Source organism: Numida meleagris, chromosome 3 (assembly GCF_002078875.1).
Source record: "Numida meleagris isolate 19003 breed g44 Domestic line chromosome 3, NumMel1.0, whole genome shotgun sequence".
NCBI lineage: Eukaryota > Metazoa > Chordata > Aves > Galliformes > Numididae > Numida > Numida meleagris.
The window spans coordinates 30,726,132-30,797,426 of record NC_034411.1 but is presented as its reverse complement, the minus strand read 5'-3'; the positions used below and the strand labels follow the sequence as shown (position 1 = coordinate 30,797,426).

Genomic DNA, 71,295 nt, shown 5'->3' with positions numbered 1-71,295 from the left:
CTTCCATACCATCTCACTCCCTGTGTTTTTATAAATGACAGAGAGAAACTGGACTGTAGCTCACAAGTCATGTAGTTGTTTTTGTAGTATACAGTGTACTCTGTGACATAAACAGCAAATGCTCTGTAAAGGGCATTTTACCCTTCAACACAAAGATGTCAGCCTGTGCCCCAGTACGGCTCTGCCTCTGTCTGCTCATGGGAGGCCACAGCATGGGGAAACGCATCCTGGGAAGGCAGAACAACGAGGAGGGAATTAGTCAGACGCAGAGGCGAGTGACTCGATACTAATGGCCAGATAGGCTCTGACAGCCTCACACCAATGGGCCACTCTTCTCTACAGGGAGTTTACGAGGCCTTGGCTTGTGTGGCCACCTCCACTTACGAATGAAAATCAAAACCAGATTGGTGTACCCCTCCCAGCAGCAGCTGCCTGTTTTTTTGCATAAATCGTGCTCCCTGCCCCTCTCCAGGGGAGCTCCATAAAATAAATGGATTCATTACATGCGGATTTCCTTTTCCTTCTTCTCTGGAGAAACAAAGAGCCTATTAGATACAATATGGAAATACACATACACATGCACACATGTGCAGACAGCATGAAAATGTGCACGTGCACATGCAGTGCATAAGCTCCCTCACTCTCCCATCTCTCTCCCATCTCAGTGCCATAAAATACGTGCAGAAAGCCCCTCCTTTATGTGCATAGCTCTGCCAAACACACAGGCGTGTATTCATTCGCGCGATTCTGTAACTGAAATTCTGAACTAGCAAGGACAGGAAAGCCCCGGCAAGTTGCCTCCTCTCCAAAGGTACAGGGTTATGTATCTCAGCCAAAGCCTCCCATGGTGGCCAGCAGTGTTTTCACTAAGGAGCAGAAGGGCCCCATCTTTCTCAGAGCTGGGCTTGCAACAGTGTAACCAGGGAGCTGGGGGGGTGCCAACTTGGTCTCTTCAAATGCAGTAAAAGAGGTTGCTTTGTGTCTGAGAAAAGGCAGGACGAAGGTAGGGAAATGGCTGGGAGGCCTTCATTCCTCTCATCTCCAGGTGGCGGCAATACTGGCACAGGAAAGAGCTGGAAAGCACACCTTCCCTAGAAACCTCTGCCTGTGTGCTGCACCACAGATGCAAATCTCACACACCTGTGCAGCGGGCTGAGGGACAGGCTAGAAACCCCTCGCCAAGCAGGTTACACAGTTAGGAGGTACCTACTTTCACCTTCCAGATGCTGCCATAAGATATTGGCTCCAGGACAAGACTGTAGTACGTGGGTATGTTCACACTGTATGCCAAAGCCAAGTCAGAGCCTAGGTTTGAGCACTGACTTGCTTCTCCTGCAAACTGTTAATGCATTCACCCTCAGGTCCAAATCCCTCCGACTTCAGCCTGGAATTCTCTGGGGCTCTGAAAGTGCCATAGGAACAGGAGGCAAATTACCAGAGCACTAGGAAACTGGGAATAATCTTTGTCAGGTTGTCTCCTGGTCACCCCCACCCACTTGATTTAGGAATCAAGAACGGAGCAGAGAAGGAAAAGGGGAGCTGCTGACTGTCCCTGGCACTAGGAGATGTTGCCCCTTGGGAAAAGGGATGAGAAAGGCAGCAGGGCCAGGAGGTAAGGCTCAGGGAGGGGGGAAACCAAGCTCCATGGTGACATTTGCTGGGCCATGCTGAGGACATGCCATCGGTGTCTGAGCTGGGGCCAGCCCTAGCCGGATCTCTAGTTTGTGAGGGTAGGAATTGAACATCAAAGTCCTGTTTTCATTATTACCATTTTAGCTCTCTAAAAGGAAGTGGCAGTGGAAAGCTGGGAGGGGATAGGAGCAAGCTGGAGTCAAGGGACACCTGTTCATATCTGAGGAGTGCAGAAAGTGATGTTGCCAGCAGGAGTTCAGATGCACGACCCATGACACAAATCTCTCAAATCATAAATGCCTCAAGAGTGTAAGAAGATAGTGGTTTTCATCAGGCCTGGAATACTGGGCTTTGGGTTTACATTGAGGCTCCATTGCTCTCTTTTTCTCTCTGCTTTGAAGTGTAGAAACGTTCCCTTGTAAGTTGCACGTTTTCGCATAATCAAGTGAGTCCTTCAGTCAGAGCTTTAGGAACAACAGTGGCTTGAATAAGATGTGTGATGAAGTCCAGGCCAGAAAGTTAGCGGCATGGGGGGAGACAGACCCCACAAAGGAGGGCTTCTGAGGAGCTGCTGAGCAGAAACCCTGCAACTGAGAGAAGCTAGCAAGAACTGAGATGTGAGGGAGCTCAAAGCATTTCATATTGCCTTAAATTCAGTATTTTAAGCCCCAAAGTTTCCGACATCTTAAGCTGGACTATGAAAATTTCTGATAACTTTAAAGTTGCAAGCTTTTATAAAAGAACAAATGCTGCATTTGTCTCCTTGCTTCTTGATTTCTGAGCCTTAAGGTTACCTTTGAATCACATTTTTTAGTTTTCCCCACAATGAAGAGGACTAGAAACTTGTCTTATGTAGAAAATGTGTTTTCACCTAATCATCTGTCATCAGGATCTGGAGCTTTAAGGAAAAACAGCAACAGCATAATGAGATCCACAACCCATCACAAGCACTGTGCTACTTCAAATGGCTTCGCTTCACTGGGGTCTGCAAGGACTTTGTATACACAAGCATGGAGATTGCAATCTTGACCCTGGAAACACTGGAGCCACGGAATGGCCAAACTGGATGAGCCCCCAAATCCATTTATTCCAGGAACCTGTCTCTGATGTGCTGGCGTTCTGATGCTGTCTTTGATGCGTTTGCCAGATGCTTCAGGGGAAGGTGCAAGATCTTTGCAGTAGGCAGATGTAACAATCTTTTGCACACTTGAGATCACTTTCTGGTTCCTTACCATTAGAGCTGGGATTGAGACCAGCAACACAAAATTTAACTTATTTTCCAAAAGTGCTGTTAGCTGTTGTTTTATGTTTTTTATTTTTCTCCCCATCCACATCTTGGCCTCCCAGCTTCTTGTGTTAAGAATGGCTTAGGCCAATTGCATGTGATGTGAAGAAAATTATTTACTTTGATGAAGTTTGAAGTGGTTTCTTCTTCATCTTATTGAATATCAGTTTATCCTTTTGTGTTCAAGGGCAACAGCAACACTCAGTTGTCTTCCCCTCTGTGGGTATTTTGTGTGCTTGCATTAGGATGCCTTCTGCTTGCAAGAATGTGTGATGCTGGGGATTTGTGCCAGTGAACCTCCTTGCTTGAGGCTCCCATGTACTTTACCTGCTTTATTGTACAGATGCTGCTTCCCTCCAGTGTTTTTCCCTCCCCACAAGTAAGCAACTGTGTTACCTGATAGCTGAGGCATTCAGCTGGGACTGAGACAGCCTCTGGTCTGTTCCTTGCTGTGAACTTTTGCAGCAGCATCTGCTTCTCTTTAGACTATAAACTGTGTGCACATTTGTGCCTGAAAACCACGATTTCAACTGAAACCTCTACACTCTGTTGTAATGCATACAGTGATTTGTAGTAACTCACATTGAAATATACCCTCATCTCACTTGGCCACTCTCATGCTCTGCTGTTCACAGGGTCGGACGTGCTCTGTGAATTGGGTGCTCTGGTGCCCTGGTGCCCAGGCTTGGTGGTGGGCTTGGCCCCAGAGCACAGTGAGGCTGAGAGCTTGGAAAGGACTCAGACCTCCAATTCTTCATGGGAAAGCAGAGAGCACACCATTCTCTCTAGAAACAATCCTGCCTCTGTCTCCCTCCTTTGCTCCTTATCTCCGATGACATTTGTATGCAAATAGGATCAAAGGATCAGAGATGCGAGATAGACTGCCTGAATATTCAGGCGGTGCACTTCAGAGCAACCCAAGGCCAGCTTACAAGAGAGTGAGAGGGAGGGATGGATGCAGGGGATCAAGCCCTGACCCTTCTCTGACAGTCACCCCTCTTTCTTACACTCGGAGGCACTTGCTGCCGTTTGTTGAACCAATAGCTCCAACTGAATGGAAAATCCAGCTGGAGATTTGCCTGTGATATCTGACACTCGTAATTCATGGTATGTTGGCCAGTTCTGCAAAGTGGAGCGGGAGCACAAACAGCCCCTCATGGCTTGCCAGCCACGTGTGGGGTTCAGTAGTCACAGCGTGTGTGGGCTCCTCAGAGATGAGAAACCTCTCCAAGCAGTGATGTGGCTGTGACGAGGGCGAAGGGTGGGAGCAGGGAGGAGGGATGGCTGCCCGCTTTGGATCCCAGCACAGGGGCAGGTGAGGTTTGGTAACTTGCAGATTTGCTCAGGCCCCAGAGCTGGTGGGGAATTGGAGATGAGGTGCTGAGCAGCTGGCAAGGGAGCCTCTGCTGGAGGGAAGGAGGGAGGAAGATTTTGTCTGTGCTTGCGTGAGGCTTTTTCAGCTTCCTTCTCCCCACAATCTGCCTGTGGGGACAGGGACTGCAGCTGCCACCGCAGAGTTCAGCCAGGGGTTCCTCTCAGAGGACTGCTTGTGGCTTTGATCAACCATAGCCATGTGCCTCATTCCCTGCCTGCTCCCTGGGCACAGAATCTGGCTGTGCAAACAAGTGGGGGTGGACACCAGCCCTTCTGCACTTACAGCGCTGCCAGAGCAAGGGCTTGCTGTCAGGGCAAGGAGAATAGTGCTGCCTGGCTCAGCTGCCACTGTCCTGAGGTGGATGTTCAGTGTCAGCATGTTGATTCTGCTGCCCAGAGCACCCATAAGACCCTACATGGGAAAAAATGAGCCAAAGGCACCTTGGAAGAGCAGTGTCCTGACTTTCAGGGGAGGCCCAGCAGGTTGTCAGGGGCAGGATGAGCACACAAATGACAGAGACAGCAGGAGGGGAGCATCTCCCAGCCTCTGTTTTCTATGCCTGGCTCACTGGAGGAAGCAGAAGGCTCCTCAGTGTGTCTGCCATTTCCTGGCAAATTACCTGTGTCCAGTCACTCCTTCCTCAGCAGCTGGGGCATGCAGCAATAAAATCTATCTGCACTTCAGGCAGTGCTGTCTTCGGGTTCCTCAGTTCCCTGAAGGAGAGTGTAGTAGTAGCAGGTGGGTAACACTCAGGCTGTTTAGTCTATGGAGACCTTGCCTGCTCAACACATGTACCATGTCATGGTTTAGCAGCTCTCAGGAGAGCACATATGGGAAATCCTTCCCTGGTTGTCTTCTTTGGGCTACTGTGCCCATCAGCTCGGGTGCTTTCCAGATCATTGCAGGCCTGAAGCCTTAGACTTCAGAGCCCTTATGGGCCTCTGGCTGGGCCCACTGGCCCTGCCTGCACATAGGCACAAAGCCACAGTCCTGGTTTGCAGGCAGGACGTTTTCCCTCAGTGGTAGTAGTCTGAAGGTAGAGTGAGATCTGGCAGTCTTTGCAGCCTATTAAAAACCAGCCTTATAAAATATGAGTGAGGAAGCAAAATGCAACAACATAAGAGAAAGAGGAGGAAACCACCAATTAGGAGCAGCCCCTCAGGGGCTGCTTTCTCAGGAGCCAGGAGGCACACTGCCAGCAGGGCTTTTGGAGTGGGATGGGGCAGGCTAGGAGGGCAGGGCCTGGGCCAGGGGCAGCTTCCTCACTCAGAGCCTTTCTGCAGCTGGGAGGTCCTGCAGTGCTGGAGCTGTTGCCTCTGAGCAGGGCAATAAGAGGTATTGGCAAAGGGGAAAGAGCAGGAAGAGTGCTGGGAAGGTGCACCCTTCCTTAGCCCGTGGTGACAAGCTAGTGGCTGGGAACTGCTTTCTTCAGAAAGCAGCTAGGAATAGCTTGCACAGCTCTTCTGGTAGCCAGGTTTCCCACAGGATGGTGAATATGTGAGTTTGAATGAGGTACCCCCTGCAAAACAAATTCACAGCTGGTGCTCAGCTCCAAAGGTGGCTTCTTAAGTGCCAGAGGAGAGGGCCCCACCAGGTATGGGTTTGTGGAAAATAAGGGCACGAGGCCTGTGCTCCGTTGTTGATACTTCCTTACGACAGTCTAGGGAAACCCAGGGGTTATGCAGTTCCTGGCCCACAGGGCTGTTGTTGCTGGCTGGAAGTCAGAGTTATTCTCCATTAGCAGCAGTGCAGTGTGGTTTGCAGAGGGACTGGGCTCCTGATATGGAGTGCTGAGGGCTGAAAAGCCAGGATGTGGCTTGTGGACCATGTACTTCCTGCTAAAGAGGAGTGGGTGTGCAATGTAGCTTTTGTTTTATCTGTCTTATTTTGCAGTCTTCCTGGAGATGCCCTTTTTTTAGGGCCATGCTTATAGGCAATGGGTACTCCAGGGAGGAAGAAGCAAAATACTTGTCTGTGCCCACTGAGTGACAGATTTTGAATGCTATTTATAGGGACTGTCCAGGAGAACATTGTCAGCATGTGGAGAAATCTGTACTTGCAGTGCAGATTGGGTAAAGTAGACCTGATCCTGTGTGTCCATTAAAAGGGCAGGTGATGCCTTTGTTCACCCTTCTCCCCAGTCGTTTCCTTCTTCTCTTGCTTTGTCAGCAGCAATGGTGCTGCCCTTCATGGATCAGAACACTTGTTGCTCAGGCTGAGAAATGGTTGTGCAAACAGCTGTGAATGTGCTAGCAGCTGGATGGGGAGACTGGTGTTGGTCACCAATGTTGGCTGGATGGAGATGGTGGAAACCCATGGCCAAGACCATGGGCTTTCCTTCCATGGAATGTAGGGGCAAGATCCCTCTCATCTGACAGCTGCCTGCATTTAGATGGTTCCAAGCTACTCATACTAGTGCTTCCAGCAGCCCGAAGCACCTGAAATTAGCTGCTTTTTAGGGTTGCCAGTGGGAACTCTTAGGTCCCACTGATTTCTCAGCAATAAGGTGACTCATTGACTGCCCAACTGAGCTCCTGCAGAGTGCCATTACAAGGGTAGCTAACTCCGACCACAAGAGATGTTGGGTAGGCTCACTGAGGCTCATTTCTTGTGATTGGAGTTGACTGCCCTTGTAATGGCACTCTGCAAGAGCTCAGTGCTTTGCTTCAGCTCTTTAACAACTGGATTTATCATAGAACTACCAAGATTGGAAAAGTCCTCCAAGATCATCTTGTCCAACCGTTGGCCTTACCACCAATATTTCCCCATTATACCATGTCCCTCAATGCAAAATCTAAACGTTTCTTGAACACCTCCAGGGATGGTGACTCCACTACTTCCCTAGGAAGCCTGTTCCAACACCTGACTGCTCTTTCAGAGATGAAATTTTTCCTAACATCCAATCTGAACGTCCCCTGGTGCAACTTGAGGACATTCCCTCTATATAAGGACCAGCTGTCCTCACTTAGCCTTGTGAGTGAAAGAGCATTTGAGCAGTGCTTCAGGTCAAATGTGCCAGGCGAGGAGAGCTGCAGCAACACTGAGCATGGTGGCTACCTAGAACACTGTGGGTAATGTGGCACAGAGCATTTTGAAGGTGCTGTAAGTGAAAATTGTTTAAATATTTGCTTGGCTTGCAGCAGGGACCAAGGTTTCAGTCTCTGGCATCCTGGTTGCTTTCCTTATCCTTTGTGTTGCTATATGGAGTTGCTTTCCCTCTGTCCAAGAGAGCTGTTTCATGTAGCGTACGTGATTCAGTAAGTTTTAGGCAAGGGATCTGAGCACAGGTCTCATTCTGTCAGTGGAACCATGGCAGTATAATGAATGAGTTTCCCTAATCCATTTGATGCACCTCTTGAATCTGGGTCTCCCCGCATCCCTTGAGTATCTAACTTTGATCTGTATGATCTGTTAGCATTGGAAAGTTTCCACAAAAAGGTTCATTTCCAGTAAGTTGATTTTTTTTCATTTTGGGGAAGAAATCTTATTGAGAAATACGAGATTAGATCTAGTAGAGACATGTCAGCCTTCTTTCCAGAACACAACCTGCACTAGAAATCATCTCACACCAGCTGAATCTCATAGATAGAAATCACACCAGAAAGTTATCATTTTGCCTACTAGTATATGCAAGAGAAAAGCCATATAGGAGCCTTAGTTTGATACGCTAGGTAACAGAAATCAGACTATGTAATATTTTCCGCCTGACTGTCCATAGCTAATCGTAAAAATATGATGAAAAGGGAAACAAGAAATGAATAGATGCTAGAAGGATATCTTCTGAGTCATAGCAGTGTGAGATAGAAAGTTCTGGTGACTGAAGAATTGGCACTTTCCCTTGCTGAACCTAATGGCATGTGTTAGTTTCAGGAGAAATTCATCAGTGTTTCTGGGAGGATGCTTCTTGTGACACACAGTCTGTTTTATAGATCCTGTGGACTGCAACTGCTAGGATGTAAATATATTAATTAACAATGGCAACCTTTATTCCTTCTCTTCCAATCCTTTTTAGAGTGGCATTCTGCTGTTGTGCTTCTGTAGCTGCCCCTCTTCCTGTCCCCTTCCCCTCTCCCCTTCTCTTGCCACGTGCCTGTATGTCCCACTTGCCCACTGTCTGGGTACATTTGGGGAAGCACAGATGTGTCTCCAGTCGAAAATTCTGCCATGGCTTATTGATAGACAAAACCTTATATTTAATAGCCAATTCAACAAAAAGGCAGTTTTCTAGATGGGGGTCGCGTTTCATTTCTCTTTGCCTTTAGCAGAAGCAGCTAAGGGATTTCCAGTTGCTTGCCCAATTAGCCAGGGTGTCTCGCGACAGATCTGCTGAAATTGCATGTACAGCAGCAGTCACGGTTGTTGCACCGGTGAGCTAAAGAGGGCACCTGAGGCTTTTGAGCAGCTGTGACACAATCCTCAGAAAGAACTAACATATGGAAACCATGCAGACCATCTCTGGCCTGCTGGCTGTTGTGGGCCTCATCCCCACCGTCTCTGCCAAGCCTGGCCGTAGGAATGATGTCAGCGAGTCGCTCTATGGGGTTCTGGAGAGCAGTGAAATGCACCCAGTGAAGTCAGTGATGACATTTCTAGTCCTGGGGAGTTACATGATCATGGATTACCCCCACTCCTATTCTGTTGGACGTGAATCTGGCAGCAGGACCCCTGAAGTCATGACTTTGAGCTCCCTCGAGTACAACTCATTATATCTGGGAACAGAGCCAAGGAGGACCGAAGGAGATTTCAACTGGTGTGAATCCCAGCTGCATGTCTGCTTAGCAACACAGATTTTCATAAATACGTTTTCTATCGCTCTGCACTCTCTCCTGGCTTTTGTTGTTGTTGTTGCCTGTAGAGCCCCATGTGGGAGCTAAGACCTCCCCTTGGACCACTGACCCACTGTGGCTGAGATAGTTGTTGAAATGCTGAAGCTATCAGCCACAGGTCTCTGCTTGTTGCCTCCCAGGTGCTGCTCCTCACAACTGAGCAGTGGGAGCTGCAGTTGCTGGGGACACTGTGGCAGGGCAGGCAATCTTCTCATTTTCTAAGAAGTCACCCAATGCCTGAAGCCCTCTATCTGCATCTGCTGAGGAGCTGTGCTGCCGCATGTAAATGCCAAACGGTGAAGACCTGAGAGCGGATAAAACTTTGAGAGTAAAAACACTCAACTCACACACATTAGAGGTAATGTTATCATAGATTCAGTTTGAGTCAAAGGTTTTTCCTGCATCTATCTGAGATATACCTGACCTCAGATCCACCTAGAGTTGAGCTGGGCCTGAGCTGAGGATCTTGTGCCCTTTCTTTTAAGGGGCAATGTATATGAATGAAGCCAGACTTGCTTTTTGCTTTGTCCCAGACACCTCCACAGTCCCTGCTGGATCAGTGGGTGGAACAAGAACTCTTCCAAAGAGTGAAGCCAAAGGATTCAAGCAGGACTCCAGGGCTCCCCTCCCAGCTCTGGAAGAGGAATTGACCTAATGTATAAAGCAAGCCCCAGGGGCAGGACTGCTGGAGTCTTGTCCTAACAGTGGTAGGGGGGTGAATTTGGGTGGCCAGAAGTAAATATGAGGAACTAGGATTCATAGGCTATAGCCCTATCCATAACACAGAGTCTTTTTCTGATTGTGGAGGCAGAGAACGTGGGTCAGGACTTATCGGTGTTATGGTTGAACCACCCAGAAGCTTTGTTTGACTTTGATTCTGATCTGAGTTCATTCAGCTTTTGTCTGAGGCCAGATCTGAACCCACTCCTTTCCCTCTGAAATGGTTTTCCGCTGTTGGTATAAATGGGAAAAAAAATGACTTCATTTTACATCCCTGAGTAAACAGATCCCACTCCATCCCCAGAAATTGAAAGCTGAGGATTCACGTTCCTCAGGACCACAGCAGATGAATCAGGGAGCTGTATTTCCTTGTCTCTGAGGCTGACTAGAGAAAGAGTTGCAACAGGGCAGCAGACAAGAGGAAGCAGAGTCAGAAGCTGGAGCCTGTGTGCTCGACGTGAGTGCAGCTGAGGAGGAGGGAGATCTCCAGCTCTGTGCCTCCCGATAGCTCAGCTGTTGAGTCAGCTGGGTCTGGGGCTTCGTGAAGCAGCGAGGGGGCAAGGGTGAGCAAAAAGCTGAGAGTGTGCGTGTGTGAGAAAAGACATTTCATCTCTGGCACACGGCCAAAGGAGCGGCTATGTTACTGCAGCCCTTGGAGACACACTTACAAGCACGCATGCTGGCTTGCACACGCACACCCTTGCCCACAACCATGTCTCACTGACAGCGCATGGGGGCTTCTCCGAGAGGCTGGACAGAGTTTGTGCTGGTCCCTGCTAATGGCCAACATCTGGCGAGGTGGCTGGAGTGGAAAGCCAGCTGGGGCCGGTGAGCCCTTTCCTTTGTTACGAGTGAAGGGAAGGGTTGGATCAGATGGCCTGGAGAGGACTCCTCTAAAAGCAGCCTGCAAACACTCCTGATTCCTCTGCAGAGAGCAGTAGTTGAGCTGCTCTCTGCTTTTATGTTTGTGCCATAAAGAGTTGCTGAAAGACAATAGTGTGAAGCCCCCAAACCAGAGGTCCCTGGCTGCACCATACCATAATATTCAAGCAAGTTTTGCCAGCCCAGACTGGCTTTGCCTAAAGGCCTTCGTGGAGATATGGGAGCACAGATATCCTTGACAGATGTTGTTAGGGAGGATTGCTAGGATGATGAGGGGATTTCTGAAAATGCAAGTGAGCTGTTTACGGATTTGGGCACCACACCCTGTCTCACCCCTGGAGGTTATCTGCAGAGGGTGAGAAGCTTGCACCTCACGAAGGATGGAGTATCCCTGTCCTTTGTGTTGGAGCTGCAGGCGGCAGGAAGCCTCCCACATGTTTCAGCCCAGGCTGCAGCTGCCCTGAGACAGCTCTCAGCAAACATGCCAAAGGCTTTCTGGGCATCAGAGCAGTGATATTATCCAGCCTCGCTGTTATCATAGCCTTCTTCTTGGGAGTACAGGTTGGAGGGCTGTCAGAGAGGGAGAGAGAGATAAAGACTGAGGGTATGAAAAGGTAAAGGAAAGAGAAAGGGTCTTATACAAATTAAGTAGAAATTTTTGTGAATGTTGTTTCTGCAGTGCTGAGCCTTGGGAACTTGACATGCTTCCCACTCTCTTGTCATATCACCATCATTCACCCAGACTGTAAGGCATGGGGCAGTGAGGGCTGTAGGGAACATCAGAGTCCCTCTCCCCAGCACTGCCCTCAAACCAAAGCTCTCTTCCACCTGGGTTCAGCGAGGCTGAGCTCTGCCCTGGCTCTCTGGCTTCCAGGTTGAATGTGGGACCACAGAGGAAGGCTGAGGTTACAGTGTGGCCATGTACCTAATTATTCCCCCGGATTTGCGTATACATGGCATGCCGTCACCAGACACTGTCCACACATCCTACTTGCTCACCACTGACTCAGAAGAGACTGGAAAAAACAGTCCCCCTCTGATGCTGTGATGAAGATGTAAATGCTTCCTAGTAAAACTTGAGTAGCGTATGTGAGCAACCAATTGGAACATTCGGTGTGTGACATTGCTGGGCTGATGGTTGGCATGTTTACTGGATGACTACGTCAAGTTGAATAGGGAATGATTCGAGGAAGACCTTCATGACATCTTTGAGGTTGTTTTGAGATGATATTCATTATTTCTGGGGAGGCTGGCTTGACCTCCCTCCTCCTCCTTTCAAGCTCATCAGACAAGCATTGGGCAATCAAAGTCATAAATCCCAGGTACTGAGGAAACGGGGTAATTCTTGTTAAATAGCAAGACATTTCTTCTAAGAAGAAAGGAATTCATCCTGCTGTGTGTTCAGTGGAGAGCACTCTTTGAAGGTCAGTCTGTCTGGGGGACCATGACGAGGTTGTGAGTGAACTGGTGGTGACTAGGGATCAGGCAAAACCTTGCCACCATCCCCCGTCCTTACCAAGTACTCCTGTGGGGTTGCATATGGGCACTAAGCCTTGCTGAGGGCCTTTGGGATGCCCTTGGGGGACCATCCACCTCCCACCTGAAAGGCTGGGAGGGAAGCCCTGGGTCCTTGTTCAGAGCCAGAGGGGTAGCCTGCTCAGAACACATGGGCTGGTGATTCCTCTCCCTTGGGATGCTCAGGATGCTGTTGGTGCTGCCAGCTGTGTGCAGCTGGGTCACAGATGTGCTGGTGTGGGTCACATTCACAACATGACTGTGTATTTGCTGGCCCTCCAAGAGAGGGTCTACAGTGATCTGAAGCTCAGGCAAGAAACTGGCTATGCCTGTGCTATGCATCCTTTCTTTGAGGGCCCACCCTTTGAAGGAGCCAGTGGTGGCTTGGCTGTGGGATCAGCAGATATTTGCACCTTTATACCTCACTCCTTTTGCACTTGCACACTTTGCTTGAGGGACAGACAGCAAGAGAGAGGTCTCTCATTTCCTGATGTGTCAGACAGGGAGCACTGGAGAGGAAGAACCTCTACCTAGTGAATAAATGGATCCCAGCTATGTTCCTGTAAGCTTGGATGGAAACCCATTTTTTTAGATGGAGTAGCTGGGGGCCTACAGGATGTCACTAGGATCTAATCTAATACCACGACCAGGGCTGCTATGCTCATGTCCTCTCTCCTTGACCTTCAATGAACAAAGGAGTGGAGGAAGGACCTTGGTGGAGGGATGGGGCAGGGAGCCATGGAGACATCTTCACCAAGCCTGTACAGCGTCTCCCTCACCTCTGACCCCCATTTCATTATTTGGACTTATCTGCTGCCAAATGCAGGCCCCAGTATGCTGAGTGTTTGGGCTGAAGGGAGTTCCAAGAAGCTTCAAGGTGTATGAAAACCTGAATACTAAGTCCAGAGCAGGCCTCCAGCTAGGGCACATTGCACGTCAGACCCATGGGGGAATTTGACATTTAAACTGCTATTGAAACTAATTCTCTTACTTCTGAGCACTGTGGTATCTTATCAGCTCAGGTCTGCTACTGTAGAACAAGAGCAAGTGAGCCTGGGACCTGCTTCAATGAAGTGGTGGCAGACAGAAACACTGAAGCCTACAGAGACCAAGTGAATCTTCGAAGTGCATGAGCTCAGAAAGGTGGCTCCCAAACTCAAAAAACCTGTGAGACTACAGCAAGAGATGTGTTCCCAGGTCAGCTCCTGACCCTCTTGTTCTGCTGAGCAGTGGGCTGCTGGGATATATGTGGTACAGAAGCCTCCAGGAAGAGCAAGCTGCTGAGTGGGACCCAAAGAGGTGATGGTGGGACCTTGGGATTGACCTGACTGGCTTGTTTTGCCCCGAAGAGATCTAGGTCCTTCCTGAACACTCAGACCCAGGCAGTGGCAAGTGAAAGAAGAGGGGCCTGGGAGAGGAACAAATGGTGTAAGGAGGCATGGATGGCTCAGCTGGGGTTGGGATGAACCAGTGCCAGCATTTCTCCCCATCAGGTTATTACTTAGCAAAAGTGATAGCTGAAAATCGAGCCTCCCACCATGGCCTCTCAGACTTGGCCAGAGGATATGCCCGGAGCATTTGTAGCCTGAAAGCCCTGGCAACAACGGTTGTCTGCATCATGGATGGGTGTTCAGGTGCGTGACTGAGTAGGGGTGAATCTGGCTCCCAAGCGTAAAAGTTGGTTTAATGCCCTCTCCACAGGTTATTAGCTTGCTGCAGGGTCAAGCTGGCGTGTCGGGCTTGGGGAGCCTTGCTGAGAGTACTCATGTGAGCAGGAGCTTGAGTTTAACTCTGCAGGTGGCAAGAGCATGCTGAGGAGCTGAAACCAGGTGTATGGTGAGACAGCCCCATTCCTGACCCCAAAAGTGGCTGTGGCTTTCTGCCAGCCCAAAGGGATCTGTGTTTGAACGGGGGGCGTGATGATCCTATTCCTTGTGCCTCCAAAGGAGAGGGTGAGACCAGCAGGGGCTTCCCCTGCATCCCATTGTGATGCAGGCGGGCTCCCCCAGCTGCAGCCTGGGCTGGATGCCATGCTGATGAGGATGCTCTGAGTCACGGGGTGTCTGCACACTGCACAGCCTGGCCCCGCACGGCAAGTGGTGAGCCTGCAAGCCCTCATCACAGCCTGCACGTAGACGGCCCCTACGGATGTCTGTCCTCTGCGTCACAGGGGTCAGGTTCCAGTGGTGGGATTTCCCTGTGCACGGCACAGGAGTTTGCATGCAGAGAAACTTCCGCGCAGTTGGAAATAGTCTCCAAGGCATGCTAAGTTGAGCCAGAATGAGTGATGGAGGTGCACTGACCCCCTGCTGCTCTCACTGGAGGTCACCTTGATCTTCCCCATCCCCAACCTTGGCTGCTGGCAGTGCTGCTAACACAGCTATGGGCTTGGGAGCACCCAATGGGAACAACAGCAGGGGGCTGGTAGAGCATCCATTCTTCTAGGAATGTCCCTGAGCAGGTGAGGAGTCCCTGGGGTGCTTTGCTGCATTTTGCAGGGTCAGTCCCTCTAGTGAGCACATGGACAGATGTCCTGGGGGTGCTGCTCCACGCATGCAGTGTCTCTTATCTGCAGCACCCAGCAATCGTGGCAGCTGCCTGGGCTGCGGGTAAGACATGGGAGAAATGGGGAACTGTATGCATTTGGCCCTCTGGGTGAGCACAGGGAGGATGCTCACCCCCCTGAGCTGCCTCTCACTCACTGCGTGTGGGAGGGAGAAGTACTTTGGCATGGGCCACGTGTGGATGCCAAACAAGCAACCAGCAGAAAGGCAAATATTTTGGCTACCCCAACACATCTGTTTAGAAGCAGCTCAACCCCAATTTTAAACAAAATGGGGAAGAAAAGACCTTAATTGAAGACATGTCCCTCAGAATGCAAGCTCTTGGCTGGGGCCCAGCGTTGGCAGCCCTGCTGGGAGATTGTGTGTCACACAGATGAGGCTATAGCCCAGGCTCTGATGCGAGCACCCTGTGCTGCTTTTGAGCTGATCACATGTGCCCCATGGAAGCAGAGGGAAGCTCTGCACGGATACAGTGCTCTCATGAGTATATACACACCCAGTATCACTCCTCCCCACCACCCTGCCTGCCTTTTGGCAAAGCAGTATCCTTTTGCTTGGGATGTAGGGCTCCATCTAAGTGGTTGGTAGCTCCTGTCCTACTCTTTCTTCAGTTTTCAAGGGAAGGATTCAACCCCAGGGATCCTGAAATGGATCAGCTGTTTTCCCAGTGGCCCCTGGCTCTGTGTGTGGGACTGAGGTTATCAGATTGGGAACAGCTGATCCCAGTGCATTGACAAACCCATTAAGAATCAGTGACAGCTTAGACACTGCTTTCTTGGTAGACTCTTTTGGCTGACCTCCAACCTTGTCAAATCTCTCCTCTACCCAGAGGCAAAGCTGCAGAAATAGCTTCAGGTGAGAAACTTGTGTGAGTAATAGAAACAGGAGGTTCCCTGAGCTTTCCATGTTTCCCAGTGAACTCAGCAGCCCTTCCTGAGCTCAATGATATTGCAAATGTTTAAGCTAAACTCAGGGTAAGGGATGCCTAAGCAATGGTCATGACAGGGCTTGTGTCTCCTCTGTCCCTTAGGGGAGGAACTGGGAGCCCTGCAACCCCCAGGACCTCCTGAGCTGCTGCACCCAGCAGGGGGTAAAGCCCCCAGGGGTGGGTCCTGGCTTCCCAGTGGGGTCCCCTTGGGGTGTCACCAGGGCCGCCCTGGTGTTAGCCAGGGTAATGTTCCCACAGATGCCCTACCCTGCAGGAGCTGGCTGTGCTCTAGCAGGAAGAGAGGTGATGGTTAACTGCTGCACCCTCATTGTTCTTGTGTAGCCTCCTCTGCTGTACGCAGCCGGCATCCAGGATGTAATAAGCGCTAATGCTGGCTTCCCAGGAGGAGGTGATGGGGGCTGAGAGCGTCTCAGAGGAAACCCTTGGCTCATGTCAATCAGTGTAACTTTTTATTTTACAGATCACGCTACACAGCACTTCCAAGTATGAACAAATCTAAATGAAGACAGCTGGCAGAGGCTTTCGTCATCTAACTCCTTCCAGATGTGTACTTGTATGCTGCAGTTCCTGACTGGTGACATCTCTGAGGGAATCCCTGGGGACACAGTGGTGATGGGGTGGGAGAGGGGCATGCCAGAAACATGTTGGTGGGCTGGCATTATCTCCTCTGGGGCTGAGGCCTGGAGCTCCTGCCTGGGGAGGCCCTCGCCATCCCTCTTGGGGTCAGCACGGCTCAGTGGGTTGTGCAGAGGCTGCCTGGCAGAGCACCTGGGCATCTCTCTTTGCATACTGCTACTTAATCCAGAGTAGTGTCCTGTGGAGATAGCTGCTTCATGGCCTGGAATCCAGACAACCACACTTAGGACAGTTGTGCTGGAGTGAATTAGTGATGTTTTCTGATAATGAGTTGAGGTTCAAGTGTTTACGCTGCTTTCAGCCTGGGAGCCTATTCAGGTCTCCCTGCATGGTGTCTCTTGGCACTGCAGGGATGTCTGAAATCAGTCTGGGTGGGAAGATTTGTAAATTCTGCTGCCCTCCCACTGAGGTATTTACCCCTCACATCTCCAGTTTATGTTCCTGCATGGCCTGGGTTGTGCTGGAGCCATGCACAGTTTCCAGTGGGTTTAGTTCTCACACTTCTGTGGGAAGGCTGTGTTAGCTTTGCAAGCTGGCTGCTTGGTGGCTAACCAAAGATGGGTCAAGAATCAGGGTGACCCAGCTGGGGTTATCCCTCCAGCCTCAGGTGAGAGATCACATGTTCCCAGAGCATTGCCTTCTTCATTATGTCTTTCTGAAAATGCAGCAACCTGGGTCCAGGCTTGTTTCTTAGAAGGAGGAGTTATTTTGGGTCTTCCTGTGGCCCCTGTTCTCTCCCCCTCCCTCTCCACACCTTTGTAATTAACCTCTGAACTCCAGTTAATCCCAGGATTAGTATGTCATAGGCTGTTGGATGGGGCTCCTGCCACCTCTGGTGCTGCCTCAGCATCCCTGGCAAACTTTCAGGGGGGTCTGGAAAGCCAAGTCCCCTCTGGGAGGTAGGAAGCTCCTAATGGATGTGGGTGGCCAGAGCTGGCAGATGGTGAGGGCTAATACAGTCTCACCTGCATCTGACCATGATCTCCCAAAGAGTCTGTGCCTGCCTGAAGGAAGAATCTTGCACTTGGGGATGAGGGGACTGTTTCAAGCCCACCTTCTTCAGGGCAGAGTGAGCTGCATGGGGAAGGGGAAATCTGCTGGGTGAGCATTAGCTGGTAGTTTTTTGGGTAGACCCTCCTCCAGGACCAGCAAGATGAAGCCAGTTACGTGCATGGGGCACCTGAGCTGGCATGCTCTGCCCTCACACTGGCTGTGCTCACAGTGAGATATGTGGGGGTCTGATCATCCTGGGAACAATTCACGCCCACGAGCCCCTCCAGGGGTCCACCTGAAGCACCTCACTGGAAGATGCCTTTGGTTCCCAAAGGTTGATCTAGCCCCGCCTCTGGCTTGCACAGGTGCTTGGTGAGTGTGAGGGACAGTGTGCATTAACCAGCCTCAGGACAGTGCTTTCTGTCTCCATTGTGACCTTGTCAGGCAGGTCTCAGCCAAATCCAGTACACTAATGGTGGCCCAGCTGTGGTCATGGCTCTGCCCTGAGACATTCTGAGCCCCAGAAGCCCCAGCTGAATGTACTGCCCCTACACTGGGTCATGCTGAACTTTCTTCCACATGGAGAGATTTGCAATGGGAGTGATGCGGTGCAAGTCTAATGGAAAACTGAGCATTGCATTTTGCTCCTACGGGAGACCCTCGTGGGTCTTGGTCACACTCTGGCTCCTCAGCTGGAGAATGGACTAGAGGGGAGTTGGGGGACTTGGGACTTTCCCATCTCCTCACCCTTCCCAGTGGTGGTGCTGAAGGGGACGTAGGGGAAGGAGAGCTCAGGAAATAGCATTACAAGGTGCACGTTCCTCAGGGGACGTCAGACCTGACTCCTGTGATATCAGGGGGAGCCACAGGCTGCACCCCGAGCCTCAAGTTGCACTTTGTTTGTAAACAAAGTGAAAGAAAGTGTGGGTGGAAGGCTGGGAGGGTCCCGCTGCTGCCTTGTGGGGAGCGGGCTCTGGGCAAGCCTCAGGCAGGCGCTGGGGAATCCCCAGCTGCAGGGAGGAAAACTGCTGGGAAGCGGCACTGGCAGCTTCTGTGAAATGCTTTCATTCATCGCTGGCCAGGCGGGAACCAGTGCTGGCAGAAGGCGGAGAGGGGATGTGTTTCATTCCCAGCAGTGCTGGTGGGGGCTGGTTTTGATCAGAAGTTATCTGGCGCTGGACATCAGCAGAGCTGATGGCTGCGGCCTGCAGTGCTGTGCAGCCAGGGGAGGCTGGTGGGTGTTTGCATTTGAAGGGGCCTCGTGGTTGAACGGCTTCCAAGGCGGCTTCCTTGCCTCCTTTTTATCGCCACTATTATTTTTTAATAAACTTCCCCTGTTAGCTTCTAACGGCCTTGTGGCTGAATGGCCTGGGGATTCATTTCCTCTTGCCAGCCGCTGGCTCAGCTCACTGGCCAGCTCAGCGCTGCCGCGAGGGCTTGGCCCCGTGCATAGGTACTGAGGCACTTTGGCATGTTGTGGAAAGGAGTCTTGTACCGTGGGTTAAATAAAATCAGGGGAACAGCAGGAGCACAACTTTCCTTGTGCATTGTGCAGGGCAGGGGGAGCACTTCATTCTCTCTTTGACTTCACTCTGCTCTGGATCTGCTAAGAGGCTTTCCTCCAGTCCTCAAGCAGGTCAGCTATGTTGCTAGTAACAATAATCAAAGTACCAGTATTAATGTTAATGCTCACTATTTGCTGCTGTTTGCAGAACTGAACATAAAGGAACCCAAGCCTTCACAAAGAGGTGACATGGCAGATGCCACCAGCTCATCTCTTTCTGCCAGCTTCTGCATTTTTTTTCCCTTTCCCTACCAGAAACCTCTCCCTGCCCTGCTGCTAGCACTGAGGCTGCAGGGGGAAGTGCTGTGGGTCCTGCAGGGAGCTGAGCAGGTCTGGGGGAGCCTGGGCTGGGCTGCATTTGAGTCCTGAGCTGGCAAAATGCCACTGTGACAGAGATGCTCGGCCTGGGGAGGCCACCTCCAGCACAGCTGAGGGCAATTCTGTCACTGCCAGAGGACAAGGTTCATTCATTGGAAGCCCACACTGATGCAGGAAGGGGGCAACAGTGCCAGGGAAGGCAGATGTGGAGGGCATGAGCAGGAAAGGTGTTGGGGCCCTACCAAGGGACCAGCCCCAGCAGGCAAAGGGGACCCCAGCCCAGGGTAAGCAATGGACATAGAAATGGCACATGTTCCATCTTTGCTGGCTCTCAGTCCTCACTGACTGACTTCTCTAGAGCTGAAAGGCTTCTAGATATTCCTGCTTGCTGGAGCTCTGTGAGGAGGAAGGTGCTAACAACCTCCTATGCACCTTATTCTCTTCCTCCTCCGCCTTCCCCACAGGGGTTCTTTGCCCTTGATGCAGCACCTCACATTCTTGTCCAGTGTTGTCCCTGGCTGGCTTTGAGGCAAAACCTCATGCTAGCACATGTTGCTTTGCTTGCCTTCCTGTGCTCGGGCACTTCTCTCCTCAGTTGACATGCTGAAGATAACATATCTTCCCTCCCCTTGCCTTGCTCCACTTTTACTGTATGTATTTCTCTCTCTATTCATCCCCATGACTGAAACTTGGCAGGGAATTCAGAGACAAGCTCAGTATTCAAAATGACTGCCCCAAGGACAGCCCAGAATTGGAGGGAGTGCTCTATGCCGATCTCCATCATTTCCATGTCAGCTGTGAACGAGGTTCCTTCTCCCCTTGCTATAGCCACAGGGTACCCTGGGCTGGAAGCTGCCTGTTGAGTGTGCTTGGCATGGGCAGGGGCTTTGGCTTTCTGCACTGCTCCATCCTTCCCTGTGCTAGTGCTGCCTTCCTCATCAGAGCCTCATGATCAGCTCTGAGCCTCAAAATGAGAGGAAAGGAAATAAAACAGAGAGCCACTTGAAAAGTGAGTGAACTCAAGCAAGGGAGTACTGTGGCCTTGCTGGTAGCTTGAGGTGGGGGAAAAAGGGTCAGTGTGGTCCTGGAATTAATGGTGTAGGGAAACCCAGAGAGGCTTTACTGTGTCACAGCTTTCAGTCTTTGGTGAAGGGGGCGCAGGCTGAAATGCCAAGGGGCCAAACTCCAGGCAGATAACAGGGATTGTTGTGCAACCCTGGAACCCAGCCGAACACTAAAGTGCAGGATGTATGTCATACCTTTAATAACCAACAAGCAGTGTTTGCCAAATGCTCCGTCAGGTGCCCCAGGTGGTGCTGGTTAGCTACTTGGAGCCAAGATCCAAAGTCGCTTTGGTCGGGGCGAGGGCAGCGATGAGGAGCTGGACCCGTGTGGTCAGGAGTAACCGTGTGCAGTCTGCAATGAGTTGGTGATCAGATCTGGCACAACAAGAGAATGGTTTGTGGTAGCTGCCTGGACCATGCCTTCAGCTTCCATTGCTCCACCTTGGTGTGGCTCTGGTGGCATTTTTATAGCATGAAGCAATGGCATCTTGGTTGTATCACAGCTCTGGACAAGATTGGGCTTTGATGTGCTGTAGTTTTGTTCCTGCAGCTCCCCGGAGAGATGTCTTTTAGGCAACATCCCAGCTTCCCCATGGAGCAGTGCAGATGTGAGGCACCGTTAAGTCTAGAGCAGATATGAGGGAAAGACGCAGCTGTTCCTAGCTGAAGCTGCCTACTCTTGGGCTTGGTGGGACTGAGGTGATGTGAGCAGTCTGCTCAGAGCAGGACTTTGGGAATCCCTGTTCAGGTAAGGCAGGTCTTAGGAATGACAAGGACAGGTAGTCTTCATTAGCCACACTTCCCCTTTGTTTACCAAATGTGTGGATGCTGGCCAGACCATCTGAGGTTTGCTTGCTACTACTCAGAGTTGTAAAAGTGCCTCCTGAGTTCTGTTAGGAAATCTTTGGTGTCTCCCATGTGGGATCTTGGGCAGCCTCAGCTCCCTCATTGACTTCAGGCATCCACCAGCATGCTTTAAGGGAAGCCAGACTGGAGATTTAGCTGTGATGGCCCCTGGAAGCCACCATCTCTCAAGCGGAAAGGAGCTTTATGAGCATTACTGGAAGCTGCTGTGGCTGAGTTACCAGAAATAAACCACTTCAATTTGTGGCCAATTGCTTTCAGACCACTGCATTTCCCACTCTGGTAGCTGGGCCACCCTCTTACCTTCCTATTGCCTCTGCTTCTTAAGGAGATGTTCGGTAAACATCACCCTTGGTGCTTAGGGTAGGTGGCAGTGGGGCAGGAAGACAAAGGTGAGTGCCTTGCTGCAGGTTCCCGTTAGCAGGAAGGGCCTTTAGGAAGGGACTTTTTTTTTTTTTTTTTTTTTTTTTTGTGGAAGTGCCTTTTCTGGGAACTCTGTGTTTCCAATGAACTAGCAAGAATAGCTCCTAATTTGCAGGGCTGGGGGCAGGAGGTAGCCCGGCTCCCCACAGCCCGGGAGCAGGGGATGTGTCCCTGCAGAGGTACAGATGCCTCAAACTGAGGCTTTGCATGCATGGGGGTGGCTGGATAAGTGGCCTTTGGGCAAATGCTTCCGTACCATCTCCTGCTTGTCTTTAACTTTAATTAAGCTGCAGATTTGACTCATGAGCTGTCTTAACCTTCTTCCCACCAGGAAGCATGAGGCCTGATGCCTACACAGTCATCAGCAGCTTTCTTTTCCCACCACTCCAGGTGAACAGGGACATGAGTAGTTAGCCCTGGCTCCCAGGGGGAAACTGAGACAAGGAGGGATTTGCTTTCTGCATGCAGAGGAGGGGGTCCTGAGCCCAGTGCTTTAACCCCAAATCTGTGTTTTCTCCTCCATGGGAATACCTGGGGAAGAGGCAAAGGCATATGGGATATATAGAGTTTCATGGGCTTAGGGAAGAAGTTGTGACTGGTACCACCTCTATGTTAGGATGGAGCATCATCTGACAGTTCATAAGTTCTGCTAATTTCCTTCACAAGCCTTTGGGCTTGGTGGAGGCAGAGACCTCACCTCTAGACCCATCAGCTACAGGGATGGGAGCTACCTTCTCCACCAGGCTCCTTGCTCAAAGTCTCTGGGTGGGAAGAACAGTGAGCAGCCTCTGGGCCTGAGACTAGGGACTGTCAGAAGCATGCTCTCCCTGCTGTACTGTGAATCCAGTGGGGCCTATGTACCAAACTGGCCAGCTTGGCAAAGATCCCAACCCCAAAAAAGCACAGCCTGCTGCCAGGCAGCACCTGGTTTTCTGCCCTGGAGTCAGGTGGAAGGAATGTGTGTGCCTCTGCATACTGAAGCTGTCAGTGTGGCGATATTCAGCCCCTCTTGATGCTGATGGCTTGTCAGAGGTTGGGAACCAGCACAGACCCTTCCCCAGGGATGCAGGTGATCCTGGTTCAGATGCCCCAAGTGACGACTCTGTGTTGGGGCAGTACCTGGCTCTGGAGTGAGTCCATGTGAGGCCAAAGGGTATTTCTGTGTCAAACTTGTGTCTTATTACTTGACATAACATCTGACAACTCACCATGCCTGTGCCATACCCCATCACATCATCCTGTGGAACTGGGATGACAGTCCTCAGCCAGGGGTCTGCCAGGCCACATCATTGGCACAGGGCCCTTCTTTCTCATGATCCCTCTTTCCCAAGGCCCTCAGAAGCCCATGGGGAGAAGGTTATGGGCTCCAGCAACCATTCTTATTGCTGACAGCCTGCTCTTTGCTGTTCCCCAGCCTCCTCCCTGCACCATGGCTGGAGGGCTATTTTTCTGCATCATTTGGCAGGTACAGGCCTCACTGTGTGGTAGTCATGGCCATGGGCATTGGGCTGTGGTACAGAGGCTGACTCCTTGTCACAGAGCAGGAAAGGGGGTGTAGACCCAGAGGGCTACGTACAAGGAGAGAATTGCCCATCCTTGAACCAGCAGAAGGTGGCAGATATTTTATCTTCATCCCAGAAGATCTCAGGACAAACCCCATTCTCTCACTCAACTGATAGAGGATGTAGGAACTTGTTCAAAGGGCTCTATCCACTCATCCACACAAAAACACACCTCTCTCAGTTATTTCCATCCTGTTGCTGAGCTGTGAAGTTCCCAAGAGTCCAAGAGTGGAGAAAAACACTCGGGCTCAGCTTCTGGTTGAGTTGTGCGGTGTGTGTGTCAGCGCTTCGGGTGCAATCAGTTTTCCTTCGGTCAGTGAGTTTCTTCCGTTGTTTGGGTGGGCCTTGCACAAGCCTTTGAGGCAGAGCAAGGGCTTTTTTAGAATGTGGAATATATGACTGTGAAACCACAAGAGTGATGGAGGGTCTCAGGCGTGGGTAGAGGAGCCAAAACAGCTCCTGGCTGTCAGGATATTAGTCACTATCACTATCGCTTTCCCGGCGTCCAACTCCCTGCTACCCACTTTTTGTCAGCAGCCTAATGCTCCATGAATCATGTGGTGGGTTTTTGGGAAGACCACGCTTTCCTCTCTATCTGAACAATTCCTAGGGCCTGACGACTACTACTGTGACAAAAAAAATGTTGGTAAAGTAACCACTACACACTCATTTTGGAAACAGAAGGATTTATATGGACAGTTTCCCTTTATACTTAGGAGTAAATCCACAGGTCCTGAAAAAGCTCCAGCTGGTATGAGGCTGAGCACATGTAAGAATCTGAGAATATCTGAGATACGATATTAGGAAAAACTATCCAACTAATGCTGGAGCAAGCAACCTAAGGATGGAGTTCCTTCCTGTGGTGTTTTTGGAGAGGCTTATATCTCCTAGATAGAGCTGATGATGCCTGAGTAGATTACCTTTCATGTTTGTATGTCTATAACTAATCCTACTTCCCATCCTGGATCACAAATCAATGTTTAATGTCTCTGTTTTTAGACTGAGAGCTCTCTGATGGGCTCAGCTGATCCCACTGTGAGTACTGCACCCATCCATGGCCGTTCTCTGCCAGGGGTCTGCTGTGCCTGTGACTGAAATGGCTCCTGGGGGAGTGTCTTAAAGCAGAGGATGGAGTAGAGGAGTACAGCAAATGTGTCCCAAACTGTAACATAAGAGCAATCTCTGCTGCCATGGTACTGGTCGGACCCTGCAGGAATACCTGCAAGGGCAACTCAGTGCCTTATCATCTCCAGGAGTGGCTGCTCTGGCAGTGGCAAAGCACCAAACCCTGCCACACCTGGGTGTGATAGAGAAGGAGATTGCACCGAGCTTATGCACACTGCATGTGCCAGTTGTAGGGAGTTTATCCAGTGTTATAGAATCATTAAGGTTGGAAAAGATCTCTAAGATCATCTCATCCAACCACCAACCCATCTTCACCATGCCCACTGACCATGTCCCTCAGTGCCACATCCACATGGTTCTTGAACACCTCCAGGGACGGTGACTCCACCACCTCCCTGGGCAGCCCATTCCAGTGCCTCACCACTCTTTCTGAGAAGAAATTCTTCCTAATATCCAACCTGAACCTCCTCTAGCACAACTTGAGGCTGTTATCTCTCATCCTATCACAGTTATAAGAGAGAAGAGGCTGACCCCCACCTGACCACAACCTCTTTTCAGGGTGTTGTAGAGAGTTACACAAGGTCTCCCTTGAGCTTCCTCTTCTCCAGACGGAACAACCCCAGCTCCCTCAATCTCTCCCCATAAGACTTGTGCTCCAGAACCTTCACAGCTTTCTTGCCCTTCTCTGGACACTCTCCAGGGCCTCGGTGTCTTTTTTGTAGTGAGGGGCCCAGAGTGGAACACAGTACTTGAGGTGCGGCCTCACCAGAGCTGAGTACAGAGGGACGATCACTTCCCTGCTCCTGCTGCTGCATTATTTTTGATCAAAGCCAGGGTGCCGTTGGTGTTCTTTGCTGCCTGGGCACACTGGTGGCTCGTGTTCAGCTGAGCACTGACCACCACCCCGAGGTTCTTTTCCTCCTTCTGGAGCCCTTCAGTCAAAAGATCTGCTCTGGTACCCTGGATAGACAGGTCTCATCTTGCTTCCTAGAAGGAATATTACCATGTTAATGTTATTTTGGTTTATTTAAGACAGCTCTGCTCTTAGAGTTTCTTCCCAGGACTCCTGTGGTGATACCAGGAGGCGATGGAAATATCTGCCACACTCTTTCTCTTCCTGGCACCCCACTGTCACCCCTTGCCCGGTGACACTGTGCCATCCCGTGCAATTTGGGAAGCCACCTCCCGTCCTGCAGCCTGCTCCCAGACGGGGCGGTGAAACCTCAGCCCCCCTGGCCCCCGGCTGCACAACGGAGGGGCTGTGTGACCTGCTGGCTCCCGACGTGGTTGCTATAGGAAAGGGAAGAGGCTGGAGGGAATGTGTGGGACCTATTCACACCCCTAGCCCCGATTCACAGTGCCCCTGAGGTAATGTTTGCCTGGCTCGCCGTGGCCTTGCCTGATAAAGGGGCCTCCGAAAAGCAAGGAGGGGGGAAGAGCTGGCCAAGGCTGGGAGAAATATTTGCCTTGAATGCCAGCAACGCGTGGAAATGGGGAGGTGGTGGGGGAATAAGAAAGGACCCTTTGACTAAGGGTGAGCTGGGGGTCCGGCTGTGCACAGAAGTGTCAGGGCAAACACAGCAGCTGGGCAGTGGTGTGCGACAGGCATGGGCACTGGGCTGCCAGAGGCCTGTAGCCAACTGCAGCTCCATTTTGGGTGCTAAAAGGCAGGAAGGTTTGTACGCCTGACTGATGCTTGTCTGTCTGTCTTTCTGTCTACCTGTCCTATCCTGAATGAACTCATCATTCAGATTATTGTTATTATAGTTGTATTTCTGCTTTTGTACAGCCAGAATGCCACTTGGCCTGATAGAATGCAGGATGGATTTTGTTCTGGAAAAACCCTTCAAGCTGCATGTGAATTCTGGGAAACAAAAGCAAAATTCCCATCGCCTAAAATCCAGCAAAACAAAACTCCCTTGCCAGAATATCCCCACACAGAACAGCACTGAGTGAAGAGAAATTTTGGCACAGGGCACGTACTGGCAACCTCTTACATTTTTATAGCTGATCTTAACAAATGTCCTTTTTGTACCCTGTTCTCCTCGACAAGGCTGATCAAAGCAAAGAGGCGAGCACACTGCTGCTGTTGGGATGCTTTGCAAGATGCATCCAACTCATGAGGCAAGAGACGATTTCCAACAGCAGTAGCTAGGCCCTGAGCTGCTCTCCCTCCTCGTGGAGGAGTGAGGAGGGTGGTGGGAACATCTGGCCTCCAAGTTCTGGAGAAATAAAACCAAGCCCAGGGAGGAGATGTGGGGAATTTCAGGGAAGGGCCGGTGCAGATGGGCCACATTTGGTCAATGGTGGCCAAAGCTCAATGTTACCAGAGCTGGAGTAATATGCATAGCAAGGAACCAGTCCAGCTGTCCCTCTGCAGGACCATGTTTTGGATGAGCTGCAGCTGTTTGGACGGGAGGTGCAGTGTCAGTGGGCAAGGCTGGGTGGATAGCTCTTCCCAGTGTAGGCCAAAAGAAAACAGAAATGGGAGTGGGATGGGAGGAGAAAAAAAAGTAGCGAATGTTATAATGGCATTTTCTCGTGGGAAGGGAATATAGTCTACAGTCCTGGTAAAAAAGAAACAGAGGGGGCTGGGGCACTGCTATTGAGAATGGCTGGGAGCCTGGGAAAGCGCTTCTATAATGAGAAAGGGAAAAGATGAGGGTGATTTAGGATAAGCAATGTTGTCGTTGGCTTCAACTAGAAGGAGAGCAGGTCTGCTCCTCCTCTGACTTTTTGTGCAGCACCTATCATCCTAGGACACGAGCAGCTTGCAAAGAGACCGGACTCCAAGGAAGCTGAGAATATGGTTTATAAACACCTCTGCTTTCACTGAGAAAAGGAAACCCTAGAAGTGGGTTTCCTACCCTTCCTCTATTACAGCCAATAGTCCCTCACTCAGGAAAAAGAAAAAAAGAAAAGAAATGAAAAGAGAAAAGAAAAGAAGCCCTTTTTGTGTGTTACGGAAAAAAAAGAAAGAAATCACAAACAGCTTGGCTGATGAATCTGGGAGAAGTGGTGCTCAGAGAGGTGGCTTTGGATCTTTAAGGATAGCAGTGGGGGTGGGGAAAGCATCAGCATTGCTTTGCTTTGGGGTTTAATAACAGTTTTGCAGTCTCGCCACCCCCTGCAGCAGCCTTTCCACAGATGGCAACCTGCCCACTGGGGAACGATGCATTGGGGATGTGCAGGGGAGCAAGGAGGGAATCAGGCCTTACTGTAAGCTCTGTCTTTCATTTCAGCAGTTTGATTGATTGGGGTTCTGCCATTGGGTCAGCTGCTGTTAATCCTGTATTTGTATTTACCCAATACATCTCTCACTCAATTTTCTGGAATTCCCCTGCTCTGATGGCTGCATAGCAGAACATTTAGCTTTCATTTATGTGCAGAAGAAACCAAACTCATTTGAATTTTGCTGCTTCTTAAGCTCAAAGTTCCCCCTGCCCCTTTTTTTTCCATCATTTTTAACAGCAATCAAAGGATGTTTTTACTCTTGCATGAAGCTGTTTCTTTAAAGCCTGTGTTACAAGTGATCTGGTGAGGCTGTGCACTGATGCTGAGCCCTCTGAGAGCTCCTGTGGCTAGTGCGGATTAAAGGAACTAGGTCAGATTTCTAAACTATAGCATACATCTTTCTGCTGTTCCAGCTGGACTATCTATAAAAGCTGGAAAAGAAAAATCAGAGTCCTGGAAAGAAGTTTTGCTAGATGTGCACTTCCCAGAACTCCCCCGAAAAGCAATCCAACTGTGCAGGCTACAGCGGAGGATCTTCAAAAGGTTTTTCCTAAATCAACCCAGCCGGCTGAAATCCATTGGGAAAACTTTTGAGAATATTGCTTGCAAGATGGATGGATAATGCAAAAAGCACGAAAACAATACGGAAGAAAAGACATTTTTCTACATGGTGCCACTCCCAGCATTATTTTATGTGAACCAGAGCATAAGTAACTGTGTTTCTCCTTCAGCCTTAAGCGCAGGTAGGAGGACATCATCCACTGCGAAACAGTGCTCACTGGCATGGGACAGAAAACTGTTCCTGTGTATAAAGCAGCGCTGCAAAACAGCTTGGGGGCAGCAAGGAGAAATTCCCCACCCATCAAAGCTTCTTCAGGGGAAGAAAGAGGCAGAGCACGGAATGCTGCCATCCTTGGTGGGAAATGTGAGTGCCATTTCCACCCACTGGGCAAGAGGGGCTGCAGTACTGAGCTTTTTCCGTAGCTTCTATGAAACAGTGGTGGCCAGCCTGGAGCTTGGCCAAAACAACATCCTGGTTCCGCAGCAAGTGCTGTGGGATCAGACCACACGTGACGAGGACCCCAACTCTGTGTTGCGTTGGGAAGAGATGGCCGTCGTGACCCCTGCTGCGCCCTGGGAAAGTCATTTGGCCGTGGCTCCCAGGAAGGAGAAGGTTTGCTTTCTCCAGATCCAGGATTTCCTCCTAGGCCTTCCTCATGTGCAGCACCACATCTTACCCCACTCTCACATGCTTGGGCCAACAATCACCCAGGCTACTAGCCCCCTATGCTGGCCCTGGGGCTGCACCTTGGCTGCCTGGTCCAGAGAGGAGCCCCTACTTCTGACCCAGAGGTGGCTGTAGGACTGGGCAGCCTGGGCATGGGACGAGTAGGCTTCCCAGCGTGGGAAATTTCTAAAGAAGCAGTCTGAAAACCGCATTTTCATTTAACTGGTCTAAATATATTTCAGTTTCAAAACACACACTTAAAAATAACTTAAAGATATATTTATACGGACACTGAAAGGAACTTTCCAGCTTTGGGGATTCAGCCTACAGCTTACTGCAAAGCCCACAACTGCCTTCCTGTGCAGTCCCTCCTAGCCTGTTGTTGAGACTCTTGTTTTGAGAGTGCTGGAGTCTCTTTCTTGTACAGTTATCTTGCCTCACTCCACCCTGAACACATGAACTCAGAGGGCTTTGCTTCAGCCACGTCAGGACTGATATCGTACAGCAGCTTTTCCCACAGCTGCAATCGTAATTCCTTCAACAGCACAATTTTTCTTGCAGGCCAAAAGGGAAACATTTGGCTTACCTAGGATAATTCAGCCCCAGGGGTGGAGCATCATGCATCTTTAGGAGCTCCCTTTCTCATTTCTTCACCCTGTGCCGGTTCATTCATCTGGCTGTCTCAGCTTTCATGGGGCTTGGGGCAGATCTCAGCCCTTGGCAAATGTATGTCAGCATTGTACTGAGGGGCAAAAGATCAGAGCTTGAATCTTTTGGGTGGTGTGGCAATAAAAAACGCAAGGGTAAAGGTAAATGTATAGCTTTCTGCCTTGTGATTTTCACCATCATTTGTTCCTTGTTATCACTGGTTTTCGCTGGGGCAATGTCCTCTATCAGAGGGTCAGGAGGTGTACCAGCCACTTCCTCTCTTCTACGCAGGCAGCCCCTTTGATAAAGAAAGGCTGGGCTCTTGCTAAAGCATCACAGTATGATTGAGTACACCAGCCAATACGCTATGTTATATGGGAGAGAAGTAGTCTGACAGATCGAGACAAAGGTTGGCTGATGAGGGCACATAGTGTCATGTGCCCGCGTGCCTCAGCTTTTCCAAAGATATCTCCGTAACCCAGGAATGCCTTCTAGGAGGCTGGAAATGTCTGTATTTCATGTCACCAGATTTTGTTCTTAAATCATGACACGGTGTTTGTTCAGTACACATTGCAGCACTGGTGAGAATCTTTCCCTTGTTTAGCAGGAACAAACAGGCCAGAAGAAGGTGTGCTCACTGGGATGAAGGGTATTTGGATTACAAGAAAGGTCAAATGAGTGCAAACCCCACTGAAGCTGTATGAGCCACTCAGTCTGGCTCAGTGCTGCAGGAGAGACTGTGCTGGAGACACGAAACTGCTGGAGAAGTTCTGCTGCAAGATGCATTTGCGCTGCTGGAGAAGCAGTAGCTTGCATAGGAAAGACACAAACTCCATCAAAACTATTTCTGTGATGCCTTGTATGGGAGCAGTTTGTGACACTTTAATATGTCACCACCAGTGAGTCTCTGGTTTTGATTTTCGAAGTAAGGTTCAGAACCCAACTGGCTTGCTAATGATTTTGCCTCTCTCTCTACCCCTGTATTTCTTTAGGGATGGAGAGCGGTATGTGGGTGAGAGTGTCTTAATGTTTTTCATCAAACTTTAATCTAACATTGCATACAAAGCTGTGGTAACAGACTCTAGGCCACCAATTAAATGCAGCTAGCTCTGAAATGTCACACAACATCTATTTAAAACAGTCCAAACTCCAGGCTTGGATTAAGACCTGGCCATTCCTAAAAGCACAGATTAAACTGAAAGCTCCGATTTCCTTTAAAAAGAAAACCTTCCTGCTCTCTGACTGCACAGAAAAGATCAAACCCCTGAGCTAAACAGAAGTGATGCAGCAGCTTCTTCTGGAGGCCCCAGAACTGGAGGGTGCAGCACAGTGCTTCATCTGGCAGCTGTGATGTCCATTTGCTCTGGCTCCTGCACTGAGGTTTTCCATGCCTTTGATTTTGCTACTTCTGTTGTTTGTGAACTGATGTGTTACAAAGGCGCACAGATTTTTGTTTCAGAAGGATTTTTTTTTTAAAACTCAAAGGATTTTCTTTTTTAAACCCAATCCATTTCTGTGAATGAGGTCTTTCTGTGGTCATGCGTAGAGATCAAAGCAGATAATTTGGTGCTTGGAGTGTAGTGGTGCTGAAAGCCTTGAGTGCCCTAACTTTTCCCCATAAGTACTACTGGAGATGAGTAAGTGGGAGAGCTGCCTTACATGTGCATCAGGAATGAGACTGAAGCCTGTACCAGGGCAGAAATCCCCAGGGTCTGCAGTACGGGAGCTCCTGGGAGCTCTGCAGCAAGGGGACCAGCTCCCACTATGCTCTGGTGAGACCAGGCCAACCAGCACACCAATTTCAGACCAAGCCAGTAGAGGTCACAGTAGGTCCAACAAATTCCCCATGCTCTTCTCCCAGCCCAGCCTACCCTCACATCTCAAACAATTTGGCTCTGACTGACTGTTATTAAACCCTCTTTCAACTCAACAACCTAAGCAGTCCAATGCAGCCAGTCTGTGGGTGCTTTTCTGGAGGGAAAAACCAGATGCTGGTGAGCTGGGCTGTGGGCTGGTTGTGCCTACCTTCCCTACCATGTGCTCCCAGTACAACTAGAGTGTGGTACCTTGGAGGTGAAATCCGTCATGTGGGTGTGAATATGTTTTCTTCATATCATTCCACAGAGGGAAAACACCAGACCTGCCAGATTGTCAGGCCCCCTTATCTTCCCAGACCTCTTACCTTCATCCAACCTGTGCCAAGTTCATGCCAGCCTAGAGGACACTTCTGCTGCCAAAGGTCCCAAAGGTGGTTGTGTCAGCATAGGATGGAATATCATGCCTGCCCATGCTGCATTGTCTGCAGGGCAGAAAATGCTCTAGGATAATCATTTGGACATCTCTATGCTATAAATGAGGTGGATCCTCAGCCCTAGGCTCTCTTGGGGTGTTCTACAAGAGTTGGTACGTGTGCTCAAGGAGGAACAGGCCCTGCAGAGGGAAGCAGGCTTACAGTCAGCCAGTCCATCTACCTGTACAGCAACAGCTCCATGAGGAAACTTCAGGCACCACAAATACAAGACCAAATTTGAAGCTCTTTGTATGGAGATCCTAGGAATTACTTTCCTCAATTTCCAAGAATGGCACCTGGGGCAGGAAAGAAACCTAGAAAACTATACCTTCCTGAAGTAAATATAGCAGCCACAAAGCTCTGCATGGAGCTCAAAGTTTGCACGCAATCAAGCAGTGCCTGACTGGGGTCTTCCATGGGTGACAGGATGTCCTGCCAGGGTGCCTTCCTTGATGAAACTTCCTTGGCACAATGCCTTGGTGGCTTTGGAGTCCACCATGACTATGACATCACCACCAGTAGGACCTGCATGCCCAGACCTTGTTGTCAAAAGCACGAGATGGCCGTGGCTTGGTGAGCTGGGAGAGTGAAGCCTGGGTGCTGCTTCCTGAAGATCTCAGCCACTGGAGGGGGACAGAGGACCTTGCTGCACAGGTAGGTCCCCCCCACCCCTCCCAGAGACCCTCCCATGCCGCAGGGCTTCCACCCAGTTCAGCGTGGTGGATGGGCCACTGCTTGCACTGCCGCACCCTGGAGTGGGTCATCGCGGGATTGCGCTGCCAGCAGAGGAGGGGAGCCATTTGGCAAGAAGGGAGCATTTCACACAACAGCAATGAGTCCACTGGCAGCTCAACGCCACTGAACCTGCCACCATAGGTGTCCTAGCACGTTTGAGGAGAGGAACACACAGGAGTCTGGTGGGAGCCAGGGGATCTCTGGAGATGGGCCTGTGCATTCAAGTGCTGCCCCCAAAGCTCTTTGTGTTTCAGATGTGCTCCTGGTGGTCTCCATCTGCTTTGGATGGGCCATTCCCACCTCCATCTTTTCCAGAAGCCTAGGGCTTGAACTACTCAAGCAGAGTGATGCTGGTGCAGTGCCCTGGCCCATGCCTGTCTGTGGACCACCTTCTGTAGACCATGGGGACATAGGTATTGGGGGTGGGGGGGGAGGGAGGGACTGCACCAGCTGAGCTCTGTGCTGTGCCGGGCTGGCCAGGACCAAGAGGTGCCTTGTCGGGGCACCAACAATAGGGCAGGCACCAGGATCTGAAACGACACAGTTTTAAAGGCTTACCTGGCAGAATGGTGCTAGCCTGAGGGGACTTCCCACCACCCCAAGAGTTGTGTGGCAGGGTCCTCTCTGAGAAGATGTGGTCTCTGCTCTGAGTGGCCAGGTGAGTGGCTCATGCCTCGCTCTCTCTTGTGTCACAATGATGGCCGGTGACCACCCTGCCACCCTGGTGGCAGCTCCCCTTGAAAATGTCAGGAGGATGTTGCAGGCTGGGAGAGGTGGCTTCCACGCCAGGGTACCTAACTAGCCTCCTGTGGCCGACGAGACCTGATCGATGAATGAAGCCTGGCTTTGGCACGCAGGCTGTGTTGTGCAATCTGGCATGATGCAACTGAACTTTATATAACCTGATGCAACACCTATGGCTGGAGTTTAAAGCAGCAGGCCCTGGATGGTTGCTGCACAGTGAACATACCTCACCTTGCACACACAAGTGAGCTCAGCTGGTGGGAGTGGACAGCAGCACAGCTCCAATCACCTCCATCTTTGCTCTTGGGTTTGAAATCACTACAAACAAACAAACAAACAAACAAGCAAAAAACCAATTGCAGCCATGAGGAGTGAGTAGGCCATGACCAGAGATAGGAGCCAGGCACATTGCAAATGGTAGCTGTGGAAATGCCCTCCCTACAACTCAGTCTGTGCTCTTTGTTCCCACCTACAGCTAATCCTGTCCAAAGCCTCTTTCCTCGCTCCTGTCCCTGAAACCTACTGGAGTTGGGGTGCCTTGGTTCCCATTTGCAGCCCCTCACCCTCTGATGCTCCTGTATGTCTTCCTCCACAAGGCTAAATCATGATTTTGAGCTCAGTGCCGTAGCTGCTTTCTGGCTCTGCAGAAGCAATATTTACACGGGTGCTTTTGGGAAGGTGGCATTCCTCCTTTCATGAGACAGGACACTGATGCTCTTTAATACAGCATAATGCAAGATATCACACTAAATCTGCCCATGGCCTGACATCCGCTGTTGTTCGTACTGAACTTCAGGCCAAAGTAATTCCTCATCTTTTCTCTGACACTTATCATATTTAAGCTAAAAGAAAACAGGGTGGTTGCTGGCCTGCTGCATTCTGTACAAGCGGTGAGAGTTTGCAGCTGTTGAGAGGTCTGGCACGTGTGTGGTGCCTGAGCAAGGCAGGGGCAGTGGGGAGCATGCTGAGGGGGAAGACGAGTCCCGGAAACCAGCTGGTCACAACAGCTGTGTCAAGGGGTCCTGCGATGCCCGCTACTCTCGTAGCATCATGCCAGTCCAGAACAGCATGCATAGATTTTGGGAAGCATTCCTGGCCTGGGACATAGTTGCCATGCAGGCAAGAGAAAGCAGTGGAGCCCAGAGGGAGCTAGCTTGTCTTTTTGTGTGAGGATCAGCCTGGCACAACACCAGGCATCACCTGGTTATCCCTTCCCCCTACAGGGGAAGATAATCCTGGGCATTGCCAATGCTGCCAAGTTTGCATGGAAAATGCCACCAGCAGGAGCCAAGCAGCAGCTGCTGAAACAGAACTGGGAGGGGATGGTGATACAAGCTGGTATCCCCCTCCTGATGTGACTCCTACCTATGAGTCACCACAGTCTCAGTACCTTTCCAGCCGCACTGTGTGCCCGCAGCTGTCACTTGGGTGCCTGACTCTGGCAAGGCAAAACCTCTTCCTTTTCAGCTTTCTGAGCCAGGCCCTCATGATGTAATACTGCAGGTGAATTTCCACAGCCCTGCCAGAACACACGGCGGGGCCAGGAAATGAGAAATACACCTTTCACCAACTTGGTGCCCGGATCTCACCTCTGAGTGCTTGGCCTGTCCCTCTGTCTCTCTTCCCCCAAGATACTCTTTTCTCTCTTTCCTATACTGCCCTTCCAGAAGTGCCAGGTCCTGCACTTTTGCTTGGTCCTGCACTTTGGTCTCAACAACCCCATGCATCACTACAGGCTTGGGGCAGAGTGGCTGCTTGAACACGAGCCACCAGTGTGCCCAGGTGGCAAAGAACGCCAATGGCATCCTGGCTTGTGTTGCAAAGAGTAGCCAGCAGGAGCAGGGAGGTGATCGTCCCTCTGTATTCAGCTCTGGTGAGGCTGCACCTTGAGTGCTGTGTTTTGGGCCCCTCACTACAAGAAAGACATTGAGGCCCTGGAGTATCTCCAGAGAAGGACAACAAAGCTGTGAGGGGTCTGGAGCACAAGTCTAATAGAGAGTGATTGAGGGAGCTGGGATTGTTCAGTCTGGAGAAGAGAAGGCTCAGGGGAGACCTTATCGCTCTCTACAACTCCTTGAAAGAAGGTTGTAGTGAGATTTGGGCCGGCCTCTTCTCCCACGTAACTAGCGATAGGACAAGAGGTGATAGCCTTAAGTTGCGCCAGAGGTTCACGTGGGGAATTAGGAAGAATTTCTTCTCAGAAAGAGCAGTGAGTCACTGGCACAGGCTGCCCAGGGAGGTGGTGGGGTCACTGTCCCCAGAGGTGTTCAAGAACCATGCGGATGTGGCAATAGTGTGATGGGTTGGTGGTTGGATGAGATGATCTCAGAGGTCTTTTCCAACCTCAATGATTCTATGATTCTCTGACAAGGATCAGCTGATGCAGAGGCCACTTGCTGCTGCAGTCAGGTCACAGATACCCTGAAAGAATCTAAATCAAACCAGCTCTTAACATCCCTGAACTGAACAGCCTCCAGGAAGCAAATAAGTGGTTAAGGAGGCAGGCTGAGGTGCCAAAGGAGAAAGCAAAGTTCGCTCCGCACTCATGGCCAAGCTGTAGTGGGAGAAGCTGCTGTGTGTACGCAGCATGCGCTCATCCGTGACCGTGTAACTCTTGGTGTTATGTCTAAGAAGGAAAGAAAAACAAGAAATGGTGACCATTATAATCCAGGAATACTGTGAATGCTGAAAAGCTGAAGAGGAAACCACAGGCTCATGGCTGCTGCTATGCCAGCTGGTGGAACACTTGCTGAGATGGTGGAAGTGTTCCCAATACCTCTTTCTGTAATGGTGCTGGCGATAGCGATGTATTTGAGCTCCCAAAAATGCAATTAAAAAAAAAGAGGAAAATGAAACGATTTCTAAATCTTTGTTTAGAAGGTGAAAGGAAATTACGAGTGCATTGCCAGTTTGGAGAGCGTTTAAATGCTGTGTCAAGGGAGCGGTTAGTGTGTGGTATGTAAAATGAAGCAATCAAAAAACGGTTACTAGCTGAGGCTGATTTACCCTTAAAACGTGCTCTAGGAAGTGCTGCGTCAAAGGATACAGCTACTCCAGAAAGTAGGGAGTTGCGACAACAAACAGCCTGAAAGAAAAGGTTTATTGTTCCCACTTTGGGGGACAGTCACCCCCTTGAGGTGAAAGTCTTTTGGGACAATATCAGAACTGAAACATTCAGGAAAGAAAGTTTTGCTTGGAGGAGAAGGGCGATTTCAACTCCACCATACTCTGAGGCCCCATCTGTGCAACAGGCTGCGGAGGGGAGGGCTGCAGCGTGGGCAGGGCCAGAGATGCTCCCCTGGGTCTATGAGGGAGGCTGTGGTGCCAGCGAGGAGGAAAGAGGGAGTAATTCACGCTGTGGTTGTTCCCTGGTTGCCACTAACAAAGACTGTCATCTTCTGCCTGGGTCTGATGGAGCAAAACCTATCAGCCAGAAGGAGGTGCTGGATCATGACAAGAAGTTGAATTCCAGTTATAGATGTCCCTGTTCACTGCAGGAGAATTGCACTAGATGACCTCTGAGGGACCCTTCCAACTCAAACAATTGTATGATTCTGTGAAGCACGCTGTGTATCATGCATGTGGGGTTTTATCCCAGTACCACAGTGCAAGGAGAGCTTTTCCATTCCTGTCCTGGTGGAAGGCTGTGGACCAGCTACTGCAAAGCACATTTAACATTCAGACTTACGTTGACAGCGTTTGGGTTAGAGGAGGTAACAAGGAGCATTGTCTGCAGAGGTGCTGGTGGGGCTGTCAACAGCAGTTGTAGAGTAAATGAGGGAAAAGTGAATGTTCCAAAGTCGACTGTGTGCTGTGGGACTTGCAGATGATTTTCATAAATCACCACTAATGCTCTGACCACAAGATATGTCCCAATTATCTTCCTTTCTGGGGATAGGCAGTTATTACCAAGGGGTCTTGCCCAATACATCAACACTATTACAGTCCCTAAATAGACTAGTGCACAAAGGACAAGAGCAATGTCGATCCACATGATGTACCAAGGCTCCAGATGAAGCAAAGAACTTTGCATTATCAGAAAGAAAAATGTTCCCTGTAAAATTAGCTTGCATCACTTCCCCATGAGTGTGAAACTTTGATGCTGGAAGCTAGCCCTTGGGGCAGGGCACTGAACAGCTCCGTGCCTGGGGCTGGCTGGCAGCAGTGCAGCAACATGCTCATACCCAGAGAGGAGATCCAAGCATCACCATGGGAGGTCAGTGGTTGAACCACAGCTTGTCTCAGGAGAAAACAGCTTACTCTGGCTGCAAATTGTCAAATGCTAGCTTTGGTTTTAGCAGGAGCAGGAACAGCCTGGCTGTGGAGCAAGTACCATGGTACCATGGTAGGAGTGCATGGTGGTTGGCACTGTGAGCACATAGTGAGTGATAGGAGCCCTGATGCAATGCGAAACTATGGCCAGCCTGGCCTGGCTGAGGAATCTGATGACATGCCGAGAAGAAGGGCTTAGCACACTGCCTCTTCCAGCCTCGTTGGCTGGGGAGAGAGCACTGAAATACACGGCCAGGTTGCCCAACGTGTGGCACCAGAGTAGCTGCTGTAATAAATCTCAGGTCTGTTGTACTCCAAGAATTACATGATGGCCTCTGGGAATAGTAACTATGAAAGCCTTGGCTAGAAATTTGGTTTAGTGGCCAGACACTGATACACAAATAGGAGGAATGAAAAAACAATGTCAAGGGTATTAATAAAGCTAGTTGGGAAATTTTCCATCCAAATAATTCTCTGATGGAAAATGCCCTTTTCACTAACTCAGCACTTTCTGTAAGAAAATTGCAGATTTCCATGAGGAAAATCAAACTGAAGGATCCTTGGCTCTTTTTCTGTGAGGAGAAAACAAAAATTACCGGAGTACTTATAGGCAAGCGAGCAGAGGGTGCTGCCATCCATGCAGCTCCCAGCCACCCTGCCTGCCCCTCAAGTCCCAAAATCTGAAGTGCAGCCACACAGCTGGAGGCACCGGAGCTGGGAGCTGCCCCCGGAGCTCACCTGCAGCCAGCCCAGTGCGTCCCTGCCAGGCGGGCAGCCAGAGGCTGGCAGCTTTCCTTTTGGTTCTCATCGAGCCTGATTTCTGTAGAGCTCTAATGAAAACAGTGGCTTTTGATTTTTCAGCCCAGCGTTCTGCTTGAAAAGAAACTCAGTTACTATTGTTTTCTTTCTCGCTAGAAGGGATTCGTATTTCTCAGCCAGCTCCGGGTATCAGAGAACACTACACTTACTTAATATTCTCCTTTGTGTTCTCAGGAATGGCCAGCTGCTCTAGGAAAGCAAACTTAGACAGAACTGGGCCGTTTATGGGACATATGTTTTTGATTGCAGGAAGTGCCCCTTGTAAATGGCCTGAAGTGCTGTGTATGAATGCTACTAATTTAACACAGACTGGGAAAGTGTTAAGTTTAGTATTTTCATGAACAGGAATTCCTACATGCATTGTAAGTGATGAAGGATCACTTTTTTGATGTCCAAAAAGTGGCGTGCTTTTATCTAACAAAACAGTATCAACCCTGCCACATAAGCTCCTCGCTGTCATGCTGTAAGAGGAGCGGGGGGAAGATTTGTTCAAACACCCGATTCAGTGATCCAAACCAGAAGTCTGGATAAAGTTATCTTACAGTTAAAAAAATCTGTGATTTTTCCTCTGGCCTGGCAAGGACATGTTAATACAGATCTCTGCTACAGTCATCCCCAGTGCTGGAACACAGATTTTTCCTGCTTGGGCTTGCTAACACCTGATTTCCAGGGGGGCGTTTGAAAGCGATAGGATCAAATGACCCCACATAGTCATGCATGACTCTGCTGCCTTGGGACTGGAAAAAAACATCTGTGTGAGAGGTAAGCGTGAAGACCTGGGGAAGTGCTGAGCAAATTATATGACAGCCTGCCCCTCTATCTTATCAGATGGAAATGGCAGTGGGAGCCTTTTTATTGACTGGAATAATAGAGTGAATGAATTGGGCCCTCTTATCAACAATAATAACAATCCTTCACCTTTACGGAGAGGCTTGTGATCATGAACTGTGAGGTAGGTCAGCTAGCAACTATTCAGTTACCAACATATGGGGACAGGCAGCATCTCGGGAAGACTAAAACTCTTTCTAATGTGCCTGGAAGCTGTTTAGAAATCTGATTTAAGGCTTCCACATTTTTAGGAAAGTTGCTTGGAATCTCCTGGTTCTGCAGTTCCCTGATCAGTAAAATTGCAATGCCTTTATTGCAAGGGCATGAAGTTTAACTAGTTCTTGTCATGAGGGACACTGGAGTTCTCCAGCACTCCTAATTGAGGTACTGTGTATTGTGATGAAAGTTTGCTTTGTGATTGCTCTACCACACTCATGCCCCACTTTTCATAAGTTCTTTTTTTCTCCATACCTCTGACCTTGGCAACCAAACCTTGAGATGGAATGATACTCACATATGGAAATGGTCTAAGCAATTGATAGTGCTGCTCTGCACAGCTTGGTGGCAGGCTCAGCTTCTTCAGTGCCCTGTCTTTGCACTCTGGAGGTATTTGTCCTGCTTCAGCTCTATGCAGGGATCCTTAATTGACTTTGTTTCAAAACTCCCCAAACCTCTCTCTGTCATCGTCACTTGGGATTTGTCTCTTTCAGCAGCTGGCCACGGGGTGCTGATAATGAGCTCCAAAAAGTATCCCAAAGGAGACACTCTTTGGCTGACTTTCAGTTCTTCCCTGTTATATAGAGTACACAGCCTTGATTCCCTTCTTCTGTGCTGTGGGATGCCCCTTCTCTGGCAGGTCAACCAACTCTCATCCACTTCTCCCTTGCTGAGCTTTCAGCTTTTGGAGGTTCTCCACCAGTCCTAGCTCTGAATAGATTAATCACATTTCTAGCAGATAAAGATCAGCAGAGCCATCACAGGCAGGGCTGGGCTTGGCTCCCTGGTGCAGGGTCAGCTAGCATACGGTAATGTTCTCATCTCATTCTCCAAAACACACCAACCTCCCATCAGTTTGTTAAGAGAGGTGACAAACTAACACCAGTCCTCTACAACATAGTCAGCTTCCTAGAAAAAAGATGGTTTGTTTATGGGAGAACTGCATTTTCTTTGATATGTACATCATTTTGTGGAGAAGGAACATTGCAAAAATGTGCCTTGCTTTTGTTAGCAGAAAGTGGTAAGACTTGGTAGGTCTTTCATCTATGGAAGAACACCTATAGAGTGTTCTCTAGCCACAGAGAAAGAAACTCTCTTACTTTTTGTCCTTCTTCCCATTCGCTGGGATCTTGGTCTAACATGGGAGTAGCAGCTGATGCATAAGACCTACGACAGCTGAATAATTCATTGGCAAGATTGCAGAATTTATGAAGGGGGATCAGATGACAGGATAACGGGGTTCTGGACGGGATGAATAAAGATCGCAATATTAAGTTTTGGATGCTCCGTTTATTGGTATTGCCAAGAGGGACTGAAAAGTGATCTGATTTCAGTCTGTCGCAGTGCACTAATTAATCCCAGTTAATACACACAATTCTGCTAACTGAATCTCTGTCTCAGGTTGCCTATAAACCCACCAGCAAACTTTCTTCTCTTTCCAGTTCTCTTAGAAAGAAGGTTGAAAAGAAATTTGAAAAGGTTTCTGGTTTGTTTGCATTTCCCCCTCTTATGTCCTGTTGCACGGGACACAGGCTATTACTGGAGACAAGATGTGGAGGGGTGTCATAGTGATGTTAGCGGCACATAGAAATCCCTCCCAGGGCTCCCTGATATGTCTGACATACGTGCTGTAGACGTAAGGAAATGCCAAATTTGGGGTCAGGAAGATATTTTGATCCAAATGAGATTGGCAAGAACAGTTTTTTAACCTCCTGTCATTTGTGGTGTGTTCTGTTTTCCCAGGATTACCAGGAGATGTCCCTGTATCTGCAGAGGGGAATGATGAGATATTTCATGATGCGGGTGATGGAGGAGATGGGGATGAAAGCCCTTGTGACCTCTATGGATCAGCCTCTAATTGTAGAGATTACATCAGATGGCCTTCGTCGTCCTACTCAGTCCATGATCCTACTCAGTCCCATCATCCTGTAGGCGACTCTCTACCTGACATTTAAGGGATGTCTTGTCTTCACTTTCAAAGTTTCCTGCATGGCATGCAGATTTGGCATCCCTTCTTATGGTTCAGTGCAGAGAACCACCCTATTTCTCTCCAGCAGCAATACTTCCGGGCTTTGCACCTCAGGTCTCCTCTGGTTTGGGCCACCTTCCCAGCCCTGGGGCTGTGACAGGTCACAGGAAGCGATTAGCTCCCACATCCTGGGAGGGGACTCGACAGCCATCGTGAGGCTGGCATGGAACAGGGCTTTCCTCCTGGGAAACGTTTCAGAAAACAGCAGTTATCTCTGTCGTGGCAGGCAGAGCTCCTCCTTGGCCTCACGCTAAGGCAGGTCATTGTGTGTGTGCCTATGAATCACCTCGAGCATCAAAACGTGCCACGAGGGCAGTGGGTGCATGAGAGGAGGTTGTAGTGAGGTAGGAGTTGGCTTCTTCTCCCACGTAACAGCAATAGGATGGCAGGGAATGGCCTCAAGTTGTGCTGAGGGAGGTTCATGTGGAGTATAAGGAAAAATATTCTTCTCTGAAAGAGTGTTCAGGCGTTGGAATGGGCTGCCCAGGGAGGTGGTGGGGCCAATGTCCCTGGAGGTGTTCGAGAACCGTGTGGATGTGGCACTGAGGGACATGGTCAGTGGGCATGGTGGGGATGGGCTGGTGGTTGGACAAAATGATCTTAGAGGTCTTTTCCAACCTTTATGATTCTGTGATTCTACGAGAGGAACCAGGAGAATTTTAGGGGCTGGCTGGGAGAATGCAGGCATCAAGGTGCAGAGCAGCTACACGGGGCATGCATGGGGGATTTCAGCAGCAGTCCTCACTGCAGGCTGGCATCATGCTGCAGCATCTCCCTGTGTTTTTGAAGAATCACAGAATCACAGAATCATACAATAGCTTGGGATGGAAGGGACTTCAAAGATCACCTAGATCCAATCCCATTTCCGTGGCTAGGGTGGCCACCCACAAGGAATGGCATATGCCTGGGATGGATGCTGGCATAAATCAGAAACCCTGTCTAGGGGGTTCTAGATCATGCCCCTGTTTACTGCATGGACAGGGCTCACTTGTTTTCTAATGCAACACAGAGTAGAAGAAACCAGCAAAAGTCCTCACTCCTACTGGCTCCCAGAAGGTTCGTGCAGCAGTCACTTTGTGGCTGTAGCTCTTGTGTTAGCTGTGCATATATTGCTCGTGGGCTTCTCAGCTCATGCCAGGCAGGTCCAAACTAGGAAGGAGGTGGAAGTTTTCCAGCGGTGAAGGCTGCTCTTCACTGGAGTACTCTATTGTGTGTGGTTCTTATTTCCTGATGTCTTTGAAACCAAGTGCCCTTCTGGGGGATATGACTGGCAAATGAGCGAGACCAGTAAGTGAAGAACTGAGTTTCAGCATCACCACTTGCTCTCAGAGCCTGAGTCTGTAAGGATGAGGAGATACAGTGCTTTTTGCAGGGATTCCTGTCCAATACCAACTCTGACAGCTGGGCAACAGCTGGTTGCATTTGATTGCCAGTATTAATAAAGGAGGCTATGTGATGGATTCCCTTACGTAGGGGTCACTAAACAAACAGAGCTTGAGGAAAGCCTGCCTTCTCCAAGAGCAAATGCAGCACAAAACCTTGTCTTGTTCTGATGGGACAGCAGCGGGCCCTTCTCCACTGCTATTTTCAGCTAATCCTATGAGCAACAGCTTCAGAAACCGATCTGCTGAGAGCAGTCCCTCTGTGCATCCCTGAGCAGCCTGCTAGCTGCAAGGGAAACATGGGTGCTGAGGATCATGATGATCCCCTGGGGTCTCCAAAATGACTTTGTGGTGCCTCTGGGGAGAATCTGGGACAGACTGCAGCAAGGCTCTTGCTCTTTATGCTCATGTAGGCAGAGATGTGTGGATGTGGGGGATATGAAACTTTGCCCAGGCCTTCCCACTTGAGAAGTCCAAATGGGCCCGGATGGATTCTGTTATGTCTTAAAAGGGTAATGAGAGAGGGAATGGGCCACAGTATCCACAATTCTGCATCCACGGGCAGAATTGTAGCCCTCACGCTGGTTCTCTCTGGTCCTCTCCACCCCCCTTCCTCTTTGCTCTGGCTCTTCCTGACCCCTCTCACATTTTGGCTTGCCTGCTGTCCCTCCCCAGTGGGCCCTCTTCTGGGCTCTGGGGCCTGGAGCTGGAAGCTGGAGCTGGAGGCCAGAGCTGGTCAGGAGGTTAAGGGGCCGATGGGAGCTGGTGGCCATCCCCTCCCGCTGCTGGAGCGAGGGAGGGCAAGTCACTGACCTCCCAGCAGGAGTAACACAGGAAACCCATAATTACATGCTTGTGACAGCCACGCTGGATCATCTTAATCACACTGCTGCCGTGTCAGAGATGCTGCCTCTTGGGATTAAGGAAAACAAACAAACTGAAGCGGCACAGGCAGCGGCAGCTCTCTCCAGTGATTGTCCAGTGCATCCCAGTGCGGTGGCCCTGCCAGATGGCGGGCCTGGCTGTGGGGAGGGCACGACAAGCGGCCCAAGGCTCAGGAAACAAGCTCATCCCAGTAGACTCTGGTGGCCCCATCGCTTGCACTGGAGGGTTGTAGCCCTCTTCTTTTCTCAGCATCTCGCAGAGTACATAGCAATAGTGGCTGACCCTTCTACCACCTCTTGGAACTTCCCCTGCTTTTTTCGCCCTGTGTTTTACATCAGTCAGCTGAGGCCCAGAACAGATACACACAGAACCATGCAGCAGCAGGCTTTGAATGCAGCACTGCTGCATCCAGATCCTGGTGTTTCAACCCTCACTCTGCTGCCCTTATCCTTCACTATGGTGCAGTGCGACCAGTGTCCTGCCCTACATTCACCCCATTCAAAACAGCTGATGGCTGGTTTGTTGTTTTTTTTTTTTTCCAGTGATGTCTAAACATCTCCACTTCTGCAGTATGAACGTTACTTGAGCAGTTTCCCACCCTCATCTCCTTAATGAAGTGACTCCACCTCTGTTCCCATCCCCACCTATTGGAAAAAGACTGGATATCCCTCTCAAAGACAAACTTTACATCACACTGACCTATTCTGCGGAGCAATTGGAAGTTAGTAATGCTGAGCTCAAACTACTCTTCTGCTCCCCTGAGCTGAGCCAGAGTAATTTTTCTCCCTTTCAAAAGCTTGCCCTGTTTTCATGATTCAAAAACTTGGACCAGCTCTTTTGTCAGTTGGAAAAATGAAAAACAGCCCCACCGCCCAGCTTTCCTTTTCATTTTCCATCTTGAAAGCTTAGTCCTTTCATTAAGATTTGCAGCATTTTGTGCCCCCTCACCTCCACTCCCCTCCTCAGTGGGATGTGACTCTTCCCTGAGTCCCTATAATGTCATTCTCATACCTTTCCCTCCTCCCTGAGAAACAAGGAGCTGCATCAGCCCCACCAGATGGAAGTGCTGTGGAAGGACCCAATGTATTTGCTAAGGAGAAGCAACCCGATGGAAAACCAGACAGGCTTAGCCCCAGGGCAACATGAAGTTTGTGGGGATGGCTGCCACGGTTTGGAATAACTCAGCTCTCCCTTCCCCTGGACGTGGAGGTGTACCCAGGACTGCCCTAGTGGCAGAGTCTAGAAGTAAGGACACAGAGCAAACCCAGCCCTTACCCTTGGAGGGGACCCTGCATCATGTGCAGGACTCCTGCCATGGTCAGGCACTGCATCCCTGCTATCTGGCACCCATGAAATGGTGTTTGATGCCAGACTGGGACTTCCTTCCAGCAGTTGCCCAGGCCAGCATGAGAAAGAGTGTACAGGATGGGCAGGTCCTCCGTGTGTCCCTGTAGAGTCAGAGGAGTGAGCACCAGACTGGGGGCTCCGGGCTACAGCCAGTCCCTAATCCAGTGTACAGCTGAGAGGATCAAGAGATAGAAAGGTTGCTCGCTGCAAATCCTTTTGAAGTTAGTTCCAACTCTTTTGCTGGGAACTCGCTGGCCTGTGTGCCAGAGGGGAAGCTAAGCCAGGGAGCTGCAAAAAGAGGGGCTGCGCTCACACATGTGCTATGGGCTTCAGAAAACCACTCCAAAGTCATCAACAAGTTAAGATGCTGAGGAGGTAAAAGCAGCAAGTTTGAGGATGCCCCTCTGCTGCTGCAGGAGGTTCCTGGCTGTGGCTTGCTGGGATGGCCTGGTTGGGATGGCCGTCCTTTCCCAAGGGGCATGGCTCCATCTCTGATGCTTGGCAGCCATGGGTCACAGGATGGCTTGCTGCTGGCTCTGCCCTTACACAAACAGGCTTTGCTTCCCTTGCTGTTTCTCTTAATGAATTCCTCCTCTCCCAGCTGTTGTTTTTGGACTCTAGCTGACTCTGTGGTTTTCCTTCCCTGACACGTGACACAACACTGCTCGCTGGCTGCATCTTCCAGGTGATGGACACCTGTAGTTGGACCCCAATGGGTCAGGGCTGGCATGGAAGCCAACGCACAGAAGTGCCCTACATGGAGCATCTGGCACTCCCCAAACCAGAGGGACACAGGGATGCAGAATGATGGTGCTGGGCTGGCAGCAGGGCTGGAGACCGCTGAGCACCCCAGGACAGTGCTGCAGCCCTGCTGTGATGATGAGGGAGCAGCCACCACCCTGCACTGGCCCCGGGCTGCCAGCCTGAAGCCTCTGACAAATTGGTAGAGTAAGTAAAAATAACAGTTAGAAAAAAAAGCATCAGTCTTTAACAGCCCTTCCCCTCCTCCCCCTCTTCCAACTGCTTACCCTTAAAATTCCTCTTGGGACACAACTCTAAGCTTTTCTCTGAAACCACCGAGGCTGGAAATTGCCTTTTGTTTTTAGACAAGTCCTGAAAACTTTCTCCCCTCAGCAAAAGCAGAGGATGTAAGGAAAACCCACACTATTGCAGAACCCACCCAAAAATCTCAGGGGTGGCATTCCCAGGCACCTCTGTCCAACTCATGCTCCCCTATCCCTGCTGCATGGAGTCTGTCCTTCCATCTCATGTCCCTGCTCCTGAGGCCATGCTCCCAGACTGTGACCTCACAACATCCAGCCTCCCTGGCTCCTCTCCCCAGCCTGTGTTCTCCATCCTCCCTCCTAATTTCCATGAAATTTCTCTCTACAACTCCCTGAAAGGAGGTTGTGGTGAGGCAGGGATTGGCCTCTTCTCCTAGGTAACAACGATAGGATGAGAGGGAATGGGTGCCAAGTTGTGCCAAGGGAGGTTCAGGTTGGATATTAGGAAATACTTATTCTCAGAAAGAGTGGTGAGGCACTGGCACAGGCTGCCCAGGGAGGTGGTGCAGTCACCATCCCTGGAGATGTTCAAGAACTGTGTGGATGTGGCACTGAGGCACATGGGCATGGTGGGGTTGGGCTGACAGTTGGACTGCCTTTTCCAACCTTAATGATTCCATGAGTCTATGATTCTAAGTCAAAGAATCATAGAATCATAGAATCCTTAGAATTGGAAGGGACCTTTAAAGGACATCTAGTCCAACTCCCCTGCAGCGGACAGGGACATCCACAGCTAGACCAGGTTGCCCAGGGCCTGATCCAGTCTTGCCTTGAAAGTCTCTGAGGACATGACACCCACCACACCCCTGGGCAACCTGTTCCAGTGACTCACCACCCTCACTGTAAAAGACTTTTTCCTTATATCCAACCTAAATCTACTCTCTTCAAGCTTGAAATCATTTACCCTTGTTCTATCACAACAGATCCTGCTAAAGCATCTGTCCCCTTCTTTCCTGTAGCTCCCCTTTAGATACTGAAAGGCCGCTATCTGGTCAGCTCACAGCCTTCTCCAGGCTGAACAGCCCCAGATCTCTCAGCCTGTCTTTGTAGGAGAGGTGTTCCCTCCCTTGGATCATTTTTGTGGCCCTCCTCTGGACATGCTCCAACAGTTCCCCTCTCTTTTCTCCCCATGCTGCACTCTCCTATAACTCAGCACCCTTCTTCCTTCTTTCATGGTGTTTCCCACAAGCACAGGCATTGTGCTTTCTTGAGGCAGATGCTCCAGCCGTCCCTTTGGTGACGATGGCCTCTGAATACTATCACATATAAAGAACCCTCCTGGGATGGGCACAGCATCTATATCTGGAGGCACAGAGTAATTTTCCTGAGTGAATGACACTAAGTACCTCATTTAAAAATAGAGAAAGGAGCCTGAATCAGCAGGTGGAAGGAGGTGAGGTAACCTGGGTCAAACTTTTCCACCGCGACACGCACTGGGCACAGACAAAGGGCCACACCTGTGGTTTCAGCAAACTCTCTCACCTGATCCAGCACTGCTGGTTCCTGACTGATACCGGTAAATTCCAGCCCAGCAAATCCTGCCAGGAATGTCTTCCTTTAGGTATCGGCCATGCCTCTCCATCTGCCTGCCATGGGAGCAGCTGGGGCTGCTGGCTTGGTGGGGCCAGGATGGACCACAGCTTCTGGGTGCTCTCCTGGAGGAGACTGGGCTCGGCGGTGACCCTGTCCCATTTACTGGGGTTATGTAAGACCTTCCTGTACTGTTGGCGATGTGACACCTTGCTATTTAGGCCAGCGCCGTCCGTGACAAATGTGACGGCCGGTTTGGAGGAGGAAAGCAGGAGGGCCATGCTGCCTCAAGCCCATGGAAGGGAACCAGCTGGAGGTTGTGTGGCTGGGCCTGACACACATCTCCCTGTCCCTGCTTGGGGGAGCTGCCCGATTTCAGCTGAGCTCAGCAGTCCTGCACCCAGGGCCTCTTTTCTGCACAAGAACTGCTTTAATAAATCAGCACGTTCCCTCTTGGCCATCCTGTTTAGGGCAAGAGGAGAAAGAAGATGAGAGAGTGACTGAGATCGGGGTCCTTCACCTCTCCCTCAAGGGTTCACAGCTGGGCTGGGATTTCCCCACTGTTCCTTCAGAAGTGGTTCCTTCAGCTTGTGTGCATGCCAAAAGAGTGGGGCTGCGGCTGTTCCTTAAGGCACAAACCCCTGGCAGCCTCGGGAGCAGGAGCTGGGATGGGGCTGGCAGCAGATGGAAAGTGGCAGCTGATGGCTGACCACGGGGTGGCTGGAATAAAAGCAGCACAGGGAGCCAGCGGTGCTGCCACCGACCTGCCTGCAGAAACCAGCACTGGACTTCCTCTGTGTCCTTCCTGCCCACCTGCTTTGTCAGAGTGACATTTGTCCCTGAGGTACTGTCAGCCTTCCAGTTCACATTCTAGGTGCAACTCATGCCTGCCCTCAGCACCACAGTGGCTGAGGCTGGGGTCTGACATTTTCCCTTGTGCGCTTGCCAGCCCATCTCCTCTGCATTTCATCACCCTGCCCATTTCACTTGCAGTCCTCCCAGGGCAGGGTTGTGCTTGCTGTGTTGTTGAGCACAGCCCCATTCTCTCTCAAGAAGATTCGCTTGGGGCCTGAAGTGCAAAACCAATAAACGTACCCAGGGGCATGAGCAGCCTTCCTTGCCAGGCTGGTATGTGGCTGGGTGGCTCTCCCTGCTCTGCCGGGGGTCACAGCTTTGGGCCCAGTCCTGGGGCACTACTGATCTGCAGAGCACAGCAGGGGATGCCAGGCACCTGATTAGAGCAGGTGCTGTGATAGCATCAAATGGGATGGCATCTTGGGGACAGAAAATATTCATAAACAATACCCACGAGAGGCTTCACTGGTGACAGTGTATTTCTGGGAGGCATTTGTGGCAAAGCCCCTGTGGTGGTGCACTGTGTCCACTGCAGCACTGCTACTGGAGAACAAGTTTCTACATGAGGAAACCCTTCTGCTGCAGAAGACACTCACTGGGAATTTGGGGATAAGTCTCCCTGCAAGGCCAGCGTTGACAATGGGATTTCTCCATTTGCACTGAAGCTGCCATTTTTGCAAGCATTGAAGTCTTCAGTCTCTGGAACCGCTTGTCAGACACTTTTCATCAGGAACAAATTTTCCAGGGTTGGAATTTGCCTCTGGACAAAGCGAGAACCACTCCCAAATACCACTCGCCCCGATTACACCTCCCAGTCGGTGGCACTGGCACTGAGGCCTTGAGCAGTGCCTCTCACCCGTGTCACCCTGCGGGGACACACGTGCAGCCCTCCCAGCTTCCCTCCAGACACGGCCCCTCTCGAGCAAGTGTTCCTGGCAGCGTTTGTGCTCTTCTGGTGCTCAGTGCAGGTGGTGGAGGAGCACTCTGAGCACCTCGTTGTTGTGGCGGTCCGGGGCTCGCTGGCTGCACTGAGACAGGATTGCCCTGGTCACCCAATTCATCTGTGCCGCCGTCACACGCTGTTATTAGGTGATTATGTTTTGGTATCTTCATTGTGTAATTAGTCACATGCTCATAAACAATGTAAATAATCCCTAATGAGTTAGTGAATTAATCAGTCAATAGTGACTTCCATTGTCAGGAGCCGACCATAAGGAGCAGCAGCTACTTTTAAATTTTCTTTCTTTTTTTTTAATGTGTTGCAAAACCCATCTTCATGTTTTATTCTTTCCTAATGCTGCAGGCTATTTGGCTAATGAGCCAAATGACTGGAGTGGATTTACTCACTGATTAATACAGAAAATTTAGCCCCATTGTTTCACGCTATTTCTGATTTATGTTTTTTTAAACAGCCACAGAGCAAATTTCTCTTCTATTTTGTTTTAATTTTTTATCATATTTTGTTCTAGCATTGTTAGTCACAGATAGATCCTTGGCCCTATTCTTCTGCGACCTTGCTATTTTTGAAAGTCTTTTTCAGGATAAATATTGAGGGCAAATTCCTACTTAGATAGGAGCTGCTTTGCACATAACAGCAAGGACTTCAAAACTGTTGTGGCAAAAACTAAATCTGGTGCAAATCTCAGTTTATTTTTCACACATTTTGGTTTTCTTTAAACACATTTCCAGCCCTAAGAATCATCAAGAAAATCTTGGGTCTGTGAAGTCTGAGGGCTTGAAGACTGTGATAGACATAAAGATTTCAGCATAGCATGTTGGATTTTCATTTCTCATGTTTAAACCAAGATCATGAGGTTTTCGTTGCCCAATTTATGCTTTTGGGTTCCTGGGACTGCTATCACTGTGTTAAATTGGTGCTTTGCCAGTCTAATATCTATCCCTGGAGGCACTGAAGGCCAGGTTGGATGGGGCCCTGGGCACCCTGATATGGTGGTTGTTAACCCTGCCCAAATCAGGGGGTTGGAGCTAGATGATCTTTAAGGTCTCCTCCAACTTTTCAGGGCTTCAATGTGTGGTCCGAGCAATGCTCCTACCTTCACATAAAATAAACGGTGCTGTTCTTATTCATTTGCATTTATAAAGTGCTGATGCATGTCCTTGTCTTTTTTTTGACATAGTCGTGTATTTCTGGAGTCAGACTGCCATGGTTGATAACCAGAGGAAAGCAGTTTTGTTTGGGAATGAATTCCAAAGCTGCCTAATTAGCTCTCAGTCTGCGCTGGGACAAAGCCACAGTATTTCAACAATTCTGGCAGAAACAGAGTTGTGTCCAATTTCCACTTTGTGTGTGTGAAATGCGATTTTGAGATTGAAACGTACATTTTTCACAGCTGGAATATGAGGAGCGCATGCTGGTAGTTTGTGCCCAGCTTCAAGTCTCTGCTTGATCAGATTTTGAGTAAAATATCAACCTTGATCATGCAAAACCAGACATGGTACAGAGCCTGTTCCAAGGCTTGGGTGTTCCCTCTGGCTGGGAGTCTGTTATTCCTTTCTGTACCCACCCAGCAAAAAGTGCATGTGCACAAGGCAGGAACAGCTGTGCTGTATCAGACCAAGGGGTTTCGCGGAGCCCAGCATCCTGTCTCCAATGCTGGCTGATAGCGCGTGCACATCCCACAGCGTAATTTGAAGGCAAACATATAGCATTATGTCTCCTAAACGTTTGCCAGCTTCCAACAGTTTGAACTTTGGGGACTTCCTGGTGCAAACCTACTATCTTGCTTAGTTTTTTTCCTTTTTTTTTTCCTTTTTCCATTCATTCGTCTTGCTGTCTTTTGAAATGGTGTAAAATTCCAGTACCCACAGCATCCTGTGGCGAGGGCTTCCACTGTTTAGCTCCCGTTGTGTAAGCGGACACCTCCCACTACTTGCTGCGCTTACCACTTTCATTTGATGCCTCTGCTTCTTGTAATGTGTGCTAACAATTTCCTCAGATGAGTTTTTTGCCGAGGCATACCTGCCTTTCATGCTTTTGGTTGCAAATAAATACCCTGTGGTGTATTCTCACCCTGAGGAATGGAAGGATGTGTCCTCATCTGCCTCTCTTTGATGTGCCTTCCAGGCTCTTTCTCTACCATCCAGGAGCGCAACGCAACTGTACAAGCTTGTTGGGTTTTTTTACTGGTGCGTGTGACCAGGAATGCTCGGGGCTTCCATACCTAAAGGGGTAATTCCCTGTCTCTGCATATTGGTTTGCAATGCCTTGCCAGCATGTTTGGTTCCCCAGTGAGAGCCTATTCTCAGTAGGTGGCATTTCGCAGCAGAAAACACTTTTCCCCAGCAAAGTCTCCCCAGACAACCAGCCCTGATTTTGCAAGGGCTGCGATCTAGGGCACCACACAAACACATGCTTAACTTTAATCCACACATGCTTTAGTGCCTTTTGGATACAGCTTTGCTCCACGCTTGCTGTTAGATGTGTGTGTTCAAGGAACAACAAAACCCAACTGCCGAGTTCCTACTTCAGATTCTTTCCTTGGGCAGCAACAACTGCAGGCATATTGTTTTTGGGAGTCCTCCACGTGGCCACTGACACCTAATGCAGGGGCTGCCTGGACGATTATCAGCTTTATTAGCTGCGTTTCATAAGCAACAGGCACTCTGGGTGATCTTGGGCCTTGCATGAGCTGCTCCAAATTGCCTCAGCTGCTGGCCTTCTCCAGCAGGATTAGACCTTCATGGTACCCCCAAAACATTTCCACATTGATGCGGGAGGACATTTCCTGTGGTTGCAGCCCCCTGTGTGAGTACCTCCATGCTGGGATGTGCAGCAAGCGGTGCTCTTGGGCCACCGCAGTGCCATGCCATCCCACGAGCATCAATGAGGGATGCTGGACAGTGGGTGGCTTTGCTCTACCTGGTGCTGCTTGCGTAACAGAAACTGTCTGTTGTCACTGCTGGAGATACTCAGCCCTAATTAGTGCGGCTGCAATAAAGCACAGCTTCCCTACTAGAATGCTCTAGGTATGCAGTGCATGTTCATGTGCTTGGGATGCAATAGTGCTTATGAAATTTTATCATACTGTGTCATGAAATATTCTACCATGGAATGAACTGTGCCTGGTTCCATTTTTGTCTGGAGCCGCTAGGGACTCTTATAAAGAAATATGTGAATATAGTACACAGAGTATTGTTTTCTCATGGTATTTGAGGCACAGGGCGAGTATCCGTGCACATGCCCAATCATGGCACCAGTCTGCTCTTCTTCTCTCTGTAACACGTTTCTTCTGACTTGCGCAGTCGGAGGTTATTCACAGCAGAGTGCCTGCTGGCGTTCCCTGCAACTTTATTCCCTTGCAGAACTTTCCACTCCTTATGCAAGGCAGTTAAAATAGCAAGGGAGAGATGGCAGCACTCTGTGGGATGGAGAGCCAGCACAGCTCACCGATTTCGGAGCGAGCTGAGGGGTAAGGAGCCAACTGGAGTTGGATTTTCACATTGCTTCTTGCTGTGGATATTTTCCATCTGTTGCTGGGACTGTCAAGTGGGACTCTGGCAAAGGAGTGGGCAGGAAGTATGTATTGCACAGAGGACTTGACTAAGTGAAGGGGCCTAGGAGTTGGCAGCTAGGGCCAGCTTGGTGGATCTTGGCTGGGTTCCTGGTTACCATGAGGACTGAGGAGTCATGCCTGCAACCAAGTGAGTAACACTTCCTATCATGTATCAGGGGCATTTCAATCCTGGTCATGTTTCTGAGCAGCCCATGAGTTTATATTGATCACTCGTCATCTCAAAGAATACATTCATCTCTTGTCTCCCGATGAACTCTCAGCAGTTTGTTTCTTGGAAACCTGCACTGCTTCAAAATCAGTGTGACTTCATTTTCTTGGATCCTGTTGATCACCTCGTTTTCAGTCTCAGATGTTGTTGATGGTCTTGGATGTTGAGTCACATACATCACCTCTTGGTCCTGGAGGACAAGTCTCACGCTTGGAAAGAGGTACCCACTGGAAACAGGATTTACCACAAAAGCTAGCAGCATCCTTGCTATTTTCACAGATGTCTCCTGTAACAAATGTCCTTGGCTGGCGCAGCACAGGGAGGTGAGCACACAGAGGGTGAGCGCAAAGCCAAAGTGAATTCCAATTTCCATTCAAGCAGAAACCTTCAAAGCATTTGGGCCCTTCTAAACACGAGTGTATTCATATCTTCCTTATTAAATCAGTGACACAGGAGAATGCCTTTTGCATGTTTTCCACAGGGATTCAGCCTGTTCTTGGCCTACTGTCTAAACTTATATCAAATACTTTTAAAAAGACATGCTGAAATTCAGTCAGACACAATTAATAGACACTTTGCTTACACTTGACAGACATGCAGGCTAAGAATGAGGATGTTAGCATGCCGGCCATGCGAATGAGAATTTTGTCACGCTGAAGTATTCTTGGCCAGTTCTGGTAGTGTCCTAAACCAAAGGACAAACCACAGTGCAAACTCCACAAGTACTGAGGTGTTTTGAACACCTCTTTCTTACAGTGGCTCCCACGCTCAGCACCACACAGGCACGGTGGCAGATTGAAACCTGGAGTAGATGGACAAAGCCTGAGAGAGAAACCACAAAAGAGAATTTTTAGTTTGCGATCATGCAGAAAGTCCTGGGGAGAGCTGGGGAGACCTGTGTCTCCTGATCTTTCGACCAGGGCTTTAACTACTTGACAAAGCTCTGTGTCTCTGAGTGACCCACCAAAATCTCCTGAGGTAACCTTCATTTTCAAACAAGTGAGTATTTGGCAAACAATTTGCATAATGCATTTGTTTGGGAACATTTTGATCCTCTCATAGGCTGCCAGCAAAGCAGATGCAAGGTGGGGTTTTTGATTCATTCACTCGTGAGGAGTGTGGTCAAGTGAGGATGGGCCACGTGGCTCTGCCTGCATACTGGGATGACTGGGTCTTTTAAATCTGCTCTGTGAAGTACACATTTCAGCTGCGGGGCCAGTACAAAGGAAGAGAGCTTGGTGTATTTAGAGGGCATTTTTAAAGCCCGTTTTCCAAGGGAAACAATGCCTGTTTGGCTGTCTGTCCTTCCCTCTTCAAGTAGCTGTGCAATGTCAGCCAGTTTCAACCACATCTGAAAGAGCAGTAAAAGTTTCAAAAATACAAAGTTTGTGGCTGTCAAAGTAGATGAAATGATGCAAATCAGTGATTTCTGAAGGAAAGAGAGAGAGAGAACCCAGCTGCTGTACCCTCTGTTAGCCATTAGCTGACCACACCATCACCACATGTGAACATGACCTGCCCACCAGCAGGTATTTAAGTCTAGATCATGCACACCGCTATTGTCTCATGCATGCTGAGGGATGAGGGTTAATGCAGCAGATGAGGAGAAGATGTCTGGAGATGATGGACACTCCCTTCTTCCCTGGAACCCTGGGATTTGCTAGCCTCATTGCTCAAAGGGCAACTCATTTCCTTTATATGCTGGCAGGGCTGAGGAATAGCTGAGCTTGGCATTTTGCTGCGAGCCTGGGAGTCCCCATCTCCTGCGAGAGCGAGTTCCAGCACCCAGGGCCAACTCCAGAGCACACTCTATGTCCCTCACACGTTCCTCCCTCCATTGTTCTGTGGTGGTCTCCTCCTGCTGGGACACCATTGTCAGCAGTGGCCAAAGTGGATAATGAGCAGAGAGAGAGCTGGGAAGACAGCAAAAGTCAACTGGGAGAGTAATGAATGATGGCCTCAACCACCCAAATAATAACTGGCTGTGTGAAATACCAACTCAAATGAAAACAGGTTGGGCCAGCTTCTGAGAACACTCAGGTTGACTAGGGTATGCTGAGTGTACTGCGCACCTTCATTAAGTAAACACTGGCCATTGGGGTGGGGGGAGAAGGCCTCAACACCAGGATGGCCATGCAGAGGCAGCTGGGGCACACAGCCCATCGCACCACAGGAGCTGTCAGTGATCGCTAAGTGAGGACACCCAAGGACTTCCTAAGCAAGAGTTACGTGATGGCATGCCTGAGCCGCAGGGGCATGTCAGACTGGCCTGGCTACTGGACCCAGCACTGAGTGCCTGCGAGTCTGTCTATTAATTTCAGGGACTGGGATCCGTTCCATGGTTGGAAGCAAAAACCCTCTGCAACGAAGCCACTGCACCCTGGGGCTGCCTTGTGCGTAGCCTTTGCGTGCCTCATGTTATCTGATAGTTCAGATAAAAGCCCAATTCCCCTTTAAACTTTTAAGCGCTTTATAAATTATCAGAGGGCTTTAATCTCTTTTTCATGAGATAAAGGGCCTTCTAAGCCCCAGACTCTAATTGAGTGGCTTTGGTTGTTTTGTTTTAAGTCCTTCTTCAGAGGAAAGCAGGCCCGTCACCCTGAGAAATGCCTTCCAACAAGATTTCAGTTAGAGTCGAGCAAAGCTGGTTGGTTTGTGCTCACGGAGCAAACAGGGCTTACCAATTTGGCTACCTCTTCACTGCTTTAAGGTAGGAAGGGCTGGAAATTCTGCAAAAGCCTGCTGGGGAGCTTTGCTGTCAAAACTTCCTCTCTGATTGTGTCTCTGAGTAAGTAAGCTGATCCTGAGCTATTCATTTAGCAATCCACATTTGGACAAAGTGGTTCTGCTCCGAGTGTTCCCTGTGCTCCAAAGGGACACAAACACCAGACATGAGAGTGGCCTCAGCAACCATTTTGGAGTTCTCTGCTGAGCCTGTCTGCACCATCCAGAGGATCCCCCGATGGCAGGGAACAGAAAAATCTCATGGCACCTGCACGTCCACTCAGAGCAGCTTGTGTTTCAAGCAGACTTAGAGAGAGCTGTTCACGAGTGAACTGATGCCCGGGAGCCATCTGTGGGAATTATCTGATGAATAGCTTCATAGAACAAACAGCAGAGATTGAAAGAGGCAGAAAGACTAAAAGAGGTGCAGCAGGAAGAAATTACTCTGCAATGAATTCTGTGCTGGGGACTCAGCAAAGAGTATTACCCCCAGGCTGGAAGGAGGGCTTTTCTAGTCCCACCTCTTTCACCCTTGGAAATTGCCCCATGTCTTCTACCAGCCAGCCAGACTGACAGCATATAGTGTAACAAAGCGTGGTGTGACAGCAGCTCCCAACACTCGGGCTGAAGATGAGTGCAGCCCCGCTTGCATCAGGGAGCTCCTCATCCTGTGCCAGGTCTCTGAGGGAGACATAGGCAAGGAAGAACAGTGACTGAAGGAAAGGGATGAAGCTTTGGGAGCTGCTACCCCTAACTCAGGCTGTGAAGATGTCTTCCAAGCTGGGGATTTTGCATGGCACAACAAGGCAGTGCCACCTTACAGTCAGATTGTTTGAGCAAGGGTGAATAAAATTGCTAAGAGGCTCCTAACCCATCTCAGTGGCATGCAGACTGTGGCACACATCCTCTTGCATGACCCATGTCCTCAAGAAAACAAATGGGGGGACCAAACCACCACCGTGCCGTTAATGAACTAGCACGGGTTATCAGTAATGCACAGAAACACTGTAGGCAGGAGGGTACTGCTCACAGCAAGAACATCCACTCTGTCATGGACCTACTCCTGATCCTTAAGGCAAACCTAGGTAACATCTTCAAAAGATGAGTAGGGAATTATAATCTGTGACTTTAATGGATGCTAAAAACCAAGGATGCAGCACCAGTACTGGTTTTATGGCACTTCACAATCTTCCCCAGCTTTCCACTTTTCCCTTAACCCCCTGCTGTTCCCCTGGCAAGAACTTCTGCCTCTCTGTGTTACATGTGAATTCATGGTCCTTGCCCTCCTCTCTGCCAGCACTTCCTGCTGCTGTGTCTGCACTAACAAACCCTTTTCCTTCAAAGCAGCAGGCTGACTGACACACTGAAGTACAACTTGTTTGTAACCTGTGCTCAGCTCGAGGTTCAGTGTGTCTCTTTCAGGCCTGAAGAAGAGCTCAAGCTGCTGACAGCTTGTCTGTCTTTTCCCAAATACATCCGTTGGTCTAATTAGAAAACCCCACACACTTTACCATGCTAACAAAGAAGGCAGGAGAGGAAAACACTCCCACTCCATATCCCACTCCACAATATCCATCACCCTGGATCACTATTCTTTTCCCCTCCGTCTTCCTTTGCTATATCCATTGCTATTGGTGTGGCTAGGCATTGCCATGAATAAATATTTAGCAGAATGAGGAAGATTTGATGCAATTAAGGTTTTCTGTGCACCTAAGATGCATGAGGTGATCAGATACTATATTTATACTGTTACATTTTATATGTGTTTTTTTTTCAGACTCACATGGATCTCAGGATTGGTGGACATGAATTCAGCTTCTCCAGGTAGGAAACCAGAGCTGTTTATGGGACACAGTCTTGGACGTGACAGCCATCAAAATGTGTTTTAAATGGATGAAGTTAGGGTAGGCCTGGCAAGTGCTTCCAGTTGATATTTGGCAACAGGGATTGGGGTGATTCAGCAAGATTTTACAAAGTAAATGCATACATTTTGCAGAGAAAGTAACATTTCCTTCAACACCCCTCAGCCCAAGCACACTGACTTGAACAGATGCAGCTATTGCCATGCAGGACTGGTTCGGTTTGGTACTTTGGGAGCTGCATGTAGACAAACAGCGCACTCACTTCAGGCAGAAACTGTGCAACATGGAGCAGCCAACTCTGCCAAATCTGTTCTGCGTGAGCTTCGAGCTCATAACTGGATCAAAATTCAGAGATATTTTTCTTGGGGACAGCAGAGACATATTCTTGGCAGCCAGGCACTTCCCTTGCTTAACTTCAAGCTCTTGCTTTAAACTGGAACCCCTCAGTTAACTAGTTGTAAGCACTGATTTTTGAGTGTGGACAGAATAACTCCTTTTTCTTCCTTGTATTCTGAAAATGATCAAAACCCTTAAGATGCATGTGGGTTGTGTTTTTTTCTTTTTCTTTCAGCAGCCTAAGGCAGATGCCTGGTCTGGAAAGCGTCAGCTCAAGTGGTGAAAGTGGCATGTTACAAGCAGCTGAAGCCAAAGCTGGGAGAGGCGAGTCAAAGAGGTGCTAGTGCTTGTGTTCCCTGTGATACAGGAGCATACCAGCTCCTGTCACCGAAGCATCCTGGAAAAAACATCAGGGCAGCTTCCTCGGTGGAGATCTGTTTTCTCTCACCTCTACAGCATTGCCTTTGCCTGCATCCCTTGGCATTTGCAGAACACTTTGCCTGTCCCAGAGTGAGCCTGGTCCCCAAAACAGTGAGCAGAGTGTTTCCTCCTGGTGCCACTCAGAGCTAGCAGGCAGCTCCAGGTGCTGGGCTGGTTGTCTTTTGCCAGCCTCTTATGTTTGGGAAGGGCTTAGAGACTAGGCCTGCAGGAAGCTGTGATTCATTCTGTCTACAGCTTTTTTTAACGAGACTATTTCCATTGTCTGTGAGTCCATCAGCATCAGAGGCTCTGCGTGGGATCAAGCTAAGAGCACGAGTGCTATGTGTGTGCTCTCGGGGATGCTAAGAGGGCTGGCGCATTATGGTCCAGTGTATAGCCTGATGTTTCGCCCTGGCCATGCTAGTCCTGCGCCTCCCTGGGGGCTGAGTGCAGCTTGGGACCTGCAGACAGCAGGGAGGGCAACCCTTGCCTCTGTATTTCTGGGCAAGAAGCTCCTGTGGAGCCAGTCGTTAAGCAACAGCTGTGACTGCTGCTGATTGGTGTCAAAAAGGCCTGGTGATCACAAAGAGGGAGCACTGAAGCAAGGGGCAGAACAGCAGGAAGCAGCTGGCAGGCAGGTGAGCATCTCTGCACAGCCAGCAGAATGCGTTGCATTGGGCTCTCCACATAAAGCACTCCAGCAGCAGGATGGCCAGATGTATAAAAAAGGAAAAAAGATCAGGATTGAATTGCCAGTCATGCCTATGGGGGCAGCAGCCTGCTCTGCATGTGCAATATGGCACACATGCTGCTTGGAGTAGCATCAGGTTTTCGACTGCATGGTGCTCCACCAGCAGCACGCCCAGCACTCAGGCAATATTAGATCTGACAAGAGAGGAGGGTTACACAGAGGTGCTCTCTTGTTTTCTCTCCAATTGCTAATTGGACTTGCATTCCCAACTCTCCAGTTTCCCCTTTGCCTCAGTTCATGTGATATATGGAGCTAGCACTAATACCTGCATGGCAGTGTTATTTCTTCATCGTTCATGGCCTCTCTGTGCTCCTTAACCTCAAATATCTCTGCTAAAGGACGTGGTATTTCTCTTCTCCGCCAGGGTGGTGGTGGAGGGCAATCCTCCAAAAGCTTCATGAGCTCCTGTGTTGTGTTGGTGGTGACTGTGGCCATTTTCATCCCCTGCTTGTTTATACACAGAGTGATCTCCCTGCCTAGACAAGCACGTAATTTGCTCCCCTCTGAGACACACAGCAAAACCAGTGTAAAGTGGACAGTGGTTGGGGTGAGAGCACCTCCTCCCTTGGAGCCTCTCCAGCCTTAGGAAACCCTTTCCTTTGGGGCAGATGTTCACAGTGCTACAAGGTCCAGGGGTCTCGTGCCAGGTCGGCAAATGAAGAGATGTGAGCCTCAACCCAGGTGTGCAGGGGATGTACGCACAGCCTAACATGGGCTCTCCTATCCCCCTCCTGTCCTGTCCTACATCTTCCCTGACACCCAGCCCCGCTTCCCCTGCCCTCTCCTTTAGGAATCAATGGATTTCACTCCTCATCCTCTCTTCTCCAACCCCAGCCCCTTCTTGCCACACCATCTCCTGCAGCCCACCCCAGCCACCCATACCCCTGCTTCTCCCATCCTGCTCCCCTTGAGCATCCCCTGCCTTCCCCTCCCAGCCCCATGCCCCCTCCCAGGTGCGCACGCAGCCGTCCCTCCTCAGCAGCAACCAGAAAGTGGGCCAGAAGTCATGGATGGATTTCAAAACCACTGGGTAAGTCCTGGATCCTTTGAAGCCAAGCAGGAGCTCCCGGAGAGTCAGGTCTTTCTATTCTCATCAGGATTATATGCTTTTGGGCCAAACTTAGCACACAGTTACCAGGCTGCCCAGAATGCTTGCCAGACTCTGGAGTTTGGAAAAAGCAGAGAAGACTTGAAAAAAAAAAAAATCCTAGACAGAATAGCCCAGAGGCTTTGCTTCTGACAGCTAACGTTGCTGCGCAGCTTGGCCCTGGCAGGCTTTGCCAGAGCGCTTACCACAGGCTCCTCTTCTCAGCATGGGAGCCAAGTTGGACGGAGATGCTACTGTAGCACTGTGCCTCCCCGCCCAGGGTCTTCACAGCTTGCTCTGCTAGTGGCTGTTAGCTGCGGACATGTGTGTGCACAGTGTCAGACTGTTCCTTCTCCTCCTCAACACCATTTGTCCTTCTGATGCCTGATGCTCTGCATCATGCGGGTGGGAACCTCCCTCTGCTTTTGGTGGTGGGACCCTGGGCCCTGCCTGCAGCATGGATTAGTACGTGTCTCTCCTTGTTCTTGGCTTCTGCTGACCAAAGAGGGAAACTGCAGCCCTCTGATCCCCAGCCTGAGGGATTTGCTTGGATATCACTATAAAGGTCAGAAATATAAAATAAGAAGAGCAAAGCTGAAGAAGAAAATTCCGGCTCCCTGGGGTGATTCTGGAGAAGGTTGGGCCAGGTTCAGCTGTAAGCTGTAAGCTCTTTTAGTCAGGCTGGGACAGCACAGACTGACCCTCCCTCTGCCCTACGTGCTCATCTGCATCCATTGGCTCAGTGATTTCACAGCAGGAGGCAGTTGGGGACCTTGGGAAGAGCCTGGCCTTCCTCACCCACCCTGGCTTGCAGAGTGGAAAGGTCTCCAGCAACCGCTCCACTGCCGGCAAAAGGGCGGTGGAGCAGGCGTGTGTACTTTGGAGAGGGAGAAGCATGGTGCCTGGGGGGCTGGGGAGCATGGCCAGGGCCCGGCACCCTCCTCCTCCATGAGCAGCACCACGAGCGGGCACGTTGTGCACGCAACCACTGAAGCTGCCGCTGGGCGCAGGGCGGGATCACACCCAAACCTCTTTGTTTTTGCAACACAAAGGTGGAGACAGAGCATCAGTGGTGGGGAAGGCCTGCCATGCCTTTCCTCCCAGTTCTGCAGCCACGACTCTTCAGCAACTCTTCTGCTGCTCTTCGGGGGATGGGGTTTGCTATTGTCCTCTGTGGGAGTTGGGCATCACTAAAAATCCAGCTATTTCAGGACAAGCCAGCCTCTGCTATTGGCAGACTCACAGTGGAACTGAGACATGTAGGGGGTATGGTTTTTTTTTAAAGTAACGTTTCTATACTAGGGAGTGTAGCCACTGTTACACCAGCATTGAACTTCCATGGCTAACTCATCCCATCTGCTGAAGCAGCAAGAACAGTGTTGGCCAAAACACCCGCTGCATTGCTCAGTGAGGGAGCTCTGCGTGGGCTCTAACTTGGGCCTGATCCCGCCTTGCTCTCAGCGCAGTCATTTAGGGCTGGAGATGTGTCCTCAGCTCTGGGGAAACACCAGGCCCCTGGCCTCTCTCAGGCCTCAATACCCACAAAGCAGAGAACAAAGTGCCCAGGGGGGCCCGCAGCAGCGCTGGTTGCAGCCTCTGAAGATGGGCAACCCCCTCTTGGCAAAGCAAGTTTTGTGCTGAATGGATGCACAGATGAGCACTTGCAATCCGTTGAGTGGTGTGTGTGTGAAAACTACCAGGCAAATGCTAACTTGCCCTCCTCTGCCAGGGAGTTGCAATGCACATCATCAAGATCCTTCGCAAACAGGGGGTGCGGCAGGATCGTGGGCAGTGCTCAGATCTGAGGGCTGATGCCAAACTCAGCAGATAGGCATCTGAATGAGGAGAAATCATTCAGATAAAGAGCTGTGCAATAGGAGAACAGAGGAGGAGGAAGGAGACAATGTACTCTGTGGATGCCTGTCCAGAAGAGTCTGTTTTTGCCATTGAGTTTGGGAGCAAAGCATAGCCACATGCTTGGTGTTTCTGATGCAGGAACATGCAGCAGAGTTTGACAGTGCTTCCTGGCTGTGAGAAAGAACTTTTCTGCTCCCTCTGTGAGGGTCAGGGAGTGATGTCTCTGTCTGTCAACCTTGCACTGCCTCTGCTTGCCTAGAAGTGTGAGTGGCTGAGAGCATCTGTGCGGGGGGGCAGGAGGGCCAAGGCTCTGCTGTGCAGAAGACAACTCTTCTCCCTTCCCACCCCCACCCCGCCTCCCTTCTCTGATGAGCAGAGCAGTGGGAATGGGCTTAAGGACTTTGTCAGCCCTGCCTTGATCTCCATGTGCACTCCACATCTCTTGTGACTTTGTCAACACAGCAGGCCAGACGCTGTCTCTGGCGACAGGGCAGACTCCAGGGCAGCTGAGGTGAGAAATTCCCCCCGGCAGAGATAAGCCAAGCTCTCCTGCATGTCCCATCCTCTGCTCAAACCCCTCCTGGTACTGCTAATGTAAGAGAGGGAAGAGCTCTGGGTACAAGGTGAGTGGGATGCTGAGGCAGGAAGGAAGGAAGGAAGGAACAAATGAAAGGAGTCAGAGAGGGGCAGAGGCTGCTTCTCATACTGTGGTGGAGTTTGCATTCGACCTGAGGCCACGGAATTTAGCTCATTACCTAGTAAGAGAGCTCTGACCCTATGTACCAAGGCATTAGAGGATTTCAGCACCTCAGTTTAACACACTCACTGGGTAAACGTCTGTCATCCTGGCCCCTCTGCCCACCCTGCAGTGTCTGCTCACATTTATTTCAATTTTAAATGTTCCTACATGATCAATCCAGGGTAAGCTAGGAAACACCTTTCCACAGTAGCTATATGATGAAATGATAGTGAGGGTGCCTTTGAAACCATTCCTTTGTGAATCTTGCTCCTTGCCTGGAGCAACTACTGCAAGCCTGAGTCCATCACTCCTGTATATCCACCTCGTCTCAACTTGATGGAGGAGCCAGTCAGGCAGTGGGCTCAAGCTCCAATGCTTTCAAAACTTGAAGACCTGGTTTCAGCACCTGGATATGCTGGTTAAGAGGGTAAGCAAGGGCTTTTCTCAGTCAGCCTTTTAGCAGCCCAAAGGAGTGAAAATGCTGCCTGATAGGAGCAAGGAAGCAGCGTTTCATCAAGAAGTTTTCTGAATGGGTCTACATCAGTGGAGATCCCGTGTCACCAGTCCTGACCTTCAGTGAGCCAATGGAACCCAGCAGCACCTCACCAGCACTGGGATAAGCCTGAGATATGCAAGGATCTCCCCAGTTCGGGCAGCCCAGATCTGGGAGGTTAGTGGGGGAAAATCATTACTGGTGGCCCCTGCAGAACTTCACCTGCGTCACAAAGGACGTCAGCTCCAAAACTGCTGATAGGAGCAGGGATAGTTCTGTGTGGAGGAGTGTGTAGGGGAGAGATCTGGAAGAATATACAGACTCAGCACCCCCCCTCACCCTGGGCCTCCTTCTGTGGCCCTGCACTGGGCTTTACAGCACTTGTTAAGTGGAGGTGGTGGAAATGTGGTGGAAAAATGTGGCTTTTCAGAGTGCTGGAAGCATGGGTATTAGGTGTGGGCAAGCTGCTTGGGGAAAACTCCATCCCAAGGCAAAGCCCTTCTGTGCAGCTGAGAGCACCAGTTTGACCATTGGAGACCTCTCTGACTTCTGCGGCTTCACTGGGACTTCTGAAACAGCTGCAATGAAGAGTACAGGAGGGGACAGTATTTGTCACACTCATTGTGAATGGTGCTAGTGACAACAGTGAGGCCATAATTCAGCATAGACTCAATCACATTTTAAATGCCCTCAAGGTCCCATTTTACATGAACTAGCCATGAAATTAAAGATCTCTCCTACCAGCTAACTGATCTTTATTGGACCCTTGGGCAATATCTCATAGGTGTTATTTTAAATACGCAAACCCCAGCGATTCCTATTGCGTGCCACCTGAGGTCACTGAAATTGCAGCAGGGAAGAGTTTGTGCCTGCATCCCCTCAGGGAAATCAGCCAGCTTGAGATTACCCATCCTGCAAAGTGCTGTCCTTCTAACTCCATTGAAGGGGAACAAGCCTAATGTTCAAGATTGTCTTTAGTCTCTGCAGATCTACCTTTGTTTTGCAGGTAAATGTGGCCACACAGGCCTTTGAGTGCTTTCTAATGAGGCCATTTTCTTCAAGAGTGAAAGAAGACTGGTCACCTTCCAAGCCGAGATGTTAATGGGAGTCAACATATGACATATGCATGTAAATTATAACCTAGCTATGTGCTAACATGCCAGCACCTTCCTGGCCCTGTTTGCTGGAGTCTCCCTGCTGCCTCAGGGGTGAAGAGCTCCATTCATCCTGTGGGCCACCCAGTGCTCCAGCAGAGGAACGCTGAATTTTTAAGTGATGGATTTAGAGCTATTGGAGGGAAATGAGATCAGCAGGGCAAGAGACCTTTAAGCCACGTATCTGTGCCTGCTCAGGGTGCTGCACATCACCAGCACTTCTGAGGCACTTTATGCCCCATGGGGACCCCTCCACCACCATCCCCTTGCTGCTTCCTGGCCACCAGCCCACCATCATGGCCAGCTAGCAGCCATATGCAGTATGTATGGAGAAGAAAGACAGATTATCTGCTAGAGGAGTGGCTGTGTTTTGCCTCTCCAATCCTCCCTGCAACTCGAGGATGCCCTCCCCTCAAAGATCCCTCTCGCTGGCTGCATGCTGAGGGCTTGCACCGTTTACGGAGGGGATGGGGAAGCAGTGGCCCGCCCAGGTTAAACTACCAGGCCTGCTATGGTGGAGAGAAGCTGGGCACAGAAGCTATAGGCTGCATGGGGCGGGGTGGGCAGCTGCAGGCCAGGCCCGCCTGCCTGGAGGCTCTCAGGGGAGCCAGGCCTGCCCCGGTGGGCCCTTATCTCCTTCTCACATCGCTCACAATGCTGTGTGGTGCTGATAAAGGGCTGGGGGGAAGCCTGATTTATGGCACACCAGCACCTCTGCCACCGTGGCTCTGTCCAGCCCTGTCAGCCTGCAGGGATGGGGTTTTCCTCGGAGAGGGCGTTTCCATTGTGAGGGGTGTCCATCCCCTTGACAAGGGTCACATTGCTTTTTAATTTCTTGCTGGAAATGCATCTGGAAAGTTCAGTCAATTACTGACTGGGAGACTCCCTCACAATGCTGTGGTATTTATGAGCCCCCCCCAGGCCGGGGGGTGCTGACTGCAATTAGAGGAGTTGTGGGAGTGAAAGTTGCCTGCAGTGAACTCCAGCAGTGCTGGGGAACAACACACTGGCCACTAGTGGATGGGAGAGCGTGGCAGACCGGTGGTCTAGGAGGAAAGGCAGACAGATTGCCCCAGGGAGAGAGTGGGAAGGACAGAGAGGGACAGGAGTAGCACATAGGGTGGGTGGGACACCAGTGGGACAGATGGGGATGGGAGATGGCACAGATGAATGTCACGCCATGCTGAAGGCATGGGATATATGAGGAGGGTAATCCATGCGTACATTGACCTCATTTGCTGTGCCTGAGGCCCCAGTGGTGTTTGGCATGTAATGAGATACAACGGATGCTGGGCTTGAAGATTTGTGCCTATGCATGGCCCTCTCAGGTCCAATGGAGGGGCTTCAAAGCATGCTTCAATGTCATATACATCCTTTAAATGCTGTGTGCTGATGAGGCAGCATTAAGGGGTCATCAGCCTGATCTATTCCCAAAAAATTTTTGCCTGCATAACCCTATTAATTAAGGAAAGAAAAAGTCATCCTGTCCCTCCCATTGATGCAGAAATGCTGGCAAGAGGCTTAAGATGATGTGCTGTTCTGCTGGCAGCAAATTCATCAGGGTTAAGCCACCCTGGCAAGGGCAGACTTTTGCCAGTGGAAGCTGTGTCTCCATGGGCAGGATTGCTGCAGCGTTTTCAGCATGAAGAAGGCCTGGTTGGAAAGGAGAATGAGGTGTCCTAAGTGGCAGCAGGAGGAAGTGTTTGTGGTCAGAAAGCTGAGTCAAAGTGGTAGAAGACACTGCTGGCCTTCTGCATTTGTCCCCCTGTCCCCACAGCTACTATCCCCTGTGTGATATTGGTTGTGAAGTGGCTGTCACCAAGTTAAGTCTGGCGTGCCTTGCTAGTCTCGTGCGCCGCATTAGCTGCCAGGGCAGTTGTGCTGCTTGAAGACACGCACCCATCCATGAGCCAGCAGGCCTGTCCTCGCTGGCGTGTCAGTGTGAAAGTAGGTACATGTGTGCAGTAATTGAAGAGATCAAGACTGAGTGCGCCCAACAGACCGACAAAGCCAATTACCCCTCAGGAATTTCTGCTCCTCAGGCTTGGATGGTGATTACAAAACCTTTGCCATTAAAAATTAGCGAAGGGAGAGACTTCTTGCCAGAGTCTGGCAGGAATTTCCCATGCCCATCTGATACAAAGAGCGACCACAAAACGTGCGGATGCCAAAACATGAACACCACTCTTACACTGTCCTGGTGTCCCCCTGTGCTGAAGCGGTGGGTAACATGACACACGGGTGTATGTATATCCACAGACACAGAGCATGTGTCCACGTATGCTGGCACACAGAGCAAGCAAACCATAAAGCTGCAGTAATAGAAGGTTGTGAAACCCACAGTGATTGCGCTGACAGCTCCCACTTCTGACTGCATGCGCTGGGCCCAGCTGTGGGGTCTCAGAAAGGAGGTGGGGGAGGGATGAGTGCCAGAGGGAGGGGGTCTGGCTGCTGGCATCCCCTGTCCTGGAGACTTGAAAGGAAAATCATGATTTGCTCCCACCCTGTGCAGGTGGCCGTGGGACCTCTGGGTGTGTGAGGTGAGGGAATGAGAGTGGGAAGGCTATAACTGGACCAGAACTACAAGCCTGACTGCCCTGCTTTCTGTAACAGTCACCCTGCCTCCCTGGCCTCTCTACTTAGGGTGGGTGTTCACTGCAGTGTTAATAAGATTAAAAGTCCAGTGTTGCTGGTAGCTTGTATCTTATCCACACCCACATCCCTATAAATCAGAGATGCTTTTCAACTTGGGCTGGCTGGCCAGCCAAGGAGATGGGCTAGAGCATAGCCCCAAGGCTGCTGATGTAGCTTCTCTGCAATGTGGGTGCAGGGCAGCCCCTGCTAGTCCTCTGGGGGCTTCCCCATGCTGCTAGTCCTCCAGGGGCTTCCTATAATCCACCCCCTTACCCTAGCTCAGACAGCTCTCCTGCCAGTTCTCTGGGAAAAAGGTTTGTAGAGCCATGCAGTCTCATGCACAGCGCTTGGGCCTGTAGGATAAGCTCCCAAAAGCACAAAGGGGAGCCAGAAAGGCATAACCCCTCTCTTGCAAAGTCAGATAACTTAGGAGGGATACTGGAGTGTAAACCATGTGGGTTCACTCAGCCATGAAGATGAACCCTTGATAGCATAAACCTTGCTCATCATAAAGTCTGGCTCCTGCAGAAGACCTAGGGAAAATCCGGCTCTCCTCTTGCACTGTTCTATTGGTCCTGCTTCCTGGGTATCCATTAGTAGCCACTAATCTCAGTAACTTTGCAACAACGGGTCACTCTCAACACTGTGGCACACTGCTGTGTCTGTTTCCTAAACAGGGAATAAGGTGGGAGGAGGGATGTGATCAAGTCACTTAGCCTTTGGTTCTCCTGTCTGGGGGAATTACTGAGAATGATGAAGCTTTTAGGAAGTTTCACACCTCTTCTCTTCCAGGCCATTTAAGCCTCACTGAAAAGTCACTTCCCAGAACTGAATTTGCTGATACAATTCTGGCCCTCAGTAAATTCACAACTTAGTTCTCCAGCACCGCATAGTGTAACTCTTAGTGCCTGCATTTGCCACTGTTACAAATATGCCTCTGAGCAATCTGGAAGCAAGAGGTGCTGGCTGGATTTAGCAGAACAATTAATGCATCATACTTCTGTTAAACCATCCTTTGTGGTGCCCTGGCACTTGGAGAAACCTTGTCCTGGGACTGTTTATTTCATGAAATCTGTGCTTGATTCTGTCTTGACGTAGGGAAAGCCCTTGCAGCTCTGACACAGAAGAGTGATGCCAAGGCTTGGTCTGTTCCTGCCATTTTTCCCACCCCAGTTCCAGCCTGGGTGTTGGAGGCTGCGGTCCCATGTGCTATCACGCTGGAAACACTGTGTCCTCTGAGCACCACCTCACGAAGCCGCCTGCTGCTGCTGACCATTACTCCCATTCCTGATGAAGTGAAAGGATGCAGGGATGAAGTCACTCTTACTCATCCTTGTGATCTCAGTTCAACGAGCATTTGCTCGAAGCCATACTGGTGCTGAAGGGGATTGCACAATTCAGGCTTCAGGAGCTGCCGTGTGGGTGTGCGTGTACTCTCTGCACAGGAAGGAGCACAGAGTTCCTTGTAGTAGCCTTTGTTTCAAGGCTCTGGAGAACATCTTAAAAGCCTGTCCCTCTCCTGTGTCAGCTGTAACTTCCTTTGCACGTCACTGGAACACACACAGTGAGTGGGAGAGGTAATGACAGTGGAAGGAGAAAGTACTCCCAGTATAAACATACTTTCACCTTGCACAGATAGCAGAAGAGAGCTCAACAAATGGCCCTGCCAGGAAAGGAATCTCCTTCCAACCTGGCATGTCTGCTAGGGGAAGACTGGGAACACTGCGCTTTCTGCAGGGCCATCTGATGCTGTCTGTGATGCTGCACTTGTTTACCGTGGTGTGGTGTGGCTCTGGGAGTTGCAGCACAGAAACATCCAAAAGGTTTTATACTTGGCTTATTTCTCAGAAAGCTGTGACTTGGAAAACTCAGACTGGCCTATCTTTTCTTCCAAATATTCAAGCAATATGCTTGGTAATGTCATTCCGCAGAAAGTTTTGATTTCTGACTTTTCCAGTTAATTTTGGGAGAAAACAGAGGTCCTGGAATTTCCCACAAAGCAGAATTTCTGTTTTTCCACCAGCTTGACTCAGCAAGAATTTCTCCCACAGGAATTTGGCCATAAATATTGATACCAGCTAGGCAGTTTGAATCTCTCTAGATGGCGAAAGCAAGAGAAAAGTGTCTCATAAATCATCACGTCATTGCTGTTTCATACTCAAGAGGGGAGAAGATCATCTCACCTTCCTTTCTGCTCTCCCATGCATGTTTCCTGGGAACAGCCTAAGCAGATGGGTATTGAAGATCTGCAGAGGATGTGAACGGCCAGAGCTCCTGGAGCTGTGCTTTGTGAATTGCTCCTTGCACACAGCCTCCCCTTTTGTTTCTCTTTATGAATGATCTCAGTTTTTACAATGCAGTTTATTGGTTGCAGTTACAAAGAGCACTCAGCCTTTTGTATTAGAGGTGGATAATTAGCCTTCAGAAATAATATGTTTTCAGGTGTAATTTGTGCTTCTGAATTCAAGGATGGTGTGGAGAGAGTGGGGATGAGAGGCAGGGAAATACTACAGTGACAGTGCAGCAGATGTGGCAAAATGGCTGGCATGAGAGGCCTTGTCCTGAGCTCCTACTGAGAACCAGGAGAACAGCTGGGCATGGTCTGGCCTGTCCTGTCCTCACCTGGATGGGATGGAAGGAACACCCTGGAGGTGTTCAAGAACCATGTGGATGTGGCACTGAGGGACATGGATTAGTGGGCATGGTGGGGATGGGTTGGTTGTTGGACTAGATGATCTTAGAGGTCTTTTCGAACCTTAATGGTTCTATGACTGGAGTGATGGAGATTTTACCATAATTTTGTCTCTGTGTAGCTCTGTAGTGGAAATGCTAAGCCATGGCTTGAAGCAGTGATTGAGCACCTGGTGGGAAGGCAGGGCCAACCCAGGGGAGCTCAGCTGCAAGCAATGCGCCTGAGTGACTGGAAGGGGTGGAGCCAGGAACCACCCCTTCCCAGACCTCATTTGAGAGTTGGCAGTGGAGGCAAGGGTAACTTGTTGGAGATTCCTGTGTAACTGAGGCCTTCTGAAGGTAAGCAACTTTTCCCTTTGTTTCTGTGCCCAGGGCTGTTGTGGTTGAGCAAATTCTCACTTGCTGCAGCCTGGGGCCTTGCTGCTCTGCTGCTATTGCTGCGCTTTCTATCGTGTTACAAGCACCTACTCTCAAAATTGTATTGGAAAAAACAATCAGTTAATACCTGGACTTCCCCTTCACTGAAAAACAAAGTTCTTGGGGGTTTCCTTCTGATGCTGCTAGCAGAGATTTGCTGAAACCAAGCACAACTCTTGAACTACTGAAGTCTGTGGCCTAGGGGCGGCAGGAGGTCAGATGAGATATTCTGGCTGGCCCTCAATGGCCTTAAGAGACTGTGATCCTCAGAAAAAACAATGTTACCCTGAGTGAAGTTCAAAGTCTATGAATCAAGAATTCAAGCCTGAGCCTAACTCAGTGGAAAGGAATAAATCTGTGGTATTTGATGACAATGCAAGATGTTACTAGGAACTTTCCCCACAAATGCATAGCAAAAGCCAAACAACTGGCTGTGTTCATGGCCAAAACATTTATTTTCTTTATGGAGTGAAAACAGAACCTGAAGTGCAATAAATAGCTTCTGAATGTGCCTTCATCTCTGGGCCAGTACAGGAGGTCTGACGCTTTTAAAAGCCTACGGGAAACTTGAGCTTTGACTGCTGCTGCCTCTTCTGTGGTTCCATCAGGGATGTACCTCCTGAATGTGTGCTTGGGCCTCAGTCTGCACTTGCAACCAACCTTGTTTGGTGCCCACCTGGTTTTCCTCCTGCTGTAAGGAGGCTTCATTGATTCAGGGCATGCTGCATGTGGCTGTGCATGTGCTGATCTGCAGCTGGGAGTGGGGATGGCTGCACGGGGATGGAGCAGGGCTGTAGGGGTTCAGGTTGCTGCCTGGCCAGGCTTTCCTACAGTACTGTGGATGCAACCAGGTAAAATGTGATGTGCTTCAGGAATTAACAAATACACTTTTAATGATGTAAGTTTGCGGTGCCTGAAAATGACAAATGATAAAGCAAAAAATCTAATGAGTTCTGTTCTTGCTTGCAAGATGATGAGGAAAAC

The 71,295-nt window shown here is 50.0% G+C and overlaps 1 long non-coding RNA gene across 1 annotated transcript; it reads left to right on the top strand.

Annotated features, from left to right (window-relative positions):
* Positions 31,763-59,495, top strand: LOC110396986. The gene is made up of 3 exons (XR_002437443.1): positions 31,763-32,351; positions 57,648-57,694; positions 58,304-59,495. It is a non-coding gene; the product is annotated as an uncharacterized LOC110396986 (long non-coding RNA).